The 72,089-nt window shown below is 35.5% G+C and overlaps 6 protein-coding genes and 1 non-coding gene across 9 annotated transcripts; 3 read left to right on the top strand and 4 right to left on the bottom strand.

Annotated features, from left to right (window-relative positions):
• The first annotated feature begins 30,594 nt into the window (after positions 1 to 30,594).
• Positions 30,595 to 30,705, top strand: LOC140894099 (small nucleolar RNA R71). Its single transcript, XR_012153650.1, has one exon. It is a non-coding gene; the product is annotated as a small nucleolar RNA R71 (small nucleolar RNA).
• Positions 30,706 to 44,507: 13,802 nt separating this feature from the next.
• LOC140888687 (uncharacterized) lies at positions 44,508 to 45,468 on the top strand. Its single transcript, XM_073296386.1, has 2 exons — positions 44,508 to 44,544; positions 44,756 to 45,468. Exons 1-2 carry the CDS (start codon positions 44,508 to 44,510, stop codon positions 45,466 to 45,468), a joined length of 750 nt encoding a protein of 249 aa, XP_073152487.1.
• A 503-nt stretch (positions 45,469 to 45,971) lies between these two features.
• Positions 45,972 to 48,360, top strand: LOC140886773 (calcium uniporter protein 2, mitochondrial-like). The gene is made up of 2 exons (XM_073293589.1): positions 45,972 to 46,570; positions 47,721 to 48,360. The coding sequence occupies exons 1-2, from the start codon at positions 46,022 to 46,024 to the stop codon at positions 48,165 to 48,167; spliced, it is 996 nt and encodes a 331-aa protein (XP_073149690.1). The 5' UTR covers positions 45,972 to 46,021; the 3' UTR covers positions 48,168 to 48,360.
• A 660-nt stretch (positions 48,361 to 49,020) lies between these two features.
• Positions 49,021 to 50,730, bottom strand: LOC140886772 (UPF0496 protein 1-like). The gene has a single exon (XM_073293588.1). The coding sequence runs from the start codon at positions 50,571 to 50,573 to the stop codon at positions 49,221 to 49,223; it is 1,353 nt and encodes a 450-aa protein (XP_073149689.1). The 5' UTR covers positions 50,574 to 50,730; the 3' UTR covers positions 49,021 to 49,220.
• A 502-nt stretch (positions 50,731 to 51,232) lies between these two features.
• LOC140886771 (proline-rich receptor-like protein kinase PERK8) lies at positions 51,233 to 55,749 on the bottom strand. 3 transcript variants are annotated; one of them, XM_073293584.1, is made up of 9 exons: positions 55,588 to 55,749; positions 54,188 to 55,302; positions 53,407 to 53,811; positions 53,198 to 53,284; positions 52,804 to 52,874; positions 52,569 to 52,651; positions 52,119 to 52,266; positions 51,646 to 51,807; positions 51,233 to 51,568 (listed from the first exon to the last, which is right to left on the bottom strand). In XM_073293584.1, the coding sequence occupies exons 2-9, from the start codon at positions 55,092 to 55,094 to the stop codon at positions 51,380 to 51,382; spliced, it is 2,052 nt and encodes a 683-aa protein (XP_073149685.1). In that variant the 5' UTR covers positions 55,095 to 55,302; positions 55,588 to 55,749; the 3' UTR covers positions 51,233 to 51,379. The 3 variants fall into 3 exon arrangements, with proteins under 3 accessions (XP_073149685.1, XP_073149687.1, XP_073149686.1); XM_073293586.1 differs by lacking the exon at positions 55,588 to 55,749 and adding an exon at positions 55,459 to 55,540; XM_073293585.1 differs by lacking the exon at positions 55,588 to 55,749 and having other exon boundaries at positions 54,188 to 55,575.
• Positions 55,750 to 65,531: 9,782 nt separating this feature from the next.
• On the bottom strand, positions 65,532 to 69,240 carry LOC140886770 (glucan endo-1,3-beta-D-glucosidase). The gene is made up of 2 exons (XM_073293583.1): positions 69,090 to 69,240; positions 65,532 to 67,895 (listed from the first exon to the last, which is right to left on the bottom strand). Exon 2 carries the CDS (start codon positions 67,782 to 67,784, stop codon positions 65,715 to 65,717), a length of 2,070 nt encoding a protein of 689 aa, XP_073149684.1. The 5' UTR covers positions 67,785 to 67,895; positions 69,090 to 69,240; the 3' UTR covers positions 65,532 to 65,714.
• A 1,048-nt stretch (positions 69,241 to 70,288) lies between these two features.
• Positions 70,289 to 71,787, bottom strand: LOC140888686 (uncharacterized). Its single transcript, XM_073296385.1, has 2 exons — positions 71,453 to 71,787; positions 70,289 to 71,177 (listed from the first exon to the last, which is right to left on the bottom strand). Exons 1-2 carry the CDS (start codon positions 71,785 to 71,787, stop codon positions 70,289 to 70,291), a joined length of 1,224 nt encoding a protein of 407 aa, XP_073152486.1.
• Positions 71,788 to 72,089: the final 302 nt, after the last annotated feature.

Genomic DNA, 72,089 nt, shown 5'->3' with positions numbered 1-72,089 from the left:
CACTTCGGGCTGCAAATTGGACCGCTCGAGCGCATCCTATTATGTCTTTTTTCCTTTTTTTCTAAGATGCCGCCCCCCGAGCTGCAGATTTGACATCTTGGGCGCACCTTGTTCCTTGTTCAAATTGAATTTTTTTCCTTGCTTTCCTGCCACGATAACCACAAAACACGAGGAGTGAACAAAATGCATGAGAAAAACACTAAATGCAGATAAATTAACTTTAACACAACAAAATGAATTGACATTAATGCAAAACACACAAAAACCATTGCATAAAAACACGTAAACTAATCAAAATTCAAACAAATCAATATATAATAATATTGCGCGCCTAGCCAAATAATTGACTAAAATAAAATAATTTATCAAGAATTTTGGGAAATGAATTTAATAGCGTAAAGAAAGTTATAACAATAAGAAGTTATAAATGTGAATATGTATGTATTCCATATATTTTTAGAAAAATGATTTTCATCCACGTATTGAATGTACATCCATTTCAAAATTTGGAAGATAGGCTTCCTTACGAATATCTTTGGTTCTCAATTTGAGTGAAGAGAAGTATAAAAACTAGTTATACCTCCTTATACCATCGTAGCAGTGCGGTGGATTATAATGTCTGGAAAAAACCGCGGAGGGCCAGCGATCGGGATCGATTTGGGCACCACTTATTCATGCATAGCAGTGTGGCGATATGATCACGTGCAGATCGTATCTAATGATCCGGGCAACCGCATTACGCCTTCTTGTGTAGCTTTTAAAGAAAACCAACGTCTCATCGGCAACGCAGCCATGAATGTAGCCGCCGCCAACCCCACTAACATTGTTTTTGGTTAGACATCGTTAATATTAATTCCCAGTTCTTAATTTCATATGAAAAGATCGAAACTCTCTGGTTTTCATTAAGTATATATGGACCTTTCTCTGATTCTATATACATCTTGCAATTTTCTTTGTTTTTTAACTACCATAATGGATAATGATCATCTGCTCATACTTATGTGTATGTTAATGATCTTGTACGATTTGTGAGCTGTAGCATTTTTTATTATGGGAGAGTTTTACTCGTATTGTAACGCCCCGTTTTTATCTTAATTGATGTTATTAGAGATAATCAGTGATTTCAGAATTCAAGATCGGACTTTTTATTAATCAGGAACCTTTTTGAAAATTTCGGAAATTTCAGGGACTAAAATGTAAAATTGAGTTTTGTTATATAATTAGACTTTGACTAAGTCCTTGGATCACTTCTTCATCCCCTCCACAATGCCCCTTCACCATTTTTAGGCGAGCAATCCGTCCGATAGAAGTGAATTCTGACTTGATATCTACGATCACAGCGATGAGTGCTCCGTTTGGAAGTAAGTTTATCTTAATTTTGAGAAGTTTGAATTTTTCGATGTTGTCAGAATTTGTTTATATTCGAAGAGGATGATTATGAGTTAGCAGTGATCGTATATCTAAGACGGTTCGAAGATCTAACGACGATCGAATTTGTTATGATTTTTCTTATTATTTTCGAAAACCTTGATTTTGTGATGTGTTGGGATTGTGTTGGAATTTATGTTTGAGGTTGATTATGAGTTCTTTGGATTGTTATCTTGCTGTCTGCGTTTCCGGTTTGATCAGTATATAGTCGTTATGCCGTCAGTTTGAAGTTTGAACGTCATTTTGATGTTTTGAGTTATACGAGTGTGATATGAGTTTGATATCGAGTTTGATCACCATGACTTCTTCTGATAGATTGAATTGAAGTTCTTGAAGATTGTGAGCCTTGCAGTCTTGATCAGTTTAGAAGAGTCGAGCCGGTATAGTATCGATGTCTTCTTTTATCGATTGATGAACTTGTTTGGATATTGATTGAGGATTTGTTATTTTCAGATTGAAGAGTTTGAAACGACAAAGAAGAGGTATAAGATGACTTTGGAATGGAATAGGACGATTAAATCGAATCCGGATTCATTCGAGTGTCCTAGAAGAAATCACATACTGCATGTTTTGATTGCTAATTTGATTATATGATTGAATTTATATTGAGTGCATGAGATTACATATGCATTCATATTGAGCCTTGATTTATTCAATTTGAATTAGACGATCTAGGGATTGTGGTTGAGTGGCTTGGTAGGCGATTTACTACCTTGTCGAGTAGCTCACTATAATGCTTTGGAGTCTAGAGGATTAAAACATGCCATATCCATCTCGAGAGGGGAGTCGGTGTTATCGTTGGATGTTTTAACCTCGGGATCCCAAACCGAAGAAAGAAAGAATAGAAGAATTTCATTTGATTATCTGAGTATGATAATCCAGAAGTTTTAAAGACATGCATATCATTTTAATTCAGTACTTGATTGGATTAATTGATTATATGAAGAATGAGTTCATATTATGACTTGATATGTTTATTCGATAGCATGTTAGTCTCTTTTACTGGGAATATTATTCTCACCGGATTATCCGGCTGTTGTCTTTGTTTGTATGTGTACTTGGCAACAGGTGGGGCAGGACCGAGTCAGAGACAACATGGCTAGACGATTGAGAGGATAGAGTGAGGCTTGGATGTTAGGAGTCGTTTATGTTTTTCGAACTCCTTTTGTGTTTGTATAAGTCCGAACTAGAAGGATTTTACGCATGTTATATTTTGAGGATTGTATAACTCTAGACCTAATCCTTTTATATCTTGATTGAATGGGATTATGATGTTTGGAATGTTTTTGGATTATGTTGGATTTGGATTTTTGAGGAAAAATAAGTTTTATTTCTTGTACAGAGCATCTCGCTCGATCGGTAGAAGTTCACCGATCGAGCGAGCACCTCTGTACCAAAGCAGAGAGTGGGACATTTTTGTGTCCGCTCGATCGGTAGGATTTTACCGATCGAGCGGGGGTCCTAAACATTGGGCAGAGAATTGGATTATTTTCGGCCGCTCGATCGGTAAGATTTTACCGATCGAGCGAGCACCCCTTTTAAAAAAAAAAAACTTGTTGTGTCTTAATCCTTTTTGTTTAATTGAGTTGATCAATTCCTTTACCCTGAGATTGTATGATTAGAATCTAGGCCTCACACGTATGATCAATGCTTCTACAATATGATGATTTAGTACTTTTGCAGATGCGAAAAGATTGATTGGCCGGAGGTTCAGCGACCCTCTGGTGCAGAAAGATGTGCTGCATTGGCAGAAAGTTTGGATTTCAGCAAGGAACAGTTTTACCCAAAAAAAAAAGCCGAAACCTCAAGGATCGTAAGAGTCAAAATTATTGCAATAATTCTCGATTGAACATTGAAGCAAAGTAAGGTAAATTAAAATCAAATCTGAAACTCTGCCCTATCCGCCTCTGATTCATAATATATCTAAACATCCCATATAAAAAATGGGATAAAATCCCTTATTTACAGTTCGGAAAAACACCAATCTCCCTCACCCACCCGAAGTGGCCTCTTGCACCCCCCCCCCCCCCTCGGCTTCGGTTGTTCCTCTTGCCCCTTTGGCTTTGGTTGTTCCTCTTGCCCGTTGGGCTGCTCCCTATTCTCTTGATGGAGCTCAGGCTCAGGGGGCCCCTTCGGGGCCTTCTTCTTATTAGGCCGCTGCTCCCCCTCCCCCTTATCCAGTTGTTTCTCCACCTTCTTATCACCTTTCTGAAAAAAATAAATACAAATAATTTTGAAATATAATGTCAATGTTGGGATCAATATGAATAACACAAGAACAAACCAGCAACCAATCCTTCTAATTTTTATCGCACTGATCAAGAATGCCGATCCGATCTTATTAGCAATCGATAATAAAAGGAACATGCAAATCGAAAAGAATGACACAGAGAATTATAGTGGTTCGGATATAAAAATCCTACATCCACTTTGAGGCCCAATCTCTTTCACTAAGATCAACACAGAGTACATCAATGTTTTACAACAAGTGAAACTCACTCTTTTACTCCCTCAAAAATCGAATACAAGAATTCAGGAATTCTCCCACAAAGATTTAATTCCTTCCACACTAAGATTTCTTGTAAACTCTTAACCACGATCACAAGGTATATAACCAGATTGAGAGTAATTCTGTATCAGAAGACTTAAGAGGAAAGCTTCGATCTCATCGTCTTATTAATATAACTCCTTCAGGTTGGTTGTTACGGTTACAAGAAGTACCAACAGAATTTATCCTCTAAATCTTCTTCTTGTGACATATGGTGAATCTGCTTTGATTCTTGATTCTTATTGGGTGTGTAAGCTTCATAAGTAAGCCAAACCATTACACTCAACAACAACACACACAAATGTCAAGAAATACTTACCAACTTATCGTCAATGCTTTCAACGTGTTGTAGAACAGATTCTAACGCTGAGAGTTGCTTACTCGGAATTTGATCCGCAAGCACTACATAGAGGGCTAAACAACCGCAAAGGGCAGCCCCATTTACCAGCCTCCTATGGACGTGGTCTCGTTGGAAAAAATCTTCCACCTTCCGTATCTTTTGCCAAACGAAAGTAGTTGGTTCCGGAATGCTGACCATTTTTGAAGCCAGATCTGCCACCGTCGAAGCGTCTTTCTCCGCCTGTCCCACCAAAGATAGGGATGTCAATTTTCCCCACGGGTTCGGGTATCCGCGGGAAAAACCTGAAAAGGGGCGGGTTTGGGAAAGTATTTTCGGGTATGAGTTCGAGTTCGTGGATTTCTAAAAATTCCTGAAACATATTGAGGCGGGTATGAGGAAGTTATCTCATCCCCGAACCCGCCCTGCTAATAATAATAATAATACAAATATTTTAATTATCAAATTTTATTAAATCTAAAATATTATTAAAAAACTAAAATTAAAAGTATTATTATTATTATTATTTTGTTTTTTATATATTTTTATACATTATATATAATATAATCATTTATGATAGCGTTGTTTTTTGCAACATAAAAATATTATTTGCATTCATGTTACTACACATATAAAGTATTTATATTAGTCTAAATATATATATATTATTTATTTTGATAAATTTAGAAACAATATATAATCTTAATAAATATTTGATACATAGTATTTTCTTTAAAATATTAATTTTGATTTATAAAAATATTTTGTATTAAAAATATTTTTATTAATTTTAAAAGTTAATATTATAATAAAAAATTTGACACAAAATATTTTAGATATTTTATTATAAAATTGAATAATAATTTTTATATTCTTACGTAATAAAATTTACTAATATATATATATATATATATATATATATATATTCGGGTATGGATATGGGGACGAGGACTTGATCCACGCGGGGATGGGTATGGGGAATCCCCGATAATAATTAATGGAGATTGGGGCGGGTATGGTATCAGATTTGAATTCGGGGACGAGGATTGGGAAGACATCCCCGACCCGCCCTATTGACATCTCTAACCAAATAATTTCATATAGTGTGAGTGTCTCACCCAAGTCTTTTAAAATGACTAGAGCTTTGGTGGGACAGGCCGAGAAAAACGCTTTGACGGTGGCATATCTGGATTCGAAAATGGCCAGCATTTCGGAACCGACTACTTTCGTTTGGCAAAAGATACGGAAGGTGGACGATTTTTTCCAGCGAGACCACGTCCACAGGAGGCTGGTAAATGGGGATGCCCTTTGTGGTTGTTTAGCCCTCTATGTAGTGCTTGCGGATCAAATTCCGAGTAAGCAACTCTCAGCGTTAGAATCTGTTCTACAACACGTTGAAAGCATTGACGATAAGTTGGTAAGTATTTCTTGACATTTGTGTGTGTTGTTGTTGAGTGTAATGGTTTGGCTTACTTATGAAGCTTACACACCCAATAAGAATCAAGAATCAAAGCAGGTGCACCATATGTCACAAGAAGAAGATTTAGAGGATAAATTAAGTTGGTACTTCTTGTAACCGTAACAACCAACCTGAAGGAGTTATATTAATAAGTAGATGAGATCGAAGCTTTCCTCTTAAGTCTTCTGATGTAGAATTACTCTCAATCTGGTTATATACCTTGTGATCGTGATTAAGAGTTTACAAACAATCTTAGTGTGGAAGGAATTAAATCTTTGTGGGAGAATTCCTGAATTCTTGTATTCAATTTTTGAGAGAGTAAAAGAGTGAGTTTCACTTGTTGTAAACCATTGATGTACTCTGTGTTGTTGATCTTAGTGAAAGAGCTTGGGTCTTAAAGTTGATGTAGGATTGTCATATCCAAACCACTATAATTCTATGTGTCATTCTTTTCGATTTGCATGTTCCTTTTATTATCGATTGTTAATAAGATCGCATCGGAATTCTTGATCAGTGCGTAAAGATTATAAGGATTGGTTGCTGGTTTTTTCTTGTGTTATTCATATTGATCCCAACATTGAGCATTATATTTCAAAATTATTTGTATTTATTTTTTTCAGAAAGGTGATAAGAAGGTGGAGAATCAACTGGAGAAGGGGGAGGGGGAGCAGCGGCCTAATAAGAAGGCCCCGAAGGGGCCCCTGAGCCTGAGCTTCATCAGGAGAAGAGGGAGCAGCCCAAAGGGCAAGAGGAACAGCCGAAGCCAAAGGGGCAAGAGGAACAACCGAAGCCGAGGGGGGGTGCAAGAGGCCACTTCGGGTGGGAGAGGGTGAGTGGTGTTTTTCCGAACTGTAAATAAGGGATTTTATCCCATTTTTATATGGGAAGTTTAGATATATTATGAATCAGAGGCGGATAGGGTAGAGTTTCAGATTTGATTTTAACCCTTAAATATCTACATGTACCAATTATTATTCATGGTATTTTATTTACCAACCTCATTACCAAAATAAAGTTTTCATCATTCTCCTTCCGTCCTTCGGACACGTTAAAACAATTTGTTATCAGTACAAATTTTTAGTTCAATCTCAAGTTCAAACAAATATAATTTATTTCATAACCCAATTTGTGCATTTATTCATCGGTAAATTGCTGAAAAATCCCCAATCCAAACATGTTTTGCTCTGCACTCCCTAGCCACTTTTTTGTACCAAAATTTTTGTTAATTTGTACCACATCTTATATGGTTTTGTACTACATGATGTATGATTTTGTACCACATTTTATGACTAGGGACCCCAAAGCAAAACATGTTTGCATTTGGGGATTTTTCAGCAAATTGCCCTTTATTCATCCATAAGTTTTTTTTATTTCAGGCCAGATTTTCTGTAACGCCCAGAAATTTGCCACGTAAACCCGCATGCATAACTAGGGGATTTAATAATTTTAAAATAAAGTAAAAAGGTGTTAAATGACTTTTATGTGTTATTATGTGAATTATGTGATTTATCTACATGATTTAAATGTTATTACGACATTTAAACCGTTATGTTGCAATTTATGAATTTATTTGAGAAAAGTTATTTTGCGATCGCGTAGGCGGGACCGTGGACGAACGAAATATTGAAATTTCATCCAAAATATTTTATGAGATTTTTAGGAGCCTTAAAATATTATTTTAAGAAATTATTTCATGAAAATTGTAGCATTTATTAGTATATATATATATATATATATATATATATGTATATTTTTATCCAAAATAAGTCATTTTAATGACTTTTAATAACTTTAAAAATCCATTTAATTATTATTACGGGATTTTCATTATGTTACCTAATATATATTTTTATTTATGAGTTTTAAATATATTTTATGGTATAATTATCTACTTAGCTTAATTAGTATAATTTAATTTATTCTAACCTAAAAACCTACCCTATCTCACGTCTCAACTCTCTTAGCCGCCTCCCTCATCAGTTCTTCACCCCCTTCATCATGTTCCAACAGATAACACAGCACACACGATTTTCTTGAGGTTTTTCGACAAGGTTTTACGAGTCGTTCGTCCCGGCGAGCCCGATACGCGTCGATTTCTTTGTTTTGTCCAAATCTTCAACAAAGCACGTTTCGAATCCATTCTTGGCCACCGTTTAAATCATATAAACTGTTTTAAGCATAAGTGATCTGTTAATGTATGTGTTATTCAGATTTGAATGAGATTTTTTTCATAGTCATGCATGATTCACGTTTTTGAGTGAGATGGCATGATTTTGACTTGATTTTCTTGCATGGCTGTTAGAGACTGCTACCTAGTGGTTTGGAGTCCTATCTAGGGTCCTTAGGGTCGGTTTGGTGTGAGGTTTCGACCATGGAGAGGGCTGAAACCAGGGCTGGGCGTGGCTCTTCCTTGGATGTGCAGATCACGCAGAGCTAGGTTGTGGGATGAGGCTTCTGTTGGTTCAGGCAGGGCCTTGGTTGGACCAAGGGCTGGTCCGATCGAACCAGCAGGACCCTGGGGAGGGCCTGCTGGTGGTGCTCCGGCCAGGGGTGGCTGGAGCTAGGTAGACAATTAGAGGGAAGAGGGGATGTACGTGAGAGTTGGGGGAGGAGCTAGCGTACAGTTTGAGTCTTGGGTTTAAGCGGGTCGGGCTCGGGTTTTTTGGTCAGGTTCGGGTCAAAAATTAACGGTCAAATTATTTTGGTCAGGGTTCGGATTATATTAATGGGCTTGGGTTTGGTTAATTAATTAATTGGACTAATTTAATGGGCTTTATTAATTATTGAGGAGAGCCCACTAATTTTTCATGGGTCGTGTGATCCATGAGAATTATTGGGCCAAGTTGTGTCGGGTTTAGTAATTTTAGCGGTCAAATTTATAAGTTAATGGTTATTTAATAATTTTATTAATTTAATTTTAAGTTAATTAGTTGATGGGCCTAAATTATGTTTTAAGTGAGCCCATTAGTTTTCCATGGGCCCCGGCCCATGAAACTTAATGAGCCAGGTCAGGTTGGACTTTTGGGTTTTTGAGTCAGTCTATGAATTTATGGGTTTAAGTTCAGTGGTCAGTAGCTCGAACAAGTCCATGGAAAATAAAAAGGGTCCGTAAATATATATTTAATTCATGCATGTATTTTATTAGTTATATAAGTATGATTTTTAAGAAAATAAATTAAATATATATTTACGGGCAAATTTTCATGAAAATAAAGAAATAAGTGAGAATTTTCAAGTTCATGCATCATGTAAGAATTTCTATGATAAGTTTAAATGCATGTTAAGAAAAATATATTTTTATGGAAGTTGAAGTGAAGGTGGAAAGTGATGTGGTTGGAGGCCGGGATACCTGAGCCCGGTTACCTTCCTAATGATATTTATGTATGATGAGCTTATGGATCCAGCTGAGAGGGCTGGTGAAGTGGCAGCACAGAGGTGGAAACCCCACCGTCGCGTACGTTGGTTTAAGATTGATCAATCGCTTAGTATGAGGACACCGACATGGATACGACCTGTTGAGAACTAAGAAATCATGATAAGTCATTTTATGAGATTTATTAAGTATGATGATATATGTTTTAGCATGATGATAAAGTAGTATAATTATTTATTTCATGTTTATATGCATATAATTTTAAGATCATGCACGTATAAATATATTCACGTATTTTATATGATGTGTGCTTGTGTGTGATTTCATGTTGTTACATAAAGATAGAACGTGCTGAGCCTCAAGGCTCACTAGATTTAAATGCTGCAAGTGAGCATAATGTCGATGAGGATAATGTGTTCCCGACTGGCGGCGAGGGCGTATGAGTATCCAAGCAGCTAGAACCCGTGACCATTGCTCTATGATTATTTTTACGTTGAGGTTTAGAACACTTATTTTCGCACATGTTTTAGTACTTTAGATTTTTTAGTATATGCATGGATGTTAGGTTTAATTATTTATTTTAATGTTTGCATGGATTTTGTTGTAGAATTATTATTTAGAAATTTCATTATGGAATTTTTATAAATGAATATTTAGTAAATAAATTTTAAGTATTTAATTGCATGCGTGTACTTTTATTGTATTTATTGTGTATATGTATTTTAAATTAAGTAAAGTTATTTTTATAGTACGATATATATATATGTATGGGCATATATATATTTATATTTATTATTTTATAGTTAGAGAGTTTTAAAAAAAAATCAGTCAGAGTTTTAGGACGTTTCATTTTCATCAGGGGCGGAGACACATATCCCCTTAGGGGGGCCCTGGCCACCCCCAAAAAAAAAAAATTTGTGTATATATATATATATTGGTTTTGTTTGGTATTTTTTTTATTAATCTTTAATGGGTCGTGCCCCATTTTTTTTAATATATAATACATTGACTTCTCAAATAAAATAAGGTAATTTATTTTAAGTGACGATCAACTTCTCTTTTTTATGGGATATTTGATTCATTTTTTTTCTTAGACTCTTCCGAGTGGCCGACCAACACAGTGACACATAACACCCAATTAAGATTTGAGGTGAATTTGCCTAAAAAAAAAAAAAAACTAAGGGCATTTCGTAAATGATTTCAGGTTTTTTGTGTACTTTTTTCTTCATATCGTGTTTTTTAAGCCAATTTTTTTCAAAAAATTAGGTTTTGGTTTCTTGAGAGCATATATTTCTTAATTCTTCTCTTTATTTTTTTTCTTGTTTTAAATCTTTGTTTCATTTAATCATGGGACAACACATTTGATATCAATGTTAGAAATACTAAAATTTATTGTAAAAAATGAAATTAGCATTGTTAATTTTTGCGTCTTTGATTATTTTTGTTTGACTATTTCTATCTGTTGAATAATTGGTCGAAAATATTTGTGGATAGCAATGTATTTTTTACTATATTCACTAATCATAATGTAATTTAATTGATAAAGATATAGTAGATAGTGTTAAATAAACTAGCAGAAAATTGAATGCAATGAATCTCGTTTTATCTACTAAGTTTTATCCAAAAAACTTTACAGAACATGAGATACTGCAATTAAAAATCCAATTTGAGCATTTTGATCATGTTCGAAAAAATTTTTATATCAGAACTCACTTGAAACTTATTTAATTGTTTAGATCTTGAGAGTGGTTTGGGCTTAGTCTCCCTCTCTTATTTTTCTTTTTTCATTTCTAAAAATATCTCTTTTAAAAATAAAAAAAAAAAGTCAAAAATCTATCCGTCTGTGTTTACGCTTTCAATTTCTTCTTTGTTGGCCCCCTTCTTGCGTGATCCTGGCTCCGCCCCTGATTTTCATACTCTCATATAACTACTAACAAACGCCGTAGCGCGGCCCAAATCTAGTCCTATGTTGTTTCATGCTTTCGGCCACAATCACATCATGTTGTTTTAAAATTTTCCTTCAAAGTTTCGGGACATTTCTCTTAAAGCAAAATCAATATTGTTCTTAGCCTCCCGTGAGAGTGCTACAAGATCAACGTTAATCAAGGATAAGAGAAATAGAAACATACAACTAGAGCCGTGAATTAAGGTTTGGCCCGCCGGGTTGGCCAGGCCCGCCATATAATTTAAGTGGGTTGGGTTGAAATTTTTTCAACCCAACAAAAGGTGGGCCTAGATGGGCCAACCCGCCAAGGCCCGCGACCCGCGCGGGTTGGCCCGCCGCGGGCCTGGAGAATTAATAAATTATTTTTATTTTTATTGTGATATATGTATTTGATAAGTGTTGTTTTTATGTGTTTTATTGCATTATTTTTCATTTTTTTTGCATGTTTTTATATTGTTAATGTCATTCATGTTTAATTATCGAGTATTTATTGCATTCGGATCACTCCTTATGAATTTTGATTTGTTATAGGCAAAAGATGGAGAAAAGCAAGAGTTTGAGCAAGGAGAATTGACGCAAGAAGGAATCACAAAGCATTAATGGTCCAAAATTTATTTTTGACTCTAGAGTGATCAAAATTCAATCTCCACCGTCCAGATTGAAGTTCAAGATGTTTTAAAGTTGCTGTCCAAATTTCAGATCAATCCAACAGTTAGATTTTGAAAATCTGATTTTTTTCAGTCCGTGTCGCGCCATGGCGCAAGAAAAATCACGCCATGGCGTGAAAATTTCTGCCCCAAAAATGAGTTTCTCGCATATGATTTTCTGCAGCGCGCGACAATTTTTAAAAACTCATATCTCACAATCTAACCGTTGGATTGATCTGAAATTTGGACAGCAACTTTAAAACATCTTGAAATTCAATCTGGACGGTGGAGATTGGATTTTGATTAATCTAGAGTCAAAAATAAATTTTGGACCATTAATGCTTTGTGATTCCTTCTTGCGTCAATTCTACTTGCTCAAACTCTTGCTTTTCTCCATCTTTTGCCTATAACAAATCAAAATTCATAAGGAGTGATCCGAATGCAATAAATACTCGATAACTAAACATGAATGACATTAAAAATATAAAAACATGCAAAACAAATGCAAAATAAATGCAAAATAATGCAATAAAACACATAAAAACAACACTTATCACACCCTCATACTTAAATCTTGCTCACCCTCGAGCAAGACATGCAAAACAATATGCAAACAAAGAATGAATCATGAACGTGCACAGCCTCCGAAAAGTTCCCACATTCAAAAATTTAAAACCACAAACTTTTGATTGTTCACAATACACTATCAGTTTAACGTAAACGTGTGTGTGTGCCATGTTATTCCAGTTTTGTGCAACTTCAAAAGAATCCATCCTAAGAATGTTTAGCGACATATGACAATTCAATCAAGTATCATAATCCAGCTCTCTTTCATCCCAACAATCCCAAACAAAACATGCATTCTCTTGAGAATAATTACGTACCTCCGGATTTTGCACCCGGTTTTTTTTCTAAGCCCCAATAATTACCCGCAAACTTAGCTATAACTAAGATAGGATTCGAATTTCAATCCCCTCGTCTATAGCTCGGATGGAACTACAATCCCATTTATCCCGCAAACTTAGCTATGGAAAATTGATTATGTTTTCAACCATTTTTCAGGCCCGGATGGAATTGTTATTTTAAAATTTTGTATTAACCCCATGGACTCCGCATACTTAGTCAAGAACAAGAGATTAGGATTTCAATCCCTCGCTCGTAACCCGGATGGAGTCAACTTAATTTTCAACAAAAGTTTTTTTTTCAAAAAAAAAAATTATAGGTATGCCCAAGATTATACATGCAATGTCTAATAGCTATCAAGAATCCAAAGACACTATCATGATCAACAAACATCTATTGTCGTGCAATGGTCAAACAAACACGAACTTCATCAATTACTTCACTACACTACACCAATCTAACATGCGTGCTTAATATGATTCACGATTCAACCAACAACTTCTCATGTTCAATCAAAAGCAACATTTTTTCAAAAACAATTTTTTTCAACTCTATCATCATCGGCTAACAGTCATCATTCTACTTATTCACATAACACAAACACAAAACATAATGATATGTATGAATACGAACTATATGCAATAATCTAAACCATATGAATGAAAAACATAATGACGAACGAAACAAAACTAAATAACACCCCCTCATACTTATCCAAAGCATTGCCCTCAATGCTCTAGAACAATGAACAGAATGAGAAACGAACAAATGCAAAACAAAAATAAACACAATGAAAACAAAATAACACTCCCCTAGTCAATCATCGTGGTGTATATCCATCTGCCGCTGCTGCACCACATTTCTTAGGCCATCAATATTCTTATATATTACCTTGAAAATCCAAAAATTGAGGGATTAAACATGATCAACTCAAAACGAAACGACACTAGATAAAAAACTGAAATTAAATAAACAAAACAGAAAGAATTAGAATTCTTGGGTTGCCTCCCAAGTAGCGCCTGATTTTCAGTCCTTGGCTCGACCCTCAGAAGCACTCATCAAAGAGCGGTTGACGCCCAAAGTAAGTGTCATATGACACCACCAATGGGTGTTTGTTCCATGTGCCCTCAAGCTTGGCCAGATAAATGTGGTTTAAACTCGTCACCTCAACAATACCCCATAACAGCTGGTAAACATGGGAAGAAAAAATCTCTGTTGGCTCTCCATGTTGTTGGGTAAAACTCATGAATACTTGTCGATGGATCATCTCAAAGTATTACGCCAGATGAATTCCTGCAAGAATAGAATATACAACGATAGATCACGCAGGAATAAAATAGAATAAATAAAAAAAGAAATTAACTAAAGAAAATAACAAAAAGTAAAATTTATCTATTTCAATCCCCGGCAACGGCGCCAAAAACTTGATCGAGCTTTACTTGCACTATGAATCTCAGAAAATAATTGTATCTCGCAAGCTCGAGATAATCGCAAGTGCACGATGCAAATTATAATATAATATGTGAATATGAGTATCGTCCACAGGGACTAGTGCACAATTTCTACCTAAATACTAATTCTTATTTCACTTTTACGAAAAATGAGTATTGTTTTTATTAACTACTTAATGACAAGAGAATTAATAAAGTCAGAAATAAATAAAAATCTAGAATTGAATCAATCTTAGTGAATTAAATTCAAATGATGGAGATAATGTTGAGATTGTCGGGTCACCTTCCCCTAGTCGACTCTGAAAATTGCTTCCAACAACCAATTCACGTTTTTGACAAGATTCCCTGATTCATTAACATACTCTTTCAAGTTATGCTAAACTAATTCGATGCTATGAAATAATCAAATGTCTTCAATTATTTATCATAGATGATTGCATTCACAACTTGTGGAATCCCTTAGCTTTCGACCTACTGGACTATCACTATCAACATGTACCCAATTTCATATGTCTATGTAAATTGTAGATCCATGAATCATGCTATTTGTTCCTATCATGAAATTTTCTTTCAAAATAAAACATGATACAGAAATATTGAGAGAGTTAGCTACGCTCCAACAATGCAAAACAAATCAATAGCATAATTAAACATTCATTAGAAGTCAAAAACCAATATTCGTGAGTCGACAACTGGGGTCGGATCCCCTAAATCTCAACACAAGAGGTTTAGCTACAAATAAAACTCATAACTAACATCAAAATGTTTTTTTTCAAAACAAAAATAACAGACAATAATGATTGTTTTAGAATTGATGCATTGGATTCACTTGTTCATAATTTTGTGCAGGATGAGTTAAAAGACCCTTTAGAAGTTGCACTTATAAATGATGGATGTGAGGATGACTTTGATGAAGAGAGGAAAAATATCATTGCATATTTTACTGCTAATCCTCCATTGAAGAAGCAAGTGCGATTCAGACTCGAAGAATTGGGAGATAGGCAGGATTTAATCCTTCAATAACCAAGCATAGATGCACCACCTACTCTAGAACTCAAACCTTTACCTTCACATCTAAAATATGTTTATTTGGGTGATGATAATAATTTACCTGTTATTATTTCTTCTTGTCTTACAGGTGTGATGGAGGAAAAGTTGGTACACATCTTAAAGGAGCATAAGAGAGCCTTTGCATGGAAAGTGGCTGACATTAAGGGAATCAATCCATCGATTTGCATGCACAAAATTTTGATGGAGGATAAGTACTCTTCTTTGGTTCAACCTCAGCGGAGGCTGAACCCAAAGATGCAAGAGGTAGTAAAAGCTGAAACCATTAAACTCTTGGACGCAGGTATCATCTATCCTATTTCTGACAGCGCATGGGTGAGTCCTATACAGTTTGTTCCTAAGAAAGGTGGTATAACTGTGATAAAAAATGACAAAAATGAGTTGATACCCACTAGAACGGTTACAGGTTGGCGTGTGTGCATTGATTATAGGAAGTTGAATGACGCCACCCGTAAGGACCATTTTCCCCTCCCCTTCATTGATCAAATGCTTGAGCGATTGTCGGGTCATGAATTTTATTGCTTTCTAGATGGGTATTCGGGATATAATCAAATCATGATTGCACCAGAGGACCAAGAGAAAACAACTTTCACTTGCCCTTATGGTACCTTTGCGTATAGGCGGATGCCGTTTGGATTGTGTAATGCACCCGCCACTTTTCAAAGATGTATGACTGCTATTTTTCATGACATGACAGAGAATTTTCTAGAGATATTTATGGATGACTTTTCTATTTTTGGATCTTCTTTTGATGATTGTCTGAAAAATTTGCATTTGGTGCTATTACGATGTGAGGAAACTAACTTGGTTTTGAATTGGGAAAAGTGTCATTTTATGGTATAGGAAGGCATTGTGCTTGGGCACAAAATTTCTGAACAGCGAATGGAGGTGGATAAAGCAAAAGTGGAAGTCATAAAAAATCTACCTCCACCAACATCTATTAAGGGAGTAAGAAGTTTCTTAGGGCACGCTGGTTTCTACCGGCGTTTTATCAAAGATTTTTCTAAAATTGCTAAGCCCCTATCCTCTTTACTAATGAAAGATGTACCGTTTGACTTTAATTATAATTGTGTGCAGGCATTTGAGATCTTGAAGGAGCGACTTGTGACAGCTCCTGTGTTGGTAGCTCCTGATTGGGATCTTCCATTCGAGGTAATGTGCGATGCTAGTGATACGGCGGTAGGTGATGTTTTGGGTCAGAGGAAAAACAAGGTATTTCATACTATATACTATGCGAGTAAGACTTTAGATGAAGCTCAATTGAATTATGCGACAACTGAAAAAGAATTACTCGCTATAGTATTCGCGTTTGATAAGTTTCACTCCTACCTTGTTTTATCTAAAGTTGTTGTGTACACCGATCACTCGGCACTGAAATATTTACTTGCCAAAAAGGATGCTAAGCCTAGATTGATTAGGTGGATATTACTGTTGCAAGAATTTGATCTGGAAATAAAAGATAAGAAGGGGGTAGAGAACGTAGTGGCGGATCACCTTTCTAGGCTTGAGTGTGTCAGTGAGGACATGGGGAAAAAAATGGGGATATTGATGATTGGTTTCCGGATGAACAATTTTTTTCATTAAAAGATTGCCCATGGTATGCGAATTTTGCTAATTATCTGGTGACAGGCACACTTCCACCAAATTTGACATTTCACCAACGAAAGAAATTTTTATCTGATGTGAAATATTATTTTTGGGAGGAACCATTTTTGTTTAAGATCTGTGCAAATTCCATGATACGGCGATGTGTGCCAGAAGAAGATATGCAACCAATCTTGAGCCACTGCCACAATCGAGAGGTTGGCGGTCACTTTGGACCGACAAAAAAAGCGGCAAAGGTATTAGAATCTGGTTTTTATTGGCCTGCTGTTTTTAGGGATGCTCGTGCATATGTTATTGCATGTGATCGATGTCAGCGCACAGGTAACATCTCTAATCGCAATGAAATGCCTTTAAACAATATTATGGAATGCGAGGTATTTGATGTATGGGGCATAGATTTTATGGGGCCGTTTCCCACATCTTTCTTGAAAAAATATATTTTGGTGGCGGTTGACTATGTGTCAAAATGGGTCGAAGCAGAGGCTTGTGCAACTAATGATGCTCATGTGGTGTTGAAATTTTTAAAAAAAAACATTTTTAATCGCTTTGGCACACCACGGGCGATCATTAGTGATGGTGGGACACATTTTTGCAACAAATTATTTGAAAAACTTTTGGCAAAATATGGTGTCACGCACAAGATCTCTACTCCGTACCATCCCCAGACCAGTGGGCAAGTGGAAGTGTCAATCCGTGAAATAAAAAGAATTTTGGAAAAAACGGTGAACACAAGTAGAAAAGATTTGTCTGTCAGGTTAGATGACGCCCTATGGGCATATCGCACTACTTTCAAGACACCTATAGGCACTACACCTTATAGGTTACTTTTTGGTAAATCATGTCATCTACCTGTTGAATTGGAGCATAGAGCATATTGGGCGATTAAATCACTAAATTTTGATTTTGTGGCTGCAGGTGAAAAGAGACTATTAGAATTGGCCCAGCTGGAAGAATTCCGTGATAAAGCATATGATCTGGCGCTATCCTATAAAGAACGCACAAAAAGAAGTCATGACAAGCGCATCATGCAAAGAGAATTCAAAGAGGGAGACGCGGTGTTGCTTTTTAACTCAAGGTTGAGGTTGTTTCCAGGAAAGCTAAAATCGCGATGGTCTGGACCATTTGTCATTAAAAAAACCTACCCTTCCGGAGCAATTATGCTGACCGACTCCAAAGAGAAGAAGTTCACTGTCAATGCTCAACGCCTGAAGCACTACATGGGCGAGCACTTTGAGCCGAAAGTTGGAACAACTGTGTTCCAGTCAGAGACAGCATAAATCTAATTCTGACAAAGTCAAGCTCTAGACTATAAATTGAGAACTATCTCTTCATCCCCTGTTTGTTATTTCAGTTGAACCTTTTATTACCGTTTCGTGTCGTTTTATTTTTTATTTAAAAAAAAAAGGTTTTGAAGGGCCCGGAGCACGCCTAGGCGGGATACTTCATCCGCCAGGGCGTGAATTTCACTGGTTTGAGTTTTTTTTCATTCACGTTATAGCGTGATGTTTCCTGCGCTATAGCGTGAAAATTTCGGGATTCCATTTTTTTTAAGTCATGCTATAGCGTGAACATCGTCACGCCGCGGCGCGACAGATCGGCGGATTAAAAAACGCAGATCCCCCTTTCATTTTCACTCACCCCTCTCTTAATTTCTCCCTTTTGTTCGAACCCTAAGCCCCTCCCCATCTTAAAAATCCATCGATTCACGCCCAAATCTCTCAAATTCTCAGGTTTCGATCGGTGAGGAAGCTCCAAGCGTCATTCCCTAACGCCTCGTCTCACTCCTAGATGTCTAGAATGGTGCGGAAGGTCAAATTTGGAGACTCCAAGCTTCAATTTCTTCATGGGACCAAAAAGAGCTAAGGTTGGGGGTTCTTCATCATCTTCTTCATCAGTTATCGCGGGTAAGTTTGTTTCCCAAGAGGCCAAGAACCGGTATGATCATTCTAAGATTAATCGTACTCTATGGCCCGAGAGGGGCTTTCATTTGTCTACAAATTCTGGGATAGGGTGTTATATTCATGATATCATAGAAGATAGAAACTGGAACTTGTTTTGTGCTCAACCGAAAGCGAGAGTTATACCATTGGTCTGGGAGTTCTATGCCAATGCTAAAGAGGGCAAGGAACGGACGGTGTTTGTGAGAGGAAAGTGGGTGAATTATGGAGAGGCAAAGATTAACGAGTTGTTTGGATTGCCCTCAGTTGATACGATTGCGTATGATGCACTTTGTGCGGAACCGGATTATATGGCGATTATGCGGGATTTAGCTCATGATGGGGTAATGTGGAGTGATCCCGTCAAATTTTTGAATTTTAAGGCCATGTATCTTAAGATTAAGCCGTCATTGTGGTATGTTTTTTTGGTTCACCGGTTGATGCCCGTGTCCCATGTTAGCGAAGTTCATATGGATCGGGAAGTTCTGTTGTTCGCAATTATGAAGGGAATGCCAATCAATGTTGGCCGCATTATCTCAAGCCAGATTCTACAATGCGCCAACAACCCAAAATCGAAGCTATTTTTCCCGACTATCATTACAGAGTTGTGCGCTTTGGCCAATGTTGACACGGGTGTGGATGATGAATGGATCCAACCGCTACAGGACATCGACAAGATGATTTATGAGGGGATGAAGGACAATCGAACCAAGCTTAGAACTGGAGCGAGCTCCAGTTCCGCGCCACCTCAACCTCCGAAGAAGAAGACGAACAATGAGAAGGTGGATGATATTTGTGCATGGATTGCGCGTCAGGATGCATATCAGGCATATCGTAATGAATATGATCGGGTCAATGCCCAGTATACGATATCCACTGAGTCTATGATGCGTGAAATTGTCACCCACTTTGGTTTTGATGCTTCACGGCACCCGCATCCACCACCATACCCACCGCCATTTGCTCACCCATCTGCATTGGGAGCACCACACACTGAGGAAGAAGGCGTCCCACCACCAGAACACGAAGAAGAGGAGGAGGATTGATCCACCGCCAGGGGAGTTTTGCTTTTATTTTCTTTCTATTTTTAATTTTTTGGTTTCTCGTTCTTGTGTTTTAGTTCGGTCGCAGTGAGGACAATGCAGAGTTTTAGTATGAGGGGGACTCGTCGTGCGTTTGTGTTAGTTGTTTGTGTTGTTTATTTTTTTGCGTTTAGTTCATTTTGTTTAGTTGTCTCTGTTGCTTAGTTTGTTATGTGTTTAGTTGAAAAAAAAAATAGAAGCTAGTGATGATGTTGGGTCGATGCGAATTTATTTTGAAAGTGTTGGTAATTGACAGACTAGCATCCTTGAAATTTTGAAAGTGTTGCTAGTCTGTCAATTACCAACACTTTCAAAATAAATTCGCATCAACCCAACATCATCACTAGCTTCTCTTTTTTTTTCAACTAAACACATAACAAACTAAGCAACAGAGACAACTAAACAAAATGAACTAAACGCAGAAAAATAAACAACACAAACAACTAACACAAACGCACGACGAGTCCCCCTCATACTAAAACTCTGCATTGTCCTCACTGCGACCGAACTAAAACACAAGAACGAGAAACCAAAAAATTAAAAACAGAAAGAAAATAAAAGCAAAACTCCCCTGGTGGTGGATCAATCCTCCTCCTCTTCTTCGTGTTCTGGTGGTGGGACGCCTTCTTCCTCAGTGTGTGGTGCTCCCAATGCAGATGGGTGAGCAAATGGCGGTGGGTACGATGGTGGATGCGGGTACCGTGAAGCATCAAAACCAAAGTGGGTGACAATGTCACGCATCATAGACTCAGTGGATATCATATACTGGGCATTGACCCGATCATATTCATTCCGATATGCCTGATATGCATCCTGACGCGCAATCCATGCACAAATATCATCCACCTTCTCATTGTTCGTCTTCTTCTTCGGAGGTTGAGGTGGCGCGGAACTGGAGCTCGCTCCAGTTCTAAGCTTGATTCGATTGTCCTTCATCCCCTCATAAATCGTCTCGTCGATGGCCTGTAGCAGTTGGATCCATTCATCATCCACACCCGTGTCAACATTGGCCAAAGCGCACAACTCTGTAATGATAGTCGGGAAAAATAGCTTCGATTTTGGGTTGTTGGCGCATTGTAGAATCTGGCTTGAGATAATGCGGCCAACATTGATTGGCATTCCCTTCATAATTGCGAACAACAGAACTGCCTGGTCCATATGAACTTCTCTAACATGGGACACGGGCATCAACCGGCGAACCAAAAAAACATACCACAATGACGACTTAATCTTAAGATACATGGCCTTAAAATTCAAAAATTTGACGGGATCACTCCACATTACCCCATCATGAGCTAAATCCCGCATAATCGCCATATAATTGCTACAACTTAAATTGTAATTCACCCAAGTGTAGGTTGTCTGCAAGTAATATACTCGTGAGTACGAGATCGATCCACGGAGAGGATGCTGTAAGTTTAATTTTAGCATGATATATTATAGATGGAAATATTATTATGAAACTTCAAATACATAAATTATAAAATTGTCAAGGTTTCAAAGGTTCATTGTTGGTTTATTTAAGATTGCTTAATAAAAATAAATAAAAGAAACTAAAATAAGAATAAACATAAAAGAACAATGAAATATTTAAACAAGTATATCATATAATATAGTTTCCACTATATTAATATCAAATTAATCGATATTTAATACATGGTACCCATAATATATATATAGATGAATAAATATAAACATAAAAAGAACAATTAAATATTTAAACAAGTATATCGTATAATATAGTTCTCACTATATTAATATCAGCCGATATTTAATACATGGTACCCATAATATATATATAAATGCATAAATATAAATTGACATAAAAGTAAATGTTATATCAAATCACAATATTTTATTTAGAACAACCGGCAGAGCCACGCTATCGTCTAAATAAAATATATGACTTTATGTTAGATGCGATAAAGTAAATGTTAGTTGCGGAAAAATAAATGTTATATGCGAGAAAGTAAATGTTAGTTGCGAAAAAGTAAATGTTAGTTGCGATAAAGTAAAAGTTAGATGCGAGAAAGTAAATGTTAGTTCAAATCAAAATATATTATTTAGAACAACCGACAGTGTCACGCTATCATCTAAATAATATATATGACTTTATTATAAATAGATACTTATATTTATAGTATATAATTATTGTAGTATTTATTGTATCATATTTGACAACAAATCAAGGTAACCACATTCAAGGTACCAAGCATTTGATGTAAATAGATAACAACAAATCTTCCAAAATTATACCTACAAATAAGGATCAATTAGAAAAAACAAAATAGAAATAGAAAAAGAGAAGAATATACAAAATATAAACAATCTTACTTGACCAACAATGAAACCTTTTCACCTTGACATAAAAAGATTTAGCTTGCCATGAATATGAAACTCAAGAGTAAGGATAAAATAAATTTCATACTTGAACTTGAGAAATATGCACACTCAAACTTTTATTCTCACACACACAATATTTATTTTACAAATGAGAACTTCTCTACACTCTTGTACACTACAAAGTTTATACAACACATCTATTTATAGGCCAAATGAGAGCAAGGGTCCAAAACTCATTAAATATGGAATAGTAAAGTTGGTGGGTGCTTGTCTCCTTGAATGTCAATACATTGACCCAACTTTAATTGGCATGTTTGATGCCTTATACTTCCGATTTTGCTTCTTTACAAAACATATAACACGTAGCTCTTTGTCTGTAGATGTGTTTTGACAACTCATTCACCCTTTTTGGATAAAATATGAAATACTTATGATATTTTTACTCCAAGCTGGTCATAGTAAAAGTAAATCTGTATCCATTTTGATGTTTGATTATTTTGATCATCTTAATGAAGTTTTTGGAATTTCTTGTCTTCTACAAAGTTGAATATGCCTCTTTTGTGATTCTACAGGTTTTGATATTACTCCATTATGACCTCTGTAGCTTGAGTAATTTTATTTTTACCAAACCTACGCAAACCGTAAAATACAACATTTTAGTAAAACATTTAAATATAAACACATAACACTAAAATAATACAACTTCATAATTTTAATTAAACTTAAATTTTAAAACACACTTTTTAACATATAAATAATTACAAATTTTAAGTTTCATCACACCCCCAAACCGGCTAATTACTAGTCCCTTAGTAATAAAATTTCATAAAATCACAAGTTAGATTTTTATTCCTTAATATATATATTCAAATTTGCAAACTTTGAAATTTTAAAACATACTTGTAAGAAGATCATATGTTATTTATAAATCTTGATATCAACTAATATATTAATATATAATTGGATGGGGTATACATATATATTTCACACAATATCAAAATATTAAATATATATAATTTTTTATATAAATATTTTTTAAAAACTTTGAGAATAATATAATCAAAATGATAATAGAAATCCTTTTCATAACATGTATATCTTCAGAAATTTTAATGTAAAAGTCTCAACTCCATATTCTCTTGGGTTATGATATTTTTTTATATATATATATATAACTAGTTTTCACTCATGGAGTTGGAATAAAATTATACACTCATTGAAAATGGTTAATATGTAAAGCAGACAATCAAATAACCTAATATTGAAAATAAGATAGGATAATTTACAAAGAATAAACCCATTTTGTTTTTATTTTGTTTTTATTTTTATTTTTTTTCTTTTTTCTATTTTTCTCTTTTTTGTTTGGCTGCAAAATTATTTTTACATAACCAAATACCTCCAATAAACTTTGAAAATGTAACATATTTTTTTTTTTCAAAGTTTATTTTTTTGTTTATTTTTTATGAGGTAAATCTATTACATTGATAATTATAGTAGAGATATTAATACTCTACATCTTTACAATCAAACTTTAAACAATCTTTGCAGCCAATTTTCATATGCACAATAATTTTTTTTTTTAAATGGGTTTAATCTAGTAATCAACCATTTCTTAATAATCAATAAAAGCTTATAAGTTGTTTTCTCAATTCTCACCTCTCACTCACAAAATTTATGTGAGTAAATATTGCACTTTTACAAATTAATTCCCTCAATTATACATGTTATTATTCATTCAATCAATATCACTTTAATTATATACTCATAAAAGTTTTAGAAAATATGTTATTTGAAACACACAATTATATATTATTTATAACTTATATCCCATCAATTACATATTTTCTATTAAATTGATAAAAAGAAGAATAAATAAAAATCTATACAAAAAGACTTCATTTTCTTAGTAGTTTGCAATTTAAATATATACGGAATATTAAAATCTAATCTATTGTGATAATATGATAAATAAAAACTAATGCGTGTCAGGAGTTTTTGACTCCTTACTCTGCCATTGAAAAAGGAAAAATATATATTATTATAGAAATATTTTTTTTTAATTTTTATTTTTAATTTTTTTTTTTAAAATAAACCCTCCCTCAAACCTGAATATGACATTTTTTTAAAGAAAAATAAAGAGTACATGATGAAAGAGATATCACCTGGAATTTATTGAAGATGAGGAACAAACACAAACCATTTCGTGACATGTTGAATCAATGATCCAGTTTTCTTTTCTTACTGGTTGGTTGAGACCAATTGATCTTTGTTATAGCCGAATCAGGTTGATGAACAAAAGCTTGGAGATCATCAATTAATTGGTCTTGATTCGAAGCAGAGATGAGCATCTTTTGTGAATTTTCTGAAATAAAATTTTGTTCAACGGCTACATCAAGAAAAGTCAACAAACCATCATAATAGTTATTGATATTCAACAAGCCAACAGGTTTATTATAGATATTAAGTTGTGCCCAAGAAACAACATGAAAAATTTCTTCTAAAGTACCAAAACCACCAGGTAAGGCAATAAAAGCATCAGAATTTTCTATCATTTTAGTTATTCTCTCGTACATTGATGAAACTTTCAACTCTTCCCCAACCGTAACACCTGTAATATTTCCTTCAGCTAAAGCTGTAGGAATAATACCCAAAACCTGACTACCTCCAAGATGAGCTGCTGTTGAAATAGATCCCATTAACCCAATATTGCCTCCTCCGTAAACCAAGTGAATTTTTCTCTCTGCTAACTTTTTTCCAAGATTAATTGCTGCATCAACAAATATTTCATTCTTTCCAGTATTAGAACCACAAAAGACACAAATATTTTTCAATTTTTGTGAAGAAGATCATCCTGTCATGTTTTTTTTTTCTTTTCAAAAATATAGAGAGAGTTGAGTGATTTTATAAGGAAAACAAGGAATAAGACAGAAATAGGAATAAAAATGTGAACAAAATGATGAAAATAGTAAAAAAACAATAATATATAATAATAACATGCATGCGTATAAACAGTGATGTGATTGTGGCACACAGTGTTCCTTCAATATTTATGAGTCGAGGGTTGGCTTACCATCCAATTTTCTTATAAATTGGCAAATAGGGTCTTTTTTAGTCAGATTCTCAAGACCATTACCATGACGCTGCGCTTGGAATAGTTTCCATAAATGGAGAAGTTGACCTTGAACATCTCCACTAGAATGCGTCTCAAGAGTCAATGAGATATCATCTAATGACTCTTTACTCAGCCCATTCTTAATGAAATCAATTTTATCTTCTCTATTTGTGGAAACATATCCCAAAGATCTACATTGTCTATTACAAGTCCATCTAGCACAATTATGACAAACATCTAACCTTTTAGCCCTTCTTTTCTTCGCATAGGTATTTTTTCCTAGTCCAGACATATTTCGAACAAGTAAGAATTTTGGAACTTCACCACCTAATCGAACCTTGGCTTCAATTATAAGACGAATATCCTCCGGAATTCCTTTTTGCATAAGCATTCTCAATCTTTCACATCTGCCTTCATAAATCATTCTCAGAACTTTTTTAGAAACAGATGGAAAATATTTACCAAGTTTTTTGATAGCTTCATCCATAATATATTTATATATATATATATATATATATATATATATATATATATATATATATATTCAATTATTTTGGGAAATTGAAATAAAACCGACTGAAAGTAGTCACGGAGTACCGTTATCCGCCACTTAACCGGGAAGTGAACTCAATTCTGCAAAAATAAAATAAAAATATAAGTAACAATTAAGTTGGATCATATAAAGGCATAAACTCTTCATTAAGAACTTCATTTTCTATAAACGGTTTAAGTCTTTGCCCGTTAACTTTAAATACATTATTATTTTTAGGATTTTCAACATCAACAGCACCATGAGGATAGACAAATTTAACAATAAATGGTCCAGACCATCGCGATCTAAGTTTTTCTGGAAACAAATGCAAGCGAGAATTATAAAGTAAAACTTTTTGTCCGATTTCAAAAGATTTCCTCATAATATTTTTATCATGAAATGCTTTTGTTTTATCTTTATAAATCTTTGCATTTTCATATGCATCATTTCTTAATTCTTCTAGTTCATTTAATTGCAATTTTCTTAATTTAGATGCATCATCTAAATTAGTATTAAACGCTTTAATTGCCCAATAAGCTTTATGTTCAATTTCAACAGGTAGATGACAATGCTTTCCAAAAACTAATCTATATGGTGACATCCCCAATGATGTTTTAAATGCAGTTCTATATGCCCATAATGCATCATTTAATCTTAAAGACCAATCTTTTCGATTTGGATTGACTGTTTTTTCCAAAATTTGTTTTATTTTTTTATTTGCAAATTCAACCTGACCATTCGTTTGAGGGTGATATGGAGTAGAAACTTTATGTGTAATACCATATTTTCTTAACAACGAAGAAAATGATTTATTTATAAAATGACTTCCCCCATCACTGATTATAGCTCTAGTTATTCCAAATCGACTAAAAATATTTTCTTTCAAAAAATTTATCACAACTTTATGATCATTAGTTCTACATGCAATTGCTTCAATCCATTTTGAAACATAATCGACAGCCACTAAAATATAAGTGAATCCAAAAGATAATGGAAATGGACCCATAAAATCTATTCCCCAACTGTCAAATATTTCAATAATCATGATTGGATTTAAAGGCATCATGTTTCGTTTTGAAATTGAACCCATTTTCTGACAATTTTCACAAGATTTGCAAAATGAATGTGTATCTTTGAATAAAGAAGGCCAATAAAATCCACATTGAAAGATTTTTGCAGTTGTTTTCTTTGACGAAAAATGACCTCCACATGCCTCAGAATGACAAAATTTAATGACACTACTTACCTCATTGTCGGGTATGCATCGTCGAAAAATTTGATCAGGACAATACTTAAACAAATAAGGATCATCCCAATAAAATTTTTTGACCTCTTTCAAGAATTTATTTTTATCTTGTGAACTCCAATGAGAAGGCATTTTATTTGTCACAAGAAAATTTACAATATTAGCAAACCAAGGCATAGTAGTAGCATAAAATAGTTGATCATCCGGAAAATTTTCATTTATTGGTATTTCATTTTGAGATGATTCAGAAATTATTCTTGATAAATGATCGGCTACTACATTTTCTTTTCCTTTTTTATCTTTTATTACAAGATCAAATTCTTGTAACAACAAAATCCATCTTATTAATCTCGGTTTAGCATCTTATTTATTTGATAAATATTTTATGGCAGAATGATCAGTATAAACAATAGTAGTAGAACCAATTAAATATGATCGAAATTTATCTAATGCAAACACTACTGAAAGTAATTCTTTTTCAGTTGTTGAATAATTGATTTGAGCACTATTTAAGGTTCTACTTGCATAATAGATCACATAAGGTTTACCTTCTTTTCTTTGTCCTAACACGGCTCCTACAGCATAATCACTTGCATCACACATTAATTCAAATGGTAAAGACCAATCAGGAGGTTGTAAAATAGGTGATGTAGTTAAAAGATTAATTATCTTTTTAAAAGCAGTTTCACATTCTTGAGTCCATTCAAATTGTGCATCTTTTGTTAAAAGATTTGAAATTGGTTTCGATATTATGCTAAAAAAATTTATAAATCTTCTATAAAATCCTGCATGACCCAAAAATGATCGAATTTCTTTGATCGTGTTTGGTGATGGTAAATTAGCAATAACATCAACCTTAGCTTTATCAACTTTAATTCCTTTTTCAGATATGACATGCCCTAACACAATTCCGGATTTAACCATGTAGTGACATTTTTCCCAATTTAAAACAAGATTTTTTTCTTCACATCTTTTTAAAACTTCTTCCAAATTTTTAAGACAGTTTTCAAATGAGTTTCCGAAAACAGTTATATCATCCATAAAAACTTCCACAAATTCTTCAATCATGTCACTAAAAATACTTAGCATGCATCTTTGAAAAGTAGCCGGGGCATTACATAAACCAAATGGCATTCTTTTAAAAACAAAAGTTCCGAACGGACAAGTGAAAGTAGTTTTTTCTTGATCTTCTAATGATATTGGTATTTGATAATACCCCGAATACCCATCAAGAAAACAATAATAAGGATTACCTGCCACTTTCTCTAAAATTTGATCTAAAAATGGTAACGGAAAGTGATCTTTTCTAGTTGCATTATTTAATTTTCTATAATCAATGCACATACGCCAACTAGATGGAATCATAGCTTGTAATAATTCTCCCTTTTCATTTTTTATAACAGTGATGCCTGATTTTTTTGGTACTACTTGTGTTGGACTTACCCATTTACTATCCGAGATTGGGTAAATAATTCCGGCATCTAATAGTTTTAAAACTTCATTTTTAACAACTTCTTTCATGTGTGGATTTAATCTTCTTTGTGGTTGTTGATATGTTTTAGCATTTTCTTCCAAGTGAATTCTATGTGTGCAGATTAAAGGATTTATACCTTTTATATCTTGCAAAGTCCATCCAATTGCATTTTTGTGTTTTTTAAGTAGTGTTATTAAATCTTCTTCTTGTTTTGGTAAGAAGGTAGAAGATATTACAATAGGATATGTTTGATTTTCACCAAAAAAAAGCATATTTTAGTTCTATTGGTAAGGGTTTTAATTCAAGTTTGGATGATCATTTTCTTTTACTTCTTCAAGTTCATTAATTTCTTCAAATAACTTTGATTTAAAAATATTTTTTGAATCAAAACTTTCCACTAAACAAACTTCAGATGGTTGATTTAAGTTTTCTTGGTGTATATTTTCTTCCACGATTGTTTCTATTGCATTATCATCTTCATCTTCATTAATAATTGGTTGTTTACATAAATTGAACACATTAAGTTTTAAAGTCATATTTCCAAAAGACAATTTCATTATTCCATTTCGACAATTAATTAAATCATTTGAAGTTGCTAGAAATGGATGTCCCAATATTACTGGAATTTCGTTATGTACTTCTATTGGTTGTGTATCCAAGACAATAAAATCCACAGGATATATGAATTTATCAACTTGAACTAATACATCTTCTACAATAACTCTAGGTATTTTGATTGACCTATCGGCTAGTAAAAGAGTAACAGATGTAGGTTTTAAATCTCCCAACTTAAGCTTTTCATAAACTGAATAAGGAATTAAATTCACACTTGCTCCCAAATCTAACAAAGCTTTTTTAATTTTATTTTTTCCAATAATACATGAAATTGTTGGACAACCGGGATCTTTATATTTCAAGGTAGAATTATTTTGAATAATAGAACTTACTTGCTCCGTTAAGAATGCTTTCTTCTTTACATGCAATTGTCTTTTCACAGTACATAAATCTTTTAAAAACTTTGCATAAGAAGGCACTTGTTTAATAGCATCTAATAATGGAATATTTATTTTTACTTGTTTAAAAACTTCATAAATATCATAATCATTTTTTTGTTTTTTTATTATTTACTAATGCATGAGAAAAAGGAACATGTTTATTTATTTTATCATCAATTTTCTTATTTTTAGGACTCAAAGCATCATCTTTCTCAAAAGTATCAGGATTTGAATCCTTACTCTTTGAGTTTAATTGATCTTTGTTTTCATCACTATATGGATCATTAACTATTTTACCACTTCTAAGAGTAATAACAGATTTAACTTGATCAAATTTATCTTGATTTTTAGGATTAGGTTGTGGTTGAGATGGAAATTTTCCTTTTTCATGAATATTAAGTGCAGATGCAAATTTTGCAAGAGTTTCTTTCAAATCATTCATAGATTGAATGTTTTGAATATTGATAGACTCTTGCTTTTGAATGTATGCATGAATTTCATCTTAAAAATGTTTTCTTGGAGGTGGGATATAAGGAGCATAACCTTGATGATTTTGGATATTTTGAAAAGGTTGTTGTGAAGGTTGTGCATTATTATCGTTCCTCCAACTAAAATTGGGATGATTTCTCCAACCAGGATTATATGTTTGTGAAAAAGGATCTAATGTTGGTTTTTTAAAATTGTTAACATAATTGGCTTGTTCATGGAGACATTCTTTAAATGAAGGCAAAGTAGGACAATTTTTTGTAAGATGATCATGTGTGTCACATATATGACAAACAATTTCTTGAACACTTTTTAATTGATCACTCTTTTTCATTTCTAATGACTCGATTTTTCTTGCTAAAGATGCAAGTTTAGCTTGAACATCTACATCATCTTTAAGATGATAAATACCACCCCCATTTGTTGAATTATTGGTTTTACTTGGTGGTTCAATTGAGCCTATATTATCCCAATTTTGAGCATTTTCTGCTAATGACTCCAAATATTCCATAGCTTCATTTGGGTTTTTATCTTCAAAAGTTCCATTACACGTGAATTCTATCATTTGCCTATTTTTAGGTATTAAACCTTCATAAAAATGAGAAACTATTCTCCATATTTCAAAACCATGATGTGGGCATGTATTAAGTAACTCTTTATATCTATCCCAACATTGATAAAATGTTTCCCCTTGTTTTTGAGAAAAAGTTGCAATTTGTCTTTTAAAAGAGTTTGTTCTATGGGAAGGAAAAAACTTTTTTAGAAATTGTTGTTGCATTTCTTCACATGATCTTATTGAACTTGATCTCAAATTTTGCAACCATGTTTTAGCTTTATCTTTTAAAGAAAAAGGGAAAAGCTTTAATCGAACAATATCCATGCTACAATTTTGATCATTATAAGTGTTGCAAACCTCCTCAAATTCTCTTAAATGCAAATATGGATTTTCAGAATCTAGGCCATGAAAATTTGGTAAAAGTTGAATGATTTGAGGTTTAAAATTGAAATTAGACGCATCAGGAGGAAAGACTAAACAAGATGGTGTACTAGTTCTTATTGGATTCATATGGTGCCTAAGTGTTCTTGGTTGTTCATGTTCTTGATTATTATTATTATTATCATCTTGATTATTAGAATTATCCTCCATGTTTAAAATATTTTTAGATACTCGAACAAGTCTACCACTTTGTTTACGACTCCAAACAATCATACAATTAAAAACAACATACTATTTACATAAATAACATAAAATTAAACTTAATTTATACCTCCCCGGCAACGGCGCCAAAAACTTGCTACAACTTAAATTGTAATTCACCCAAGTGTAGGTTGTCTGCAAGTAATATACTCGTGAGTACGAGATCGATCCAGGAAGAGGATGCTGTAAGTTTAATTTTACCATGATATATTATAGATGGAATATTATTATGAAACTTCAAATATACAAATTATAAATTGTCAAGGTTTCAAAGGTTCATTGTTGGTTTATTTAAGATTGCTTAATAAAAATAAATAAAAGAAACTAAAATAAGAATAAACATAAAAGAACAATGAAATATTTAAACAAGTATATCATATAATATAGTTCCCACTACATTAATATCAGATTAACCGATATTTAATACATGGTACCCATAATATATATATAGATGAATAAATATAAACATAAAAAGAACAATTAAATATTTAAACAAGTATATCATATAATATAGTTCCCACTATATTAATATCAGCCGATATTTAATACATAGTACCCATAATATATATATAAATGCATAAATATAAATTGACATAAAAGTAAATGTTAGATCAAATCACAATATTTTATTTAAAACAACCGGCAGAGCCACGCTATCGTCTAAATAAAATATATGACTTTATGTTAGATGCGATAAAGTAAATGTTAGTTTCGGAAAAATAAATGTTATATGCGAGAAAGTAAATGTTAGTTGCGGAAAAGTAAATGTTAGTTGCGATAAAGTAAAAGTTAGATGCGAGAAAGTAAATGTTAGTTCAAATCACAATATATTATTTAGAACAACCGACAGTGTCACGCTATCGTCTAAATAATATATATGACTTTATTATAAATAGATACTTATATTTATAGTATATAATTATTGTAGTATTTATTGTATCATATTTGACAACAAATCAAGGTAACCACATTCAAGGTACCAAGCATTTGATGTAAATAGATAACAACAAATCTTCCAAAATTATACCTACAAATAAGGATCAATTAGAAAAAACAAAATAGAAATAGAAAAAGAGAAGAATATACAAAATATAAACAATCTTACTTGACCAACAATGAAACCTTTTCACCTTGACATAAAAAGATTTAGTTTGCCATGAACATGAAACTCAAGAGTAAGGATAAAATAAATTTCATACTTGAACTTGAGAAATATGCACACTCAAACTTTTATTCTCACACACACAATATTTATTTTACAAATGAGGATTTCTCTACACTCTTGCACACTACAAAGTTTATACAACACATCTATTTATAGGCCAAATGAGAGCAAGGGTCCAAAACTCATTAAATATGGAATAGTAAGTTGGTGGATGCTTGTCTCCTTGAATGTCAATACATTGACCCAACTTTAATTGGAAAGTTTGATGCCTTAGACTTCCGATTTTGCTTCTGCACAAAATATATAACACATAGCCCTTTGTCTGTATATGTGTTTTGACAACTCATTCACCCCTTTTGGATAAAATATGAAATACTTATGATATTTTTACTCCAAGCTGGTCATAGTAAAAGTAAATCTGTCTTCATTTTGATGTTTGATTATTTTGATCATATTAATGAAGTTTTTGGAATTTCTTGTCTTCTACAAAGTTGAAGATGCCTCTTTTGTGATTCTACAGGTTTTGAGATTACTCCATTATGACCTCTGTAGCTTGAATAATTTTATTTTTACCAAACCTGCGCAAACAGTAAAATACAACATTTTAGTAAAACATTTAAATATAAACACATAACACTAAAATAATACAACTTCATAATTTTAATTAAACTTAAATTTTAAAACACACTTTTTAACATATAAATAATTACAAATTTTAAGTTTCATCAATAATCCGGTTCCGCACAAAGTGCGTCATACTCAATCGTATCAACTGAGGGCAATCCAAACAACTCGTTAATCTTTGCCTCTCCATAATTCACCCACTTTCCTCTCACAAACACCGTCCGTTCCTTGCCCTCTTTAGTATTGGCATAGAACTCCCGGACCAATGGTATAACTCCCGCTTTCGGTTGAGCAAAAAACAAGTTTCAATTTCTATCTTCTATGATATCATGAATATAACACCCTATCCCAAAATTTGTAGACAAATGAAAGCCCCTCTCGGGCCATAGAGTACGATTAAATTCAATCTTAGTGAATTAAATTCAAATGATGGAGATAATGTTGAGATTGTCGGTTCACCTTCCCCTAGTCGACTCTGAAAATTGCTTCCAACAACCAATTCACGTTTTTGACAAGATTCCCTAATTCATTAACATACTCTTTCAAGTTATGCTAAACTAATTCGATGCTATGAAATAATCAAATGTCTTCAATTATTTATCATAGATGATTGCATTCACAACTTGTGGAATCTCTTAGCTTTCGACCTACTGGACTATCACTATCAACATGTATCCAATTTCATATGTCTATGTAAATTGTAGATCCATGAATCATGCTATTTGTTCCTATCATGAAATTTTCTTTCGAAATAAAACATGATATAGAAATATTGAGAGAGTTAGCTACGCTCCAACAATGCAAAACAAATCAATAGCATAATTAAACATTCATTAGAAGTCAAAAACCAATATTCGTGAGTCGACAACTGGGGTCGGATCCCCTAAATCTCAACACAAGAGGTTTAGCTACAAATAAAACTCATAACTAACATCAAAATGTTTTTTTCAAAACAAAAATAACAGAAAAGAATTTAAGAAGAAGAGGAGAAATTGCTTCACGATTGTTCTTCACTCCTCCCGCTCCGTTTCTCTAGTTTCTGATATTTCAGCCGCCAAGAGATGTGCAAAAAAGATCTCTTAAATTCTAAAAATCAATCCCTATTTATCTCCAAGAGTCCTTGCTTTGCAATTTTCCTTTTTTTACTCAACGACCTGCGCCATGGCCTAAGAATGTCACGCTATGGCACGAAAAGTTCTGTTCCATTCTTCACTTTTTCCCAGTTCACGCTATGGCGCAGGAAACATCACGCCATAGCGTGAAAAGTTCTGTTCTCTTTTTTTCATAATCCACGATTTACGCCATGGCGCAGGATATGGCAGGCTATAGCGTGAAAATCTCTGCCTCCAGCTTTAACACAGCACTTTTCGAGCTCCGTCTTTCGTCTTTTTCCTACAAAACAACTTAAACGCATGAGTGCATACTATAAAGCTTGAAAACTCGAATTTTAAACGGAAATACGAAACAAACCACTAATCACATGGTCAATGGAACCCAAAATAATCTAACTTAGCATGCATTTTTGGGTTCTATCAGTATTTTTTAATAAAAGTTGTGAATTTGTTTTGTATTAATTACTTTATATAAAATTACACACATGAAATCAATAATTAAAATTATTATTAATATATTTCTATTAATATTTATTTATGAAATGATATTTATAACTAATTATAATATTATTTATTTATTTTTATTTGTCGTGGGTCGGCCCGCCTAACCCGCAACCCACCTTGGATTGGGTTGGGTTGAGGATTTCCAGCCCGCCATGATGGTGGGTCGGCCCGCCATCAACCAGCCAAAAGGTGGGTTTTTTGTGGGTCGGCCCGCGCCGCCATGAGTTGGCCCGTTTGACAGCTCTACATACAACTAATCGTTGAGAATCTGATCCACTGCAAGTATGTCGCTACAATATTAATTAGGGGTGTCAATTTGGGTGGGTTGGGTTGAAAAAAAAATATTTAAAAATTTCTCAACCCGAACCCGACCCAACCCGAAAATGTTCAACCCGAACACGAACCCGTATAACCCGAACCAACCCGCTCAACCCGAACAACCTGATTTTTTATTATTACTTTTTATTTTTTTAGCAAAATAATTAAATAAAAATTCAAAACACAAAATAATAATAATATTATTATTATATTTAATCATATGATAATAAAATCTAAGCTTATATATAATTTAAATTTGAAAGTTTAGTTGTAGAAAATTTAAAGTTTATTTACTACAAAAAATAAAAAAATTATTTTAAAAAATCAAAATTGTACAAAATAAACATTAAATCAAAAAAATATATTATATCAATATAAAATAAATATTTTTAAAATAAACAACATATGAAATTATAACAAATCTTTTTTTAATTATATATAAAAAAAGAAATAATAAATATATTTGGGTCAACTCGGGTTGACCCGAACCCAACCCGAACCAACCCGAATAATTTTTTCGGGTTGGCTTTCGAGTCAACCCGATTCAACCTGAACCCAAAAATCCCCAATCCGAACCTGATATTTTTCGGGTTGAATCGTATCGGGTTTGAGGGTTGGGTTGGTTTTTGACACCCCTAATATTAATCTTTGATATGAATGTTGAACAAAGTAAGAAGTCGTCGCTATTATATTCTCTCTCTATTTTTTGTTCAGCGTGCCTCTTATTTCTCATCATGTTTCATATACAAGATAACTTATGATCATAATCATTAAAAAAATCTTAGAAATTTGTGAAACTCATATATGTTGCATTAAAACCTAGACAAATATCAATTTCACATTAATGAATAAGGGAAAGAGTGTAATCGAAATAATTCGAATGAATCCTACAATAGTTAATGAAGAATGAATTACATTTGTTCACGCAAAAAATTCAATAAAAGTGACATACTAGCTAAGATAGTAGTTGGAACGCTAGTCAACAAATGACTTTACTATAACCATCGGAAAACAACGCATAAAATTTCCTACTTGATCTCTAATGAAAAATCAAAACGCAATTTAATAAGTGACAATGTCGAATAGAAATATGATGCTCAATTTTTTTCTTATAAAAACCAATCCTTGAAATTTCAGTGAAGAGTGACAACGCATGATTGTCTTTGAACTACGTGAAGAAAAAAGAATTTACAGGTCGTTCATGTGGCCAAGAACCAATCAAACTTGTCTCATAAAAATAGCAAACCTTTTATTATTGTGACTAGCACGAGAGTTATGGGGTTGGCGGCCTGGGTATATTGTGTTTGGAATGCGCGTAACGGGGTCAATTCTCGTTGAAAAATTGGTTAGACGCATTAAGACAACAACACAAAGAAAATCGTGCATGAAACCCAAAAATTAAAGATGAGATAGAATCTGTACGCCGGAGGCAGTCACGTCTGATGCCTCTCCAAGCCCAAAAATTTGACAAATTGAAGCTGGGCGGAGAGCGTAGGCAGCCACCAAGGTATGTCGAATTAAAGTTTGAATCTTATACGCGAAATCAAATATCCCTGATTGAGTATTTATTTCACACGACACATCCACTCAGTTTGTACTTTTTTTTTTTTAATTACAGTTTTCCTTTTTACGATAAACAAATTTATCAAAAAAAAAAATAGAAAATTTTCACACACTTATTTTACTCTATCTATTTTCATTGTTGATATTTCAGAAAATTTGAAATCGAAATTTGAAGAATAGACTTGATTCAGAAAACACTTAAAATTACTTTCGTATTGCATTCTTTATCCGACTGATAATACATATATAATGAACTTAAGCTACTTAGATGCTACTTGTAAAGACACTTCATCGAGATACATCTAATGATTGACATTTATCAATACATATGTAATCCATTATTTTTTAATGAATCTCGCAAGTATTGATGAATGATCATCCTTATATCTATCATAAGAATAATGATGCCCTTATACATGTGCGGAGCTACCACATGCCCAGTGTGGGCATTTGCCCACACTGGGCCCAACATATATATGTTAATTAATATGTATATATATTTTCCTAATTTTTTTTTATTTTTATTGGTAGTTTCTTAAATTGGACTAAAAAAGATAACAATTTTTTGTTCCTTTTTATAATTTTAAACCCAAGTATTAAGTTTAAATTTTAAAGTATTATTACCAAATTAAATAGACAGTCTTTAATGTTTATATAGTGCTTTATCCTCACGAGTCACAAATGACATATGTGTTGATTAACAAACATTCCAATTCACATTACATATTGTCTCATATATAAATCATATTCTCTATAAAACTCAGAATTTCACCAAATTTAAGGTTCGCATTTTTCTTCAGTGTTCGTCGATCATTCAATTATTTTTAAAATTTATGACATTTTGAGTTTTGACGACTGAAAATCATTTTATGTTTATTTTTAGAATGTAGAGTATATATTTTCTATCAAAGTTTATTTTGATTGTGGGTTCTGTATGTGTTGATCTTCGTCATTTTTTTGGTGTTATCTTATCAATTAACAGTTGCTAGCTTCTGGTCGTGTGTGTCTTGTGTTCAAACCTCACGACACATTATTTTAGTTGTCGATTAACCAATGCCATTTTTTAAAATTTATTACGTATATTGTATTGTCGCCTACACTGAACCAAAATCCTGGCTCCGCCCCTACCCTTATAGGTAGCATGAAATATTCCATGAAATTATTCAAGCCAGATATTAATTTGATGATATGGGCTAACCAACCCAAACCCTCAAACCCGACACGATTCAACCCGAAAAAAAATATATATATATAATATTATATTTCTATTATATTAATGTTATTTCAAAAAAAATTATATTAATGTTGAAGAGTTGGTATTTTGGTATGAATAACACCCTTTTATTTTGCCTTCATTATATATTTAATTACCAAAATACCATTTTATTTTTTCTATCGATAACTACTTATTTACGAAAATGTCACGTTTATATAATTTATTTATTTTAAAAAAATACTTTTCAAAATTGTTCTCTATTTTTTTATTGAAAAAAAACGAATTGCATAAGCACGCAACGCATACTTTCAAATACTAGTGTTATATTATCAATGTTCTAAAAAGTGGTAGGCGGTAGGCGGTAGGCGAGCGGCCATCCACCCGCCTAGACGGTTTTTTTTTTTAGCCTAAATATCTAATTATCGTAGTATGATTCATCTGAATATTTCTCTAATAATTATTTTTTATTTAATTCACCCAGCCTAAATGGTGTTTTTTTCAAGTCTAAATATCTAATTATTTTTGTTCATGTTAATATTTCTCCAATAATTTCTCGTTATCGAATTCAACTCGGAATACATGACATATTTCTCGTTTTCATCCGATACAAATTGATAGAAAAATATGTCGAATAATCTTTTTAGAAAAATTAAAATTAAAAAAATATAATATTATACATTAATCTAGGCGGCGGCCTAGGCAGATTTTGAGGCGTCTAGGCGGCGATTAGGCGGCCTAAACGGTCAATTAATGTAATAACTTTGAGAAACTTCAACTGTCTAAAAATCGATGCGGTGGACAACCCCTAGCGCCTAGATGCCGCCTTTTAGAACAATGTATATTATACATAAGTAAAACGCATGTGCGTGAGTGACAGCGTGACAACGTAACTAGTATATATGAAACATCCCCGATTGATATTTGATATAAATTTGAATTCTTTAGTACTCATTCCCAATTCATATTTGATAATTGATATAACTTTGAATTCTTTAATTTTTTTTAAAAAAAATATCATGATCGACCTAAATTTTTTTTGATGATGCCTTTAATTGTGGAACATGTTCTAGCAATATCTGACTCTTCTGGTGTTTAATTGAGGACTTGAAATACTAGGTGGACATGTTCTGTGACTTCTATGAGTAGTGCATATTTTGAATAAGTTATAACTAATATGATCATAAGATGGAAAATGCAATTTTTAAGCCGTATCCATAAAACAATTATTTTAAAGGTCTCTTACTTTATAAATAAACTAGCGTCTTTTGCACGCGATGCGTACATATACATAATTTTTTATGTTAATTAATTTTCATGTTATTTTTAGAACGCACATGATGAATTAGATATTCAAAAGTTTAAGAGTGATAATTATCTAATTTAAAATTTTTAAAATACAAATAAAAATAGCGAGACTCATTTTGTTAAATAAGATAAAATTTAATGTCTACAAAAGACGAGACCATATAAAATAACTAATATATATATAATAATTTTGGTTGTTAAAAATTAAGTTAAAATATAATCATAATTTAATTTCAAGTTTCATCAATTAATTAAAAATTAGTTAATTAAATGACTCTCTTATAATTATATAGTAAGATATAAACTTTGTTTCACTATCTCGAATAAATTGATTTTAAATTTTAAGATAGAAAGTGTTTTAAAATTGGGTTCGATTCGATTTCAATTATTTTGTTTCTCGGCAAATGAGCCCAATTAATCATGTTTTACACGTTTTTATTTTAAAACTAGAATGATCCCGACGGAAAGTTTGATAGACCTTCTTTTGGGTGACTATATTATTAACCAACGTAGAATTTATTTTATTCAATTTAACGTTTTTGTTGTTATATTATTTATTCATATATTAATTATTTATTTTACATCAATTAAATTATTAATTATTTATCTTACATCAATCAAATCATTGAATTTAAATTATTATATTATCTCTAATAAATAATATTATTTATATTTTATTTATTATTAAAAGGACAAAATGATAATTTATTATTTTATAAAAAATTTAATCAATCAAATCAAATAAATTATAACCTATCAATCAAATAAAATACAATATTAACTATAATTTCTTATTTATTTTTTATTACATTATATTACTTATCTATGTATTATTTATCATATCACTAAAACCAAATAGAGTAGCTAATTATTTATTTATGTATCAACTCAAAAAATAAATTTATGTATCATAATGATTTTAAATTTCTGGTAGTTCCATTGTTTTGATAATTATAATAATTATTTTTTCAATATTTTGGTTCTTTTTTTTCAGAGTCACTATTTTTGGTTCTTGACAGAATATATCAAGTCGATTATTTCGATTTTTGGGGAGATAATGATCAATCGGGATAAATATAAAATTTGAATAATCCGATCATTTTTTTTGTTTTTGAAAATGAATAATTCGATCATTGAAGTACTCTTGGTTGTGTTTTGTTTTTGGAAAGTAAATAAAGCAAATGGTTTATTATTTATTTTAATTAACTTTCTTTGGTTTCGCCTTAAGTTCTTGTCTGTAGTATGGATCCTTCGATTGATCACTCCGAAGATATTACTGATCTTTATCACCAGCTGAAATTAGAGGACGAAGAGGGAGCTGCTCTTGATTACGAACAAGTTCGTAATGATAGAACTCCAACGAATCTTCAGTGGTGTGTTGTCGGCCGTTTCCTCACCGATAAATCCCTCAACTTTATCGCTATGAAGAACACTCTAGCTTCTATATGGCGTCCAGTGAAGGGAGTCTGTATCAAGACTCTAGGACCTAACTTGTACCTATTTCAATTCTACCATGAGCTAGATTTACTCCGAGTTACTAGAGATGGCCCATGGAGCTTTGATCAGCATATTCTAGTGATGGCTAATCTGGAGTTTGGAATGCAGCCACAACAAGTTCCTCTATTCCATGTTTCCTTTTGGGTGCAAGTCTATGATCTCCCATCTGGATTCATGTCGGAAAAAGTGGCAAATGATGTTGGCAATTTCATTGGAACATACATGGAAGCTGATCCGAATAACTTCACCGGAGTCTGGCGTTCGTACATGCGCATCCGGGTCTCTCTGGATGTTCGAAAGCCCCTCAAAAGGAAGATAAAAATCAAGAAAGCAGGTGAGGAATGGTGCTGGGCAAATTTCAAATATGAAAAACTACCAACTTTTTGTTTTTTTTGCGGTCTTCTTGGGCACTCCGAAAAATTTTGCGAAAGATTTTTCGACTACCCAGATAAATCAGTGGAAAAGCTCTTTGGTATCTGGTTAAGAGCACCAAACAGAAAATCGAACTTCGAGTTAGGAGAGAGGTGGCTTCGATCTGAAACTCATCAAGCAACTGCCAGTGATCGGAATTTGGGATCGGAAAGCCGGATGATGGATTGTTCAGGTCAACATCCTACTAGTTTCTCTCATGATGAGCACCCTTCCCAATACTCTATTGTTACTGCAGAAGCAAAGAAAGGTATGGGTGAAGATGAGACTGATGTGAGGGGCAAAAGTTTAATCTCTGTAGAAGATCTCATGGTCCCACCTGATTACAATAATCGGGATGGTCTAATTATTTTAGACTCTAAGCGTCGACGTGTGGATGATAGTGTTGAAGGAAGCCTTTCACTTATTGGGCCTTCAAGCCCAACTTTTATTTTGTCAAGAGTGGACTCAAAAAACTTGGAAGTGGCGGGCCCTGGTTCCCAGGCCCGCCGAGAATTATGAATATCTTAAGTTGGAACTGTCGTGGGCTGGGCAGCCCACGAACAGTTCAGGAGCTCTTGGGTCTTGTATCCAAGTTTAAGCCTAATTTGATTTTCTTAATGGAGCTAAAAATTAACAAGCAGAAAGTAGAGAGGATTAAATCTCAGCTGGGTTTTGAGGGTCTGTTCATGGTCCCTGGTTTTAATAATGGAGGTGGTCTAGCTCTCTTTTGGCATGATCAGTCTTTGGTCAAGCTTCTAGCCTACTCAGCCAATTTTATTGACGTCATTGTCTCTTCTACTGGAAGAGAAGATTGGAGGTTATCCTGCTTTTATGGCTTCCCGGAGCGTAGCCGTAGACAACAATCTTGGACTTTACTTCGTACTCTCTCGCATCGCTCTTCCCTTCCTTGGTGTTGCATCGGAGATTTTAACGATCTTTTATCTCAATCAGAGAAAAGAGGTCGTCTTCCTCATCCACCCTCTCTTATTGATGGTTTTAGAGAGACTGTAGCTGATTGTGGGTTAATTGACTTAGGAATGAAAGGGCATTTATTCACTTGGGAAAAGAGCAGAGGCACGCCGCATTTTGTTGAAGAGCGCCTTGATAGAGCTATGGCAAATTCTCGATGGTTTGATTTATTTAACGCAGCGGAGGTTCGTAACATCGAGGTAGCTAGTTCGGATCATAATGCTTTATTTCTTACACCAGAGACAATCTCTCATGTTCGACATCGCAAATTCCGATTTGAAAATTCTTGGCTTTTAGATCCTGAGTGTCGGACAGTGGTCCAAAATGGCTGGGATATTGAGTTTGGATCAAGCATCCAACGTCGCATCGCTAATTGTGGGATTGATCTTCATAGATGGGGGGAAATTTTGAGGCTTAAGTTTAAGGCTAAAATTGATCAGTGTCGGGCTCAATTAGAGCTCTTGAAAAGAAGGAGATTTGTCGATGCCGACCAGCGAATTGCCGATGCAAAATCCAGGCTGCACTCTCTTCTTGCTCAAGAAGAAATTTTTTGGAAGCAACGCTCTAAAATATTTTGGCTACAAGCGGGTGATGCAAATACTAAACTTTTCCACTATTATGCCTCTTCTAGACGCAGGAAGAACACCTTAAAGCAACTAGAAGATGATCAGGGCAAAGTGTGTTCTTGGGGTGATGGACTTTCAGAGCTCATCCTCTCCTACTTTCAAGGTTTGTTTACAACTAGTGGTTGCGCTGACCATCACCTTTTATCTTCAGTGCCTAGTCGCCTCAATGCAGATCAGTGCCATTCATTAATTCAGCCCTTTGATGAGTCGGAAGTTCATGCTGCTCTTCACTCAATGCACCCTGATAAATCGCCTGGCCCTGACGGTATGAATCCTGGGTTCTTCCAGAAATTTTGGGATATCACGGGTGAGCATGTTACTGCCTCTTGTTTGGATTTTCTGAACAATTGCTATTTTCCAGATAATCTTAATGACACTACTATAGTGCTGATTCCTAAGAAGAAAAAGCCTGTTAAGATCACTGATTTGCGGCCTATTTCTTTATGTAATGTCATTTACAAGATTATCTCTAAAGTTTTAGCTAATCGCTTGAAACGTGTGATTAACTCGATCATATCCGAGCCTCAAAGTGCTTTCTCGTCTGGGAGATTTATAACCGACAATGTTATTATTGCCTTCGAAATTGGTCATTATCTAAAGCGCAAGACTCAAGGTAAAATAGGCGAAGCAGCGCTCAAACTGGATATGTCTAAAGCTTTTGACAGAGTAGAATGGCAATTTCTCAGAAATATGTTGGCTAAATTGGGATTTCCTAGTAAATTCATTCAGTTGGTAATGCTTTGCGTGTCTACTGTCAGATATACAGTGGTCAACAATTCACATGAGATTGGTCCAATTATTCCTCAACGTGGGCTTCGTCAAGGTGATCCGCTTTCTCCATACTTGTTCCTTATCTGTGCTGAAGGGTTGTCTTCTTTGCTGCATAATGAAGTTCTCTTAGGGAATTTACATGGAGTCAAGGTAGCCAGAACTGCTCCTCCCATCTCTCATCTTTTTTTCGCGGATGATAGCTTCCTCTTCTTCAGAGCTAGTATGGAAGAATGCCATCGGATTAAGACTTGTCTTCGAGAGTATGAAGCAGCATCTGGCCAAATCATTAATTTTGAGAAATCTTCTATTTCCTTCAGTAGGAACGTGTCAAATCAGAGGAAGCACGAAATTTGCTCTGAATTAAGGGTGGGATACACCTCAGACCATGGCAATTATCTAGGCCTCCCTTCTCTTATTGGTAGAAAGAAATCTGAAGTGTTTGCATTTATTAAAGAAAAGGCATGGTCCAGAATGAATGGGTGGAAACAAAAGCTTCTATCTCAAGCAGGAAAAGAAGTTCTGTTAAAATCTGTGGTCCAAGCCATCCCTTCATATGCAATGAGTGTATTCGCGCTACCTCTAACGCTTTGTACGGAGTTGGAGAGGATGATGAACTCCTTTTGGTGGGGCAAGTCTGGGCAAAATGGAGGTGGAATTAGGTGGAAGAGCTGGACGAATCTTAGCAGCAGGAAGACAGAAGGAGGAATGGGTTTCAAGAAGATCCATGAATTCAATTTGGCTTTATTGTCCAAACAAAGCTGGAAGCTCCTGGCCAATCCTTCCTCTCTAACATCTCGGGTCCTCAAAGCTCGCTATTATTCTACTGGTTCTTTTCTGGATGCTAAAATTGGTGCCAATCCGAGCTATGTTTGGAGAAGCATTATGCAAACTCAAGATATCATTCGAAAGGGTGTGAGATGGCGCATCGGTTCAGGCTGTAAAGTGAAGATATGGAGCGACCCTTGGCTTCCAGATTTTGACAGCCCTTTTGTCACTTCGGTCGGCCCCCCCCGATTCTTCCATAAATTATGTGAGTGAATTAATTATCTCAGAAGATAGGAGCTGGAATCTGGATTTGATCCACGAGCTTTTTAATGAAAGAGATCGACATCTTATTCTCTCTATCCCCTTGAGTCGACATACGGCTCCGGATACGTGGCTTTGGGTGGAAGATAAGAAAGGAATTTACTCTGTGAAAAGCGGGTACAAAGCTCAGCTCAGTGCTAGACATTCTCATCCCGTTTCGTCAACCATTTTATGGAATCGTGTGTGGAAGATAAACCTGCCAAACAAGGTTCGCAATTTCGTTTGGAGAGCTCTTTCAGATTGTCTGCCTACTCTACATGCGTTGCAATCCAAACGAGTTAATATTCCGCCTACTTGCCCTCTGTGCCACCGTGATCCAGAAGACGTGCTCCATGTTTTAGTGTATTGTCCTTATGCCCGATCGATCTGGAATATTTCATCCGTTGGGGGTTTTATAACTTTCTCGAGATCATTTTCAGATTGGTGGAATCATTTGGTTGCTACCAAGGATGCCAGGGAGATTGAACTAGTTGCCGCAGTCATGTGGAACATTTGGCTCAACCGAAATAATGTGATCTGGAATGGCATTTGCTTCTCGGCCACTCATGTCTATCGGTCAGCACTTGATCTTCTTTCACAATGGAAAAAAGCTCATTCCCAACTTAATCTCAATCATGGAGCAAACCAATCGATTGGTGCTTGCATATGGCAAAGACCTCCTGAGCATGTTCTCAAATGCAATGTTGATGCCACTCTCCTTCCAGATCCTCCTCTTGTCGGTTTCGGTTGTCTCGTCCGAGACTCTTATGGTATTGTTCTAGCAGCAATTCACGGCAGAGTCCACGGCAGTAATGATCCAGCTTTGGCTGAAGCTCTAGCCATTCGTGAAGCTCTTAGTTGGATAAAGGATCTTCATTTCCCTTCAATCATCGTGGAATCAGATGCGTTAACAATTATCGATGCTCTTAATAATTCTATTCTGGATTGCTCAGCCTTGAATCTCATCATAGAAGACTGCAAACTTCTCGCTCGAGATGTTTCATCTTGTACTTTTGTTTTTGCCAGACGATCAGCGAATCAGGCTGCCCATGCTTTAGCTAGGGAGACTGTTTCTATGCCTGATCTAGTGGGTAGATTAGTTCCCTCTCCTGCTGTTATTTCAAAAGCTATTGTACCGGACTTGACTTATTAATAGATGTTTCTCTTTTTCAAAAAAAAAAAATTAACTTGTGGGGCAAGTTCAAAAAAGCCAGGATCCATATTTGTAATCGGGTTTCGGATATGGCCTTGGTTAGATTTTATGTGGCGACTCGATTGCGTTATCAGACAACTGTACCACACCAGCCACTCCATCTTCTTCGGATATTCCGAAAATGAAAGATAAAAAACAATCCAACCACGTCATCTAGTGCTAGTTATCCTGTACTCCTCGTCCATTCTTTTCCTGTGGTCCTGTGGACCAGTCTCCACTATTTTTCCAAGCGAAATTGCAGTTTAGTCCAATTTTTATCCAATACATTTCATTATTATTATTATTATTATTATTATTATTATTATTATTATTATTAATTACATATATAAATAGGGGGTTGAGAGCTATTTTCGAGTAATCAGGCGGTGCAATAAGTCCTGTCGTAGCCAATAATTCCTCGACATTTTCGTAGGGTTATTCATTGCAGGTTTCACATAGTCGAGTCGCCGCAGCAAAAGCTTTCCCAAGTTTTCGCATTGTTAAAAAATCATCAATGGCGTTCAAGAAGTCATTAGCCCAACGCATGTTCAACATATCAAGAATCCCAAACCCATCTCTTACAAATTGTCGTGTTTCCTCATCATCAATGGCTGTGAAAGCAGCAGCGTTTCATCGGCCAGAAACGCCCGATAGACTAGAACTTGATACGGGGGAGGACGCCGTTTTCCGGCGATGCTTCCACCGCATCACGGCGGCGGCTGCGTCACCCGAGCTTGGGTTTTTCCCCGCCGGAGAAAGTCTCTTGGAGAAGCTTCGGAGGATGGACATTGTGAAAGAGCGGATCAGGATTGGTGAAGTGTCGCCGCCGGAGGAGATGGTGACGGTGGCGGACGCGAAAAAAGTACTCTTGGTTTCACAGATGGAGATTGTGAAATCGAGGCTGAGGAAGATTGAAAAGGGTTGTGTTCCTTATTCGGAGTTCTTGCAGATTTGTGTTGAAGAATGCTCGAGCCATGATCAGGGGACTAAATTCGCTAAATTGCTTGATGAATCGGGGGCAGTTCTTGTTCTTGGAAATTTCGTGTTCCTCAAGCCCGAACAGGTTGGTTTTTTTCTTCTTATTTGTCCTTTAATTTATGTTATACCGCAACATGTTTTCAAATTAATGATTTTTATGGCTTGGTTGCGATTTGGAGTAGCTGGGATAGATCAAAATTTGATTCTTTGAATTTATATCTTCAAGGTTTAATTTGGAGAACGGAGAACTGATTAGCTTTTTTATGATGTGTGTTGTGTTTCAGTGTTCTTCGACAGGAAAGTGAAACCATGTTTCGAACCAAGATCTCTTTATACGAGATGGTGACTTTTATTGGAGTGCTTCCCTACTGCTCAATGCATCAGGATTTTAAACTGATGTTAATTCTTTAAAAAAAAAAAAAATTTGCCCGGTCGCTCTGCAGGGAGATGATTTCCCATGATTCGAGGGGAAAAATGTTATCTCAGGGAAATACTAGTAAAATTCCAAACTTTTTTTGGTGGCCTCTTCTCTTGGTAGCAACCTGTTATTGAGGAGGGGGTGGGGGTGGGGTTCTGAACCCTTCAAGCAAAAAAATTTGTGTAATCTTTCAAAATATGTCGATCCACCTGTTAAGATGCATTGAGCCCGCAGTTAAACACGTTTCATGCCCTCCACATAATATCTAAGTCCCTCCTGATTATTGAGGGTGTGTGAAGTTTATATGGTGATGAGGAGGATCAAATTTGTTTGTATGAGTTTTTTTTTAATTTAAATTATATATTTTACGAGGGTAAGCGAATAGAGGAGAGGATGAAAGAGCATCCAGCTTCAATTCCTCTTTATTTCACCTTCTAATAACGGATTAATGAACACGTCTGTTGAAAACTGATGGTGGATTGAGTGTAAGATCTTGCTTTTTTGTGGTTGGAGTTTTTTTTTGGAGGGAAATGTCGAAAGAGATTGATGTGGTGACTTGTATTTGGTGTCAAACACACCAATAATGATGTGATCTTGACAATGTAGTCTAGCTTTTTTCTAAGAAAAAGATTGTGAGAAACAAAATTTCTGGTACACTTTTTGGTGACAGGGAGGTTAGCTGGTGATAGTGATGAATGAATGACTTGGTATATCTTGTCCTAAACTTGAATTGATCATTAAAAATGATCATATCTGAAACACAGGTGAATGGGATCCAAGTTTACCCAAATCTTGTGTACCTTTTCGTATGATACAGGTGATGAAAGCCATCCAAGGCCTAATCCATTCACCTGCATCCCACAACCCAAGCGATCCAAGAATGATGGAGCTCCAAGAAATGGAGAAGCAAAAGTCAGCCATCGACAAGAAAGCAGAACAAAGTGTGAGACTTGAGCTCTTCGGTGGATTAGTCTATTTGGTCATCCAGACAGCTGCTCTCATGAGACTGACATTCTGGGAGCTTACATGGGACGTAATGGAACCAATCTGCTTCTATGGTGTGTCTATATTCTTCATAGGTAGATATGGGTTCTTCCTAAGGACCTCTAGAGAGCCCTCGTTCCAAGGTTTTTTCCAGAGCCGGTTTACCACTAAGCAGAGGCAATTGATGAAGCATCAGAATTTCAATGCCGAGAGGTATAGCGAGCTCAAGAAAGCTTGCTGTCCTGATCCAAAGGCACCCCAAGAACATCCGAGAACGTAGAAGTTCTGATCTTTTAATTATTTGAAACTGACTTTCAAAAAAAAAATTTATTTGAAACCGAGATGGTCATACTACTTTTTTGAGAAAGAATCGAGTAAAGCACAGTTTTGGTTTTTAACTTTTAATATTTAGATTAGATACTCAAAAGAGATGTACTTCTCGGCGGCAATGTCATCACCTATGAGATATTAAATTGAGGCTTTTTAGCGTTGAATTCGAATTATTCTGCTACGGTGTTTTGAACGTATTCTTTCGAAATGTATAGCTAACATTTCGTTAATGTGGTTAACGATACGGCACCTTTATAAATGGTTTAAGCAATTGGAATGACAAAAAATAATAGAGAACGTACTGCTTTAGCATGATTTATGTTATTGGAATGGTACTCGAGTACTCGACGACCCTCTTTAATTTGTTTCTGGAAAAATTGTACGTGGCCGAGGATTCAAACAGTCAAACTCCGACCCTAATTTAATTATTTTAAGAGGCTGAAGATTCAACACAGGCCTCTGCTCTAATTTTTTTAAAGACTTTTCATGGGCACTAGGATTCAAAACATCGAAAATTTTGATTTGTTCACTTGTAATGAATCATTTTGAACAACCCTCAGGGCACTGCCCTAAATTTGCACTCGAGGATAAATGTTATCGACAGTGGAACCCACATATATCAATGAATAAATATCCACTCTTTCATGAGCAATTAGGATAATGTCATAAGGTAGCATGAAATTATACCATCCATTGACTGTAGATACCAGTATAAATAGAGTTATTCTCTAAACCAGCCAACCCCACTGCTGAGAATTTATGCCGTATCCAAAGGTCATAATTCAGACAACATACACCAGCTATGAGAATTACAATAATCCATTCAATAAGAATATTTATTGAACAAATAAATATATGATTGTACACAGCAAATGTGAGAGATATGAGCTAATCTCACAATGAAGTATTATCTAATTGTGTACCTATAAGCCTTTCTTATACATATTATCCATTTATCAGCATCAGTTCTCTACATAGTTTAACAGCATCAAAAGCACATCCATCACGAAAACATACCGATATCCTGATCCGTGCTACCGGGATGATTAATAATCCTACGTAGAATCAACGTCCTAGCCATCCTCGTTTCTTGAGTGCACTTATTTGCATGGTCACTCAAGTCATGAATCGTCTTGATAAAGCCGTTGACTTCTTTTCTGATCTCCTTCATCCCTATCACCACTGCCTCGTCATCTTCCCTCACCGCAAACTCAGCATTCCCCAATAAAGATTCAATCTTGATTCGAAACTTCTCAACTAGAACCCTTATGCTGTCCAAATCTTTGATGATGATGTAACTCCCAATCTGCATTGAACTAATGATCTCTCTCTGCCCCATCAAATCCTTCTCACACTTTTTCCAAATTGAGTTGAGCCATTTTCCCATTGACCCTAAAGGCACAGCCACAGCCGCAGCTGCAGCCACCACCGCCGGTGGAGCAGTGACAGCTGCAGCTACAACAGAGCAAATCAAAACCGATGCAAAAGCTACAACGAATATCACGTTAGACACCTTCCTCCAAGCCTTCAATTTTTTTAGTTTCTTATCTAGCTTCTTCTTTTTTGTTTGCAACTTCTCTAACATCAGAATTTGTTTCGAGTAGACTGAATTAAATGCCTTAAAGAACTCCTGTGTAAAGGGATCCCCTGCCTCCCTGAATCTGCCCAATTCCTCTACAGTTCTTGAATAATTCTTAACAGACCCTTCTCCATTATACTGGCCATAATGCTCTTCTTCGAATTTCTTGAGCGCCACATTGATAATTGACTCAACAATCCCGGCTTTTTTGAGACAAGAATCAAGGGCAGTACAGAAATCTAGGGTTAACAAACTGTTCTCAAAGTAATCGTTGACTAAATCGAAGAGTTCTTGGTTTTTCCAAATGTCTTTCTTGTTTCGCAAAATGATTTGAACCACTTCATGATTCATTTCCAGTAAACTCTCGGTGACATCGCGAAGAGAATCTAGGGAAAGAGCTCGAACCTCGAGGCCGACGGCTATGGAGTTGATGGCTCTGGTCGTGCGAAGTTGGACAGTGGAGTCAAAGCTCCGTAGATCCGGATCGTCTCGGCACGCTGCTTCGTATGAGCTCAGATCGGCGTCATCGGTGTTTGAGCTTGGATCGGATGAGGTTCGAGATGGTGGGCGGCCGCTACTGCTGCTGCCTCGGTCGATCTCATCGGCGTTGAAACCCGGATTGAAGGTGGTTCGAGGAGGGCGATGGCGGCTGCTACTGCTACTGCTGCTGCTTCCTTCCATTTCATAGGCATCTGTGTTTGAATTGGTGGTGGTCCGGGGTGGCGGCCGTCGGCGGCTGCTGGTTCGCCCGATTCTGAGGCTCAATTGATTTCCCATTTCGAGGAAATTGGATGATTGCTGAAGTGGTTAGGCCAAGTGTAGCGGTGGGGGCGGGGGTGCGGAGGCAAGACTGGGGTGGCGTGCGGAGGCGCGTGGAGCAATGGGTTTGAATGTTACTTCTTCCTGGAGGTTTCAGTGAGACTGAAGAGTACAGCATGTTTGTGACAAATTTTAAGAACAAAAAGCAGGTGACCCGACCCGAATCTATTTTTGACCGTTGACCACGTCATATAGGTGTGGTTGACTATGTATTTTCTTTTATTATTATACGCTGATTTTTTTTTTGGGGGGAACTTATAAAAAGAAACAAAATAAAGCCATAAGTAAAATAAATATTCGCATTATCCAATATGGGAATTTGATTTTGTTGAAGTGAAGTTTTACAACAAATACTAAATATTAGTACCATATACAATACGTGTGAAAATTTATAAAAAGAAAAATTTACACGCCCAACGAAGTTTGAACCGATCAAAACATGAAGCCCAAATTAGTCAGGATTTTTTAGGATTTTTTTCTTCGAAAAAAGAAAAACATGTAAAGAAATACAGTTTTAACCTTTTTTAAAAAACCTATTTTATGGGAATTAAAATATTTAAAAAAGAGACGGGAAATTAAACTATGATATTTATTTAGTACAGATCAAAACTTGAATTGAAAATAACAATTATATAAGGAGGTGTGAATGAATCAACAATGAATTTTGTTAACTATGACAACAAATTTTACAACAAAAAATGATATGGATTTTACAAGAATGCGAATCGAAACTTAGTTACAAAGTTCGAATCTTGACCAGCAAATCAACTTCTCCAGCTGCTTTGAGGAAGACTGTAAGAATCTGAACTCAAATCTTGACTTCCAAAAGCCATCCTTTGGAACATTCTGATTTGAGCAGAATGTTCCCTTGAATCATAAATCCCACTTTGTCCTGGTTTCATTCCGTTGTTCAAATCCGTTAATTCGTCCATCGAATCTAAAGCTCTCACCATCTGTCAACCAAGAAAATGAAATTATATACAGTTGAAAAAGTGCACAGAAAGTCGAAGAAGTTACAAGTAGTAGTTACCTGGCTCATCCGGGGTCTTTTTGCTGCTAAATGGCGCACGCAGGCTGCTGCTGCTTCAATCATTCGGAACATTTCACCAGCAACGAAGTCTCTTCCCAGCCTCGGGTCGACCAGCTCTTTGAAATCTTCCGTCTCAAGTGCTTCTGTGAGCAATGGTCGAGCCTGAAGGACAAGTGGAAAATGTTTTGAACTGCCAGTAATGTCGGCTGCTTCAACTTTTCTTTCGGTTTCTTTTTTTTAAGAAAAAGTCATTCACTACTATATCCAAACATAAATACCATGTCTACTTTTTCCCCCAAAAAAATTACACTTAAAACTACTTTGCTCACTAAAGTGGCTGTCTTGTTACACCAAGTGCCCATAAGCTTGTCAAACTTTTGTGGCTCATATACCTAATCACAAATACTCGGAAATTTACCAGTTCAAACAAATTTAACCCGAAAAGAAAACTGAATATGGGCAGTGGAACTTACCCATTCAACCAGGCTTTCATCGCCTAAAGGTTGAGATGCATCAACAGGCTTACGACCTGTTATGAGCTCCAAAAGCACAACACCAAATGAATACACGTCGGACTTCTCAGTCAATTTACCAGTTGATGCATACTCGGGAGCCAAATATCTGCATGTAATCAGATAATTCTCCATAAATGGATTGAGGGAGAAGCATGGATCCTGAATTCTAGGCTATGTATTCCTGGCATCTATTATTAGATAAAGCTATAGATTGAAACTTAGTAGCTCAATAAAATGGTCAGTACACATGTAATTATCATATTTGCGAAAGAGGACCTAGTAGGACAGACTCAAAGAGTATGAGCAATCTCTATCTCAAAGGAAACAATTTCAAATGTAATACAAAAATTTTCATAACATACATGTTTCTCCAACTTATGTGTCACAAGAAAGCACCAAGCAACCTACCCGAACGTTCCCATGACACGAGTTGAAACATGAGTATGTATATCCAACTCGAGTGCTAACTTTGCGAGCCCAAAATCCGCAACCTGCCAATACAAAGAGAGAATATAATTAATGATAAATTATTTTCCGCGCTTGGGGAACTATGCTACGCAAGTGGCATGATTGCTTATGTCGCACAAATTTTTTTTGGATATCAAGTATCTTTATCAGCTATATAATAAAGAAATAAGCATACCCGAGCTTCAAAGTTACTATCCAATAGTATGTTAGAGGACTTGATATCTCTGTGGATGATACGGGGTTGACCTAATGAACACAAAATTAGAGAGCCAATTATTTTGAGACCAAATGCATGTCATTATATCAAAAATTATAATTAGTGATAACATCGTAACTAAAATATTCTAAAATGTACAACAGATCAAGTGTCAGGTTTTGATCATGTGTCATCACATGATAGCAAGGGAAATTTTTGGTCACTGACAGTTACTAATTACTTGTGTGCTACGGAATTTGTACATGTAGGGCAATATATTGTTTTCCAAGATCGTCCAAGACATCTACGAAAAGGTAATCCTCCGTATTCAATATGAAATAAAATACTCAGAAGATGGAGGTTTAAAGATTACAGTCTTCATGAAGATATGCTAGTCCACGAGCTGCACCAGCAGCAACTTTAACTCTGGTAGCCCAATCCATGGCTGGCTTGCCTTCAACTGAAAATGCCATCAACTTAAGTATTTAGACAATCATCATATTATTGGCACCAACATGGCCAAGATAGCTACCTAGTCAGTACAAATTCAAGAAATAGTATCTATCTAAACTCGAGTCTCACCATGAAGCTGGTAATATAGGGTGTCATTGGGCACATAATCATAGACAAGCAACCTTTGATTCTCGGATATACAGTAGCCAACGAGTGATACCAAATGCCTATGGTGGATTCGGCTTATGATCTCTACTTCTGCTCTGAATTCACGTTCTCCTTGTCCACCGCCAGCTTTGAGCTGTTTAACTGCAACTTCTCTTCTATCCGCAAGAACTCCTTTATAAACACAGCCAAATCCACCTTCCCCAAGAAGATTCTTTTTTGAAAACCCATTTGTTGCAGCAGACAGTTCTTCGTATGTGAACCATGATCTTGAAGTGCCTAGACCACTGTCCGGAGAGTGAATGTAATTATTTGCTGAGGCAATTCCAGCCAGTTGTGCTGAATTCTGGGACCTTAGAAATGATGAATCTGGAACAAACGGAAAAGCAAAAAGAAGTCGGTACCTATCTGTGCTGAAAGATTAATTCAATTGATTGATGAGATGCTAGCTTGAAACAAGCATCAAATGCCAATCCCTCTACATGCGGAAGAAAATTTCAATCCCCTTGCCAAGATTGTGTGTAATTTCAAGCATGTGACCAGACATGATTTGAACTGACGGATTTACAAATGAAACATTATATGCTGCTAACATAATCGACAAAAAGGAAAAATCACAACGCGTCTAAGAAAATGACATGCATATTGGGGGACAATTTCAATGCAACTGAAAGACATTAACAAACAAGTCATATAAAATACAAATATACGTGTGACTGGAAAGGAAAATGAAGAGAACCAGTACCTGAATTTTGGGAGGATGCAAAAGGAGATGACATCGCATATCTGAGATTAAATTGGTTCTTTTTTTTCTTCTGTCTATGGGTAAACCACACTGCCAGAACCACAAGAGAGAGAGCCAAAATACCAACAAGACTACCCACCGCTGCTACGCTTCCAGCTCTTCGACCTTGAGAATTCCCTGATGTTGCAACTGCGGTTATATCTGGGCTAGTGTTAGTGTGTCCTGCTGTCGGTTTCTCTGAGGGGAAAGGAGGTTGTGTGTTCCCAATGATCGATGAGTTGTCTGGGGGAGGAGGCAACTGTGTGGAAGAGGGAGGAGGGCTAGTAGATTTAGGCAGCGGAGGAGCACTGGTTGGAGGGGGTGGAGGAGAATGTTGTGGATGAGATTTCTTTGGTGAGTGCGCAACCGATGGAGGTGGAGGAGAACTGGTAGAAGGTGAAGGAGGAGAAGCTGAAACAACTGGTGGAGGAGGTGGTGCCACGGGAGGGGCAAAGGATTCTTGGGGAGGAGGACCTCCTGATGGTGGCGGAGGGGATGAAACTTGTGGTGGCGGTGGTGGCGGTGAATTAGCAGAGGGAGGCGGGGCAGTGGGAGTGGGTGGTGGTGGTGGTGGTGACATCACGGGAGCCGGAGGGGACAATACTGGGGGCAATGGTAGTGGCAAAGAAGGCGTTAAAGGTGGTGGTGGTGACATTTCAAGTGAAGGTGCTGGAGGAGAGGCGGAAGGACCAGGTGGTGATGGAGAAGATTGAGGAGGTGGGGATGTGGAGTTGGATGGAGGGGATGGAGAAGGAGGAGGTGCATTGGTTGTCTGATTCGGATTTGATCCCTGAGATGTAGAATTAGTAGGGGAAGATGATGGAAGTGGAATTATAGAAGATTCTGGCGATGGCAAATTCGAAGCCATCGTCTTCCAAGATTTCCACTTAAGGTGTTACTACTTCAAGAATTTCAGTTTTTAGAACATCCCCATTGAAATGCAGCAAATTTCAATCCTAAAATTCCACTCTTTACAATTCAAGCTAAAAGAAAAACCTTCAACCAGCATAAGTTTACAATAGCCACCCCAAAAATAAACCAACACTGTTAAATCCGACTCACTGAAAACCTAAATCCTGCAGATATCAAGAAACATGGCAAAGATTTCAACTTTACGCAGAAATCAATCGACTAATCCGAACCCAAATGAGGATTATCAAAAGATAACAAAATCCAGATCAAGAACTTCAAGAAGTTGACGAATCTTTAAATCAGCAACCTACTAATCTTACTCCAGAACAGAGATTCAACAGTTAACTCGAAAGCCCAAATCTTTACAAGCAAATGCAATGCCATTGAATCAGCGGCTGATGAAGATGGATTTTACAGTAATACTCAAACTGAAGGGAAAAAAGTCTCACCTTTCAACAACAGATTGAAATGTTGGGAATCCAACGCAATGTGCAGATAAACGTGTGGGCTACTTTTCGCTAGTCTTCATTACTTTTTTCACAAAAACAAAATTGGGGAGAGAGAGATGTTACAAATCCAGACAACATGCGAATGAGTAGTTAGTACTTCAATTCTTGGCTGTTTCTTGTTTTAAAATGAAGACCAGAAGAAAAAAAATTAATATATTACTGAAATTTAGACACATATTACATATATTATATATTACTGTAATTTACTATTATTTAAATTGAGGAGTTTAATTAATTGGTGTGCTTTTTTATAAATAAAAATTAACAAAAACTCTTATGATACGATCTCAATGATCATTTTTTTGAGACATGTTTTTTATATGGGTTATTCATTAAAAAGTATTATATTTTATATTAAAAGTATTACCTATTATTATAAATATGGGTAGAGTTGACCCATCTTACGGATGAAACCATATCACATAAGTGTTATTCAAAAAAATTAACCGTTCTCGAATTATAAATACATTTTATTTTTATTTAATAAAAAATAATTAAAAAGAACTATTTTTTAATAAATATGTATATATTTGAGACTATCAGTATCATATCCCACTAAATCATAATTTTGTCTTTATCTATATTTTTTATTTTAAAATTATCATATCACCACGAAAGAGGACATTATTCTTAAAAACATTTTAAAATTTTTAATTTTAATATAATTTATACTTTTTTCACAGTAGTTATATTTAAAATCAAAGAGTTTAATATAAATATATAATTTATACTTTTTGGGCGTGAAATCCGAGAATGTGGATGTGAAGTGATCTGGGATAGTTTAACCCAGGGGACAACTTTGTCAAGAAGCAAAGTCAAAGCAAGATTATGAAAGGCCATGTTCCTTCTGGAATTTCATTGATCGATTTTTTTAATCAATATAGAAATAAATATTCATGTCTATTTTATTAATGTAATAAATCAAGGGTAAATGATTTAAAAATCTCTAACAATCCTTCAAATTTTATTTTAACTCACTAATCACAATTTTCTTTATTTCAACTCCCTAATGATCCTCATTTTTGAATTAAATATTATTTAGCAACTAATCCTTTGTACATGTCATTGTTAACCTATCGAACCAGTCTTGACCATGCAAGACTATCAGTTACGCAAGGTTTCCATCCGATATACTCCGAATTAGGGTCCAACATGCTTCCGTGAGATGAAATAAATTTAAATACCTCTTTGACCAAAATATCGTCGGGTCATACCTGCCGAGTTTTACGAAGTGCCCCTCACACTCCAACCACGCAATCGCAACAGATGGTTTCTGCACAAGCTCCTTCAATGACACCCAGCACAGTCTTAATTCGTTTTCTACCTTAAGAAGTATGGTATATAAATTTAATTATAAAATATGAGCATAAAAGAACAAGAGGCTTTAAAGAAATTATTCAGACATGATATTATTACATAAATCAACTCCTTTGAAGAGGAGAAGAAAACTTGTTTAGCTACTCATAGTAGCCTTGTTCTTGTAATACATAAAGAAAACTTAATACAATAGAGAGAGAAATATTACAACAATTTATTTGTAAGAAAACTAAATGGGATGATCGATATCTTCAGCTTCCTTGAACGCTTGTATTTATAGCTGAGGTTCCACTCGTTTCATCGAGAAACTTCAGGGAATCTTACAGCTATCTTCTATTTCTTTATGTCATTATTGATGTCATCTTTTACTAGTGGAGGAGGCAGCTGTCTTGTATTTTTTATGTCATTATTGATGGCATCTTTTACTAGTGGAGGAATCACATGTCTGCCACTTTCTTTTGGCTTTATTCTCCTCACATGCCTGTTTTATTGTTGTCGGGGCATCTTTTGCTTTTGAAGTAGGCCCCTGTGAAAACGCATCTTTGGTGGTCCTTGTCCACCTTTGCTTGTCTCGAAAAAATCTTTTCGATCCGTTTGGGGTCTGAAGTTTTTTTCCGAATTCTGGCTCCTTCTGGTTGGGACACTCTGGGCAGATGTTCTCTGACCATCTTCCGATATGAGCCATGTTACAAAATTTTCGGCGAGTCTTTTTACTCCCCGGCAGCTTGTTGTTCCATAAAAAGTTTCTATTCTTTTCGAAGAGTTCTTTCGCAAAAGCCATAGTTTTTCCTGTCATTGTGTTTAACAGGAATGATCCGTTCACAGAATTCTGATAAAATTTGAACGAAAACTTGACCTTGTCCATCTCGGTGAGACAAATCCAAATACCTCATGCCCTTCTAGTTGAGATTTCATTTTCTCCAAAAGTGGACACTAATGGTATTTCCTCAGGAATAGGGTCCTTAATGAATCTTTGATTATTCATGTCAGGTCTCCTTAGCTTGATGAAATGAAAGGGTTCGTGTGATCCTTTCCCTGTTGGTTCTGGAGCTGCACTAAAGAAATATAATTCAAGCACATCTCCTCTGGACAAATGGTCGTTATTTGACCATGTTTCTTGGACTGCTTCCTGAATCCATTTGGGTAACTGTGATATCTTCGGGAAGCTTGGTGACGTTGTATAAACTGAGACCAAGACTCCAAATTCATACCAAATCTTTACATCCTTAGGATTGACATTGTTTTTTAGCCATACCCTTGGATATATCCCTGCAACATCAACCCTGCAAGTGTTAGGGTTAATTTCACTTCTTGTACTTAATTTCTCCCACCTCTGTTGATAAACCTGAAATGGAGAAATAATAGTTGGATTAGTATCGATCTTAGATTTTCCCTTGTCAGTGTTGGGCCTAAGATTGATCTTTTTCTCTTTTACCCCAGAGGCGGAGGGTTGACTTGATGAGGAATCCTCATCAATTGTTGCTTCATCTAGATCATCAAAAGCTGATGATAGATTATCACTTGTTTCTTGAGTTTTAGCTTCCTCAACATCTTGTTTTCCAACCGTTGGTTGTATTTCTTGTTTTTGTAAAACCAATGGTTTTAGCATATCTTGTTTATGAAAAACCAATGGTTTCTCTATGGCCTTCACAATTGGCCCTTGAATAGCAGCTCATAGTTATGTTTGAGCTTGCATACATCCTGTAATTCGATTAGATACTTTTATCCGATCAGCTTGTTGTAACCTGCCGGCCATTTTAGCATTAATGGCTAACTGGTTGAACTCGGTTTGAAGCAACCCAAGGTGTTCCCTGAGATGCCTCTGCATTTTCATGATGGAATCCATGTCACTGTCTTCCATCTCTTGTTAAGAAATCTGCAAGAATATTTTCATGAGATTTAATAATAACAATATCAAAAATATAATTTTGACATAATGCTTGACATCTTAATAACCTAGCTTTCTCAGGTTTAGATTCAATCTTATTTTTTAAGAAAACTTTTACTTGGGTGTTATCAACCTTTAGCGTGAATTTTTTAGCAAGTAAAAATAATGGCCATTTTTCGAAAGCCCTTTTAACTGCATAAAATTCCTTTTCGTTGATATATCATCTGATGGCCTCTTATTCTGAAAAAAGACCGCTACAGTATCTGCATGGTATTTCTCCATCCGGAGTGATCTTGGTAAGGACTGCTGCCCACCAATCGTCACTAGCATCCGTAAATAAAACCAGATCATCTTCATCTTTGGGTATAGCCATTTTTGGGAGATTCTTACATATCTCCTTTAATTGGTTTACCCATTGAGTATGGTCTTCGGTCCATATAAACCTAGCATCTTTTATTAACAAAGGACTGAACACCTTTCTGTACATTGCTAGGTTGTTAATGAACATCCCTGCGAAATTAACTACTCCAAGAAAACTCTGGAGTTGTTTTATGTTTTTGAGTTTATCTGGAAAATTATTTACCTTTTTCACAATATGGGGTTGTAGAATTATTCCAGTTTCATCAATCTCAATACCAAGGAATTCAATTTTCATTGTTGCTATGACTACTTTCTTTTCAGATAAGACCAGTCCTTCTTGTTTACAAATTTTAGAGAAAATCTCTAAGTGTTTAACGTGTTCGTCTATATTTTTTGATGCTATAAGAATATCATCAATATAAACAAACATAAAGTTGAAATAATCTTTAAAAAGGTTATCCATCTTTCTTTGAAATATCTGGGGTGCATTAGCCAATTCCATAGGCATAACTTCCCAAATATAGTGTTCTTGTGGAGTAAAGAAGGCTGTGAATTTCTTACTGCCTTCTTCCATTCGAATCTGGTAAAATCCAGACTTACAATCAAATTTTGAGAACACTCTAGCATTTCGTACACAACTAATTAGGTGTTCTCTACTCGGTATGAAGTATCCATTAAACTTCAGGATTTTATTAATACCTTGGTAGTTAATAACTAACCTGGGTTTTTCTCTTTTTATTTCACCATGATTTCTGACCAGAAATCCTGGGCTGCTATATGGTGAAACTCCTTCTTTGATTAGACCAAGGTCCAAATGTTCCTTGATAATTATTCTCATATCCCTTTGATCTGTTATGTTTATCGGAATAGGCTTATATCTGACGAATTCATACTTTTTGCCTTCCTTTAGAGTAAGACTGGCTTTGAGTTGATTTCTATCCCACCATGCCAAAGGATGCTCGTTGTAACTTTCTTTGAGCCTCTTTTTGACATCTTCAAGGGATACCTTATTTTCTAACTCTATATCTCTGTGATTTAGAGTCACCTTGAGAAGCTCCATATCCTCTGTTTGGAGTTCTTGTTCTGTTGTTATTTTCAACATGGTTTCTCCAAACCTTCTTGGATCTTTCATCTTTGGGTGAAAAAGTTGTCCTTTATCACCACGGTGGCTGCGAAATATTATCGGCAATTGTCGATAAAAAGCAACTTTGAGTCTTTGAACGATAATTTTATGATCACAAATTGTAGTGAACATAAGTCTTCTTGACTCATTGTGTGACGCCCGGGGCTGAAGAGGCAGGGAGTGATCGCCGGTGCCAAGAGGTTGCACGGACAATGAGCGGCTCCTGGTAGGCTTCTAGGCGGAGGGAGACATGAATGAACCGATCCCGTGCCGGAATGAGAGGGATTCTGAGACTGTGTAGGTATGGCACTACATAGTTGAGGAGGGCTTAAAAGATTTCATATGTACTATTCATATCAAGAAGGTGCATCTTCTTTTCGGAAGCTCATCACATAAGAACTCCAAAGTTAAGCGTGCTTGACTTGGGGCAATTATAGGATGGGTGACCCCCTGGGACCCATACCTACACAGTCTCAGAATCTCCTCTCATTCCAGTACGGGATCGGTTCATTCATGTCTCCCTCCGCCTAGAAGCCTACCAGGAGCCGCTCATTGTCCGTGCAACCTCTTGGCACCGGCGATCACTCCCTGCCTCTTCAGCCCCGGGCGTCACACATTGTCTTGTGTGTACTTCTTAAACATTTGTAAGAAGTTATTTTCTAACAGGATATCAGCTCCTATATCATGGAAATAGATTGATAGTGTCTTTACCTTGTATCAAGGTGTTTGACCTGCTCCTCCCATGAGGATTTCTGCTTGTTTTATTCCTTTGCAAAGAATTAAAATTCTTCTAGAGAAATCCCGTCCAGCAATTTTTGGCAATTATTCTTCACATTCTTCAAGGAAGACTCCTCTTTTTGCTGTACAAATTCCTGCTCCCGAGTCAATATAAGCTGCAAAGTTTTCAGCCTTATATTGTTCATACAACATTCCTATTGGAATGTATATGGAGAAAGGACTTGTTGTCATTTTTTAAAGGGATTACTAAATGACCCTGCCATTTTTAACAGACTGTGTTGCAACTCAGTAATTCGATTAAGACTTTTCACCTTTAGTTTTCCTAAGGCTTCAGAAGGTAGAGTATGGTTACTTCTTTCTACTTCTTCGATGCGTCCTAGTAAATCATGTTCATGACTTACTAATTTCAATAGTTGCTTCTTCTTCTGTTTGTAAACAGAGTTTTCGAATCTGTTTAAGGGATTGTCCCTTATCCAATTCTCTTGGTTTTCCATCTCGTAGAATTTTTATTGAATCCTCCAAGTCTTCTCTTTTTACATAAACTCTATTCCTTTTTCAAGGCGTTTCCATGGTTTATGGTCCTCCAGAAATTCTAGGCCAAGAATGAGCTGATCCATTTATTTTCCTGGAATTCCACATATTTGAACTTCCAATTCTCCAATATTTATCACTCCTTGGTAAGTTCCTTTTTCTTGTTGTTCCAAATAGTAAATCGAGTTACAAGGGAACTGATTCCGATGACTTGTAATTTCGAATACTATTTTCACTTCTTTCCATCCTTCTGGAGATCTAAGTTTTCCTATTATAGAAAACTTCTTTTCTTCTGGTGGAATTTCTTAAATAGGAGATTTTTCCCATCTCCTACTTGTCATTCGATCTCCTTGGAAAGATAACCTTCGGGGTTCTATTTTAAGGTCTCTGTATAGAACAGGTCTGTTTTGAATTTGAATGTCTGTTTCCTGAATTAAAGGAAACTCGATTCTTTCCGGATATATTGCGTGAACAAATTTCCCAAATATCTCTGGAATTTCAATGAACTCATTTTTAATAAATAATTCAGAATGGTGAGTATTAGAAAGAGCATATGAAATTTGATATGTAATAGAATATGACATATTACCTTCCTTCATTAGTCTTTTTTCCTTGAAGTTTTGATGCAACGTCAAGGCTCGACTAAAATCTCTATCAGCTAAATTGTAGGCTATTCTAGGATAAATAACTCCCACAATTTTTTCTGCACACAAATTTCCTGAGATAGTTCATAGAACCGCATCTTGTATATTCCCCATTCTTTTATCGTATACTACGATATCTATGGGTGAATCTATTCCTTCTTTAAAATTAGCTTTGATCATAATCTGGATTGCTCCAATATGAATTCAAGACATTGTCTTTGCTACTTCTGCTTTTAATTTCTGTAATTCCTCTCGAATTTCTTCAAAGGGAATCAACTGCATCTCAATTTGATTACTGGTTAATTCCATAGGAATCGCCATTTCCCTTCAGGATACCTTATACATCAAATTATGTCTTCTTTGTCTTAGCCCTAGGTTTCCTAAAACTTTTTCAACTTGTCATGCCGAAAATCCTTGATACTTCTGTAGTGTTGGATTTTCTCTCATAATCCTTTGAACCATATTATGAGATATCGTGGTTTGACTAAAGAACCCAGCCAAACTTTCATGTGTTTCATGTCGAAACACCTCCTCTTTACTTTGATTCTGATTCTGATTCATCCTCAGAAACTTCTTGACTAAATAATATCTCTTCTTCGTATATGCTTTCATCTGAGGGGATATCCTCAAATTGATATACTTGGACTAGATCTTGAAAAAAAATCGTATCATCCATATCTGGTGTTGCTTCAATGAGTTTGACTCCTTTTTTCTCGTTTTCTGGACAATTTGTAGATATATGTCCTTTTGCTCCACATGTCCAGCAGTTGCAATCCTTGAAACTTTCACTTGCCCTTGTATGAGTTCTTCTGAAAGTTCTTCTTGATGGTGTTCTTCCCCTGCTTTGTGAGGAGCCTGTTGCTGGGGACGTTCTTGTAGGCCCACTTCTTCTATCTGATCTATAGGATCTGGCTTTTTGTTTGGACCAAAATGTTCTTGGTTTCCAAGAACTCTTCATTCTTTTATTATAGGGATTATTTCTGAATTTCTTCCTTTTAAATCCCTGTGTTCTGTTTCCAATGATCGTTGAAAGATCATTTTCTCTACAACACAAAGGTGTACGCTTATCTATACCCCTTATTTTCTTGTAGTTCTTTTGTAATGCTGTCATATGGCACCATTCTGCCAATTTTCCTTTCAAAAAGGACGCGCGTCTTGCCAATGTATCAAGATTATCTGGGACGTATTCTTTAATCAGCATTTCTCTCCAAGGACTTGACATTTTTGCGAAAAATAGCTGAATAGCTACATTTTCCTCGACTCCCGAATTCCATCTGTATTTAGTAAATAACATAATGTATTCATCAACTAAACATATATCATGTAACTCGAGGCTATACAGAGCTTGAGTATATCTTCTCTTTTTCTCTGTATTTTGATTATTGAAATAGTCTACCCCTATGAATTGTGCTTTAAATAGGGTGGCCATTCTTTCTCCAATCTCGCTGAGGGATTCTCCTGCTAAGATTGATTCCTTCGTATCTGACATAGTCATCTCCCATGCGATCTTGACAGATCTCATTAGACTCATTTCTAGAAGTTTAATGAATCCTTCTTTATTGAGATCTAATGTCTCTGCTGCAATTCTCATAGCTGACGTCCAATCATCTATAAGATCTTCTCTATTTTTGAAGTTCAAAACATCAAGGTTCAACATAACCCCATAAGGATGTATCGGGTCTAAAACAGTTTTTCCATAAGGAGTTTGATGTAGTGGTATTTTACTCCTTCTTGATCTGGTTCCTGCTGGATGTGAATTTTCTCCCACATGGAACTCACTATATGATTCTTCTGTTTTTACCACATATCTTGGGGGATTTCCCATGGGTTGTTCACCCTTAGGGGAATTCATTTTTAGATCTACAACTTTGAGATTCGCAAAAGAATCCGCAAGATCTTGTAGATCCTCGAGATTTAATCTTTCTAAAGTAGTCATCAGATAGTGTTTTTCTCTGATACTGCTTTTATAAGATTAATCGTCATTTCATCATTAGTTAAAGGTTTTTGAACCATTTTGGTTTTACCTTTCTGATGTAACAAAGGTTCGATACCAAACGAGAGTGGTAACCTTCCTCATGTATTTCCTTTTCTAGAACCAGAAGTATGTTCTAGGTTTAGGATTTTATTTTGAAGATCCTTTAGAGTTCCAAGAATTTCTTCTTGTTTCTTAAAGATTTCTTCAATTTGCCGAGGTATTTCATACAACTGATTGTTGTAATATTGTACCGTCTTTTGAATTTCTCTAAGATCTCCGGAGAGTTTAGAGGAATCTGGGGTAATCTCTAAAAATTTAGAGTTAGAAATCATTTTTCTTTATCTCTTCAAATTTGAGAGCATTAGTCGCAACCTGTTGTAAGTAATCTATTGTGAATAGATTAACTTGTTTATAGGATTTCGTATGAATAAAATCCTCTTAGTTCAAACCTTCGTTTGAAGTCATCTTTTTGTAAAATTTTCTCCTCAACAAAGAAAAGCATGAATTAACGAATAATATTATGTCTGAATAATTAATCTAAAGCTTTGATACCATTTTTTTGCATAATTCTTTAATAATTCTTTATGCTGCAAATGAGCACAAAATCTCCAGATTCAAGCATAAAATCTTTACAAGTTAAGCATAGAACCTATAGATTTCAAGCATATATTAGCATAAATCCATCACAAGAATTAAATATTAAAATATTCAAGTTTGGTGGTCCTAGGGAGTTATAGTAAAAAATCTTTTGCCTATGGAGTTATAATAAAGTTAGAAAGAGTATTAGGGATTTTAGGACAATTCACTCATAAATCAATTCAATTAATTAACGCTTTTTAATTTATTAAAGTAATTGCGAGATAAAAGTGGTATACAGCGAAAATTGAAAATATAAATATGTATATTTTGCATTTTGGGACTTAAGAAATGCTGAGCAAACAAGATAATATCCTCGTAAAATTCTAACAAATGAATAATTGTCGAATATAACGTATGGAACGTGCCTTACTTTATATTAATTTTAATATATGTTATTCATTTTAGATGCACATGCACACATCCATGCACAGTTAATTAATGTTCTGTGCATTTAAATAAGAATATGAAAAAGATTTAAATAAACATTCGAAGTTGCACATAACAGTTAAAAATTTAATTTGGCAAAGAAATTATAATTGATTATATTTGTAGCAGAAGCAAATGCTGTCGTCGTTCTCTCTAACAAAAGACTTCATTCCAAGGTTGAACTAAATGATCCAATATAAAAGAACAAACTGTCTGTTGAGACATAATCAAATAAAATAATAATAACAATAAAAGATAATTCAGTCTTTTATTAGCACAAAGAACTCGAACACATCAAATTCATATATAGCAAGTGAAATGGTACATATCAAGAAAACAAGTACATAAGAAGCTTCAAATAAATATGGTACACAATGGGAACACATGTTTTCTAAGCCAGATTTTCACTCCAAAGAAATGAGCAATTCAATGACAATAGTGCCGAAACCAACAAAATTTCCATTCCTTTTCAAATCCCTCTTCTTCATGCTCCCTACTATGAATCCACCATAAAAGATTCGTCAATGAGTTCCCATCATCATAACCATTTAAAGTTCTAATATTGTCTAACGCGGGTTTTTTGTCGTAGATTCCTTGAAGTGCATACAAGAATCCCTTCCAACCTTCTCCGACCCCTTCCCTTGCAAGTGCTGGAAAGGTCCATGACACAAGCTCTTTTACGAAACGTATATCTGAGAATAAAGCTTCACTGATTGGCAGTATAGGCAGAAGTTGAATGCCGAGCCGACACTCCTTCCATTCGGCTGGAGCAAACCAAAGGCCACTATCCCTTTTGGTAGACCATAGAACACCAACTACCCTGTTGTCTCTCACAAATTCTTTCGGATACAAATTGCTCTCCTCTCTCACATGCCACCAAGTCTGCGCTGCCTGTATTTCGAGAGCTGATATAGTGGATCCAACAGAAATAAGGTGGCTATCTCCATATGCTAATCCCATTAGAGCAGCTGAATAATATGCATTCACCGCCTCACTTGTGCTTTCTTGGTTACGACCATCAGCAAATTCGGTTAAACCTCCAGCCCAAGAATGCAATTTCCACATGTCGAAACACCTCAAACGGGTATAATTCGAGTTTGCTCGCCTGCTTAAGTTCATAAAATCAGCCATGAGTGAATAAGCTTGGGGCCTGTACTTCCTCCCCCAGGCAGCATCAATTTTGGCAAGCACAGCAATTCCATACACAAAATACCCGAGGTGATAGTGATGATCATTATAAGTTCCAAATCCAAAATCAGCCCCCGGATCCGTTGATCCTTGTTTGGTCACTAATCCACCCCATTTTGCATCATACAAGAAACCATTAGCACCAAATGTCCCATCCAACCAGGGTTCAATCGTATCCTTTAAGAACTTCCTAACAGCCGGAATCACATCAAGATAACATATTTCTTCAGCAATCAGTGCTAATCTTGCACCTCTAGCAATCAATTTCCCATAAAAGTAAGATGAGGAAGTTGCTATAGTACCCGAGTTCAATGCATCGACATCTTTAACCAGAGCTTCAATTATTTCAGGGTATGATTCTTCCTCAATCCCCTTAAAAGAATGCCAAGTTACAGACACAGGATCGCTTTTCAATACCCAAGAATCCCCAGCAACACCAACAAGATCGCCATCAATACTAGCATACTTGAAATCCTCTAAAATGGTAACCGAGCAATCGGCACCCGATAGAAGAGGAAGATGGAGAGGATGCGCAAGCATCAATAAATCCCCCCAACCTCTCTTTTCCCATCTATATTCTAAACAAAATGGCTTGGTGAAAACTGCTTCACCGCTCACAGGATAACAAGAACTGAATCGATCAAGAATTGCTTCAAATCTTAGGTTCGAATCAGGCAACAAAGCGATCCTAATCACACCCGAAAACATGCTCGAGGTAATCCTATTTAAGTCATGGCTTAAACTTATTGGCGAAGACGAATACAAAAGCCAATTCTGATTGTTATTCAGCTTAATGATGTATTTTGTACAGGAACTATTGGGAGACAATTCAAGAATGGCATGAATGGTAGAAATCGAAACTGCGGCACGACTCATCACATTACATGTCAAAAAGGGACTCCCCCTAACAAGATAGAACCTGATATTGCTGGAGGGGAAGTCCAAGGTGACGCTGAGGTCATCAAAGGCAGACACGACGTGGGTTGAACTTGGATTGGGGTTATTCAACGTGGATATGATGAGATCATCAATGAAAGCCTCGTAAATGAATGCAGGATTGTCGGAGAGAGATGGGAAACAAATGGAAAGAGAAGATTGCGATGATTTGACCATATAAGGGTGAATGTATTCGGGCTGATCGCCATTTTTTAGGACGAAATTCTGGAAAAAAGAGTTAGTGGGTAACGGGGTGGAGAGGAGGTGTGAGGCGAAGAACGGGGAGGGATCAGGGAGTACCGAGGAATGGGTTTTAGGGAAGAGAAATGGGTGATTGCGTGATGTTCCTTGGGCGGCCCGCGGCGGCGACATGGTGGGGGAAGAAGGCTGCGAAGGAGAGGCGGCGGGCGGGGAATTTGGTTTGTTTCCACGCTTTTTCTTGAATGGCTTGGTGACAATGGTTTTGACTTTTCGTCTAATTTTCTTCAGCATGGTTTTATATTTTATAAATTTGCAAATTTAAAAATAACAATAAATAAAAACTAATTTTTCCAACTTATTTCGTAATTTTAAATTTCTAATTATCCAACGCTTGACTTATTAGATTGAACTAATAAATGAAGAAAAATCAAATCTACTTGTAACTTTTTTTCGAAAAAAATAAACTTTATTTTTCAAAACATATTTGGTAAATAGTTTTCAAAGATATATAAATAGATGGTCGCTTTATTTGGAGAACATTATCTCGATGCTTACCAACAAAGACAGCTCTGAGAGGTAGAAGGATTGATGTTCAAGAATGGTGTCCCTTCTGTAATCATGATCCCGAATCTGATATCCATGTGCTTGTCCGATGTTCTTTTGCCCGCAATGTTTGGTGCCTCACGTCTATTGGGAGCTTGGTTAATGCAGCAACTTCTTTCAGAGACAGGTGGACCTTTTTATCTACAAATCATTCTTTTTCTGACATTGAAAGTGCAGCCATGATTTTGTGGAACATTTGGAATGCAAGGAATGATGTGGTCTGGAACGGGTTTTCAAAATCTCCAACACTAGTCTATCAATCTGCTGTTGAAGTCCATCATCAATGGTTGCTAGCTAATCAAAGTATTGGTTCCTCATCATCTGCTTCTCTTCGGCAACCCAATTCTTCTTGGACTAAGCCTCCTATCAATTTTGTAAAATGCAACGTAGATGCTGCTGTCTTCAAGGACCCTCCTCGTATGGGTTATGGGTGTATCATTCATGATTCTTCTGGAGTTGTCATCAAAGCTATTTGTGGTTGTTTTCCTGGAATTTTCACATCGATCATGGCTGAAGCTATGAGTGTTCGTGAGGCTCTCAGTTGGTTGAAAGAGCTAAATATTTCCAATGTAATCGTCGAATCGGATGCGCTCTTAGTCGTTAATGCTTTCCATTCTTCGGCGATAGATGTTTCTGGCGTGGGTTTATTAATGGAAGATTGTAGGTTCCTTGCGTCGGAACTACTCTCTTGTTCGTTATCTTTTGTTTATAGGTCAGCGAATCAGGCGGCTCATAGGCTAGCAAGGTCGGCCAGATCTTTGTCTGACAGTGTAAGACAGGTTCTTAACTTGTCTTCTGATGTATTTGTTCCTCTTTGATTGAATGGATCTTTTGCCTTCGAAAAAAAAAAAATAGATGGTCGATTCTACTTACAATTATTTGGCGATCGGCAATTTGCACGGAAAGATGAACACGAAATACTTTCACAATTTGAAGCCAAGTGTGGGAATGCAAATGGTAAGTTGATGATGCTAAGCAAATAAATGTTATCTTGGAAGCCAAATGGGTTTTAACCAAGTAAAGAAAAGAAAGTGAAAGTGGTATAATTATTGGAGTTGTTGGGTTGCTCAAGTTACATGGGTTCCTTAAGAATATAAGTCACGTTAGGTATCTACTAGAATATGGGGGTTAAGTCAAGAAAATGACATGTATAGGAATTGGATTATTATGAACCACGTCTCATAATATATAATATATAATTTTGATCCCTGCACCCTAAGGTGCAGGAAAATTGTGTGCGAGGTTTTAGTGGTGCAAAAAAAAAAAAACTACTAAAACCCACTACCGGGTTTTAGTGGTCGCACACAGTTTTCCTGCACCCTTGGGTGTAGGGGATCGGAACTATATATATATATATATATATATATATATATATATATATATATATATATATAAAATTTTGATATCATGCACACTACTGTGCAGGAATATATGTGCACTGCGTGATGTTCGCACGAACATCTGAAATATGCATGATATATATATTTTATTGTGTATTGAAATTCTTGCAATATATTTTCAGATGCATGAAATATTATCTTGAAATATATATATTTCAAAAATTAATTATATCTTGACGTATTGAATATGTGTTGTATTAAGACTAGAGTTCCTTTGAAATTTATAAGGAGAAAAAAACCCGACGTATATCTTGTGAAATAGTTTTACAGATTTTTATCCATGAGAATGTCGATAATAATTCATATCTACAATTAAATGTAATATTTTAGGCGTAAATAATAATATTTTTTTAATAGATCGGATCGAGATTCGTATCACAAAATTGACTCATGAAACCATGTCATAAGAATGTTTAATTTGTATATATATATTTCACCCAACTATATCCATTTTTAAGGAAACTATATCACAAATTAAAATTAATTTACATATATACTAGCTAGTATACTACATGATTTGGTGCAATCGATAAGATTCAACATTCTTGTATCATTTTACATTTGCCTCAAATTTAACAATAATATGAGTTAAAAAAAATATTTATGTTATCCTTGTTTTTCATTTTTCAATTCATCGATCATCCATCTGAATCCACAACATAGACTATATAGTCACTCCCATTTGCATTGAATTCTATTAGTATCCCTAAAACAAAAATTAATCAACAAACTCCCATCCATTCTCCTCAATACAAAACTCTCCACAAACACATAACAACCAAACCTCTTCCATTCTCTCCCACTTTCAATCTCCTTCCTCCCATGAACCCTAATTTCCTTTTCCCCATTATTATCATCAAACCACCCCCTCCTCTCTTGTAAATCCCTCAACTTCTCATACACACCCAAACTCAATCCCACACCACCCCTCATCCCACTCCTCTCCCCTACTCTAAACCACTGAAAACCCTCAAAATCTCGCCTACGGTCGCCATCCTTCTCGGCTTCCATACCTCGTACCAAACATACCGACCTCTTCACTCTCACGTCCATAGCCACAACGTTGTTGTCTCGGTCCAGCCGGTTCGACCCGTTCTCGCACGAATATATCTCCTCCCACCACTGCTTCAACCTCCATTCATATGTCAAGCTTTTCCTCATCTGATCACCAATGCTACTGATGATCATATTGTCGTTCCCTGCATCTTCTCTCACGAAAGCAAATGGGACGGTTGGAGTCGAACGTTTCGAGTGTAGTGGGAAGTTGAGTCCAGGGAGGTTCGATGAGGTGAAGCTATGGATATGATCTCCAGTTTCTTGAAGATGGAGTTTGAATGAGTGGGATACATGAACTTCCCACCCTTTTCTTCTCAGGAATTCCGGTGGATAGCCGTCCCATTCGATCGATCGGGCGAAGAAACCGCCACCGTGATAAGGATGAATCTCGAATTGTTGGTACCTGTTTCTGTAATCAAAATGTTGTGTTTTCGAATCCGTACTTCCAAGATTGTTAAAGCAGCACATTGTCTCTTCTCCTTCTCTAGAACATGTGTATGCTTGTCTGCAGAATTGTTATGAAAGAAACTATATAATATATTGATCAAAGTGATAACATATAGTATAACATGTAAACAGAGTTTCGATGACATGAGCAACCACCATGAGCAACTGACGTGACACCTTGTAATCCAATGAGTGATTGACACGTGATCAGCTGTTGCTCACGTAGTGACCATGGTGGTTGTCATGTGATCGAAACTCTATCATTATAAATCCATATATATATATATATATCTATATATATTATAAATATGTGATGAGTTTATACACACGTACCCTTTGCGCCTTCCCTTGACCTTAAACACGTAGTATCGATTCGACGAAAGAGGGCGATCAAGAACAGGCACAAACCAGACTTTTGTGACACTTGATTCCTCGTGTGACGATGAGTGAACCACCTGCAGCATCCTGTCTTGGGGAAATGGCAGTGTTTTGATCTTGTCGTTCTTGCATATCCCGAAACAGGAGAAATCCATTGTGTCCGATTCTTGGTCGTCAGAGATTATCAGGTTGCCGGAGTATGGAGCATCTGAAGGTGGCTGCGCTGTGACGGCGCCGGGGTATTTGCGGTACAGCGAACGTGGTTTTGCTGCATACATTTCTTTGTACATAGAAGGTGTACGTCAAGGTGCAGTTTGCTGCATACATTTCTTTATAACACCATAATGGCTAATTAATCATCAAATTAATAATTCATTACCAATAACGTTTAGGGAAATTAAAATAAAATAACATAGAGAAAGTCATAAATTATGTAAAATCTACAATACAATGACATAGCAAAAAATACAGTTGCCTTTACTTTTTCTTTCTTTGCATTTTGTTTATATGCGCATTTAGGAAAGACAAGCTACTACAGTCACTTTGTTCAAAGTAAAAAAAAATTTCAGCCTAATATTTTACATTTAATGAT

This window comes from Henckelia pumila, chromosome 3 (genome assembly GCF_033568475.1).
Source record: "Henckelia pumila isolate YLH828 chromosome 3, ASM3356847v2, whole genome shotgun sequence".
Taxonomy (NCBI): Eukaryota; Viridiplantae; Streptophyta; class Magnoliopsida; order Lamiales; family Gesneriaceae; genus Henckelia; species Henckelia pumila.
Note: the sequence above shows the minus strand (reverse complement) of the source record. Positions and strands in the feature narration are given on the sequence as shown.

What these genes read in the sequence shown, in the direction of transcription:
- LOC140886772 (XM_073293588.1), bottom strand. Translation starts at nt 50,573, where the DNA reads ATGGGAAATCAATTGAGCCTCAGAATCGGGCGAACCAGCAGCCGCCGA.
- LOC140886770 (XM_073293583.1), bottom strand. Translation starts at nt 67,784, where the DNA reads ATGTCGCCGCCGCGGGCCGCCCAAGGAACATCACGCAATCACCCATTT.
- LOC140886773 (XM_073293589.1), top strand. Translation starts at nt 46,022, where the DNA reads ATGGCGTTCAAGAAGTCATTAGCCCAACGCATGTTCAACATATCAAGA. An exon ending in TGTTCCTCAAGCCCGAACAG is followed by an intron (nt 46,571 to 47,720) that starts GTTGGTTTTTTT and finishes CGTATGATACAG; the next exon opens with GTGATGAAAGCCATCCAAGG.
- LOC140888687 (XM_073296386.1), top strand. Translation starts at nt 44,508, where the DNA reads ATGGAATCGTGTGTGGAAGATAAACCTGCCAAACAAG. An exon ending in AGATAAACCTGCCAAACAAG is followed by an intron (nt 44,545 to 44,755) that starts GTTCGCAATTTC and finishes GATCATTTTCAG; the next exon opens with ATTGGTGGAATCATTTGGTT.
- LOC140888686 (XM_073296385.1), bottom strand. Translation starts at nt 71,787, where the DNA reads ATGTACAAAGAAATGTATGCAGCAAAACCACGTTCGCTGTACCGCAAA. An exon ending in GTCAAGGGAAGGCGCAAAGG is followed by an intron (nt 71,178 to 71,452) that starts GTACGTGTGTAT and finishes ACAATTCTGCAG; the next exon opens with ACAAGCATACACATGTTCTA.
- LOC140886771 (XM_073293584.1), bottom strand. Translation starts at nt 55,094, where the DNA reads ATGGCTTCGAATTTGCCATCGCCAGAATCTTCTATAATTCCACTTCCA. An exon ending in TGCATCCTCCCAAAATTCAG is followed by an intron (nt 53,812 to 54,187) that starts GTACTGGTTCTC and finishes CGTTTGTTCCAG; the next exon opens with ATTCATCATTTCTAAGGTCC. An exon ending in CCTATATTACCAGCTTCATG is followed by an intron (nt 53,285 to 53,406) that starts GTGAGACTCGAG and finishes TGGCATTTTCAG; the next exon opens with TTGAAGGCAAGCCAGCCATG.